General features: G+C 44.3%; 1 protein-coding gene across 1 annotated transcript; it reads right to left on the bottom strand.

Moving 5' to 3' along the window:
• Positions 1–55033: 55033 nt before the first annotated feature.
• Positions 55034–64641, bottom strand: LOC146194913 (glutathione S-transferase 1-1-like). Its single transcript, XM_084597581.1, has 5 exons — positions 64437–64641; positions 62041–62099; positions 61438–61579; positions 58963–59130; positions 55034–55301 (listed from the first exon to the last, which is right to left on the bottom strand). The coding sequence occupies exons 1-5, from the start codon at positions 64575–64577 to the stop codon at positions 55131–55133; spliced, it is 681 nt and encodes a 226-aa protein (XP_084453707.1). The 5' UTR covers positions 64578–64641; the 3' UTR covers positions 55034–55130.
• Between the last annotated feature and the right edge of the window lie 7448 nt (positions 64642–72089).

The raw sequence follows: 72089 nt of genomic DNA, 5'->3' as shown, positions 1-72089 counted from the left end.
TGTTAAAATAGCAGTGGAGAATTTAGATGGTGTAGTAAAAAACTGGATTAGATTAGCCCTGTAGCGCTGTATGTATCCCGTACAATACATGGTGTGAAACAATTTGGATAAAAAAGAACACAAATGAACAATTATACAGGTGTAAGTTAATAACAAGGCAAGGACGAAGAGCTTTAAAGGGAATAGCTGCAGGAAAATCAAGCTCCGCCTTTGTGGATATGACGCCTCAGTGTTTTCTTTCTTCTGCGACGGCTTCACGCATCCTTGTTTGTGAACGTGTGGTTATTACTTATTCCTTAAATTTATCTTGTGCTGTCTCACACAAACAAATTAGGACTCGCTCGTAACATCACCTGAACCCCACCATGGTGGCGCAGTGGTTTGGGGAATCGATTACTGTTCCCTAGGAAGCGGGATGGAATCCAGACCTCGGCGGCCGCATTAAGGTGGAGGTCCAAAGGAAGGCGCCCATCTGCATTGCGCTGTCAGTGCACGTTAAAGAACCCCTGGTGTCGAAATTTCCGAAGCCCTCCACTAGCGCACCTCTCATAGCTTGTGCCGCTTTAGGATGTTAAACCCCGTAAACCAAACCAAACTCATCACCAGAACCACTCGACATGGGTACAAACGCCCCGTACGAACGTGCCTGTGAAGCCTAGGGATCATGTCTGGATCAGGCTTCAGAAACCACCGAGAAATTGATGACCGGCCATATCAGCTGCCAAGTGTCACCGCCAAGGGTCATGTCCCTTTTCACCTGCCGTGCCCACAACAGCGAGACGTGTTTCTGCCTATCAGAGTCTTAATATTCTTGCAGTAATATCACTGAATATAGACAATACAACCTTTGTGCGATACTGAAACTAAACTGGATGTTTATTTTCTACGCCGGGTTTTCTCTTGTGCAGGTGTGTGCGTGCTTATTTGGGGCAGGGTTTTGTGCATGTTGTCATTCTTCTCGGTCGTGTATAGACGCTTCAGCTCTCTGTGCCCTGGAATGTCTCAACTTTCATTAGAAATAATAATGCCGTATCATTAAAGCTGCTGTTCAGCTAAACGGAATCTGGAACTGCTTTACCGGCGTTGGTAGCGAAAAGTCAAGAACTACCCTCTGGCAGGAAAAGTTGCCAGACGACTTGATCTGGCAGTGATTGTTTGGCTGGTCGTATGACATCTCGAGGCCATATAGCGTAGCCTAGTTGGCAAAGGATGGGAAAAAAAATATTATCAAGCGACAGATAGCCATACCTAGGCCGCGGAGGCACTTTTGTATGGAGTGGTTCAAGTAATGCGTTATGTTTAGGTAGGAAAGTGTTTCCGTGGGGGGGGGGGGGGGGAAGTGGGGTGGGGGGGAGGGGGGTACCTTACGGCTGTATGCTAATGTCTATGTCAGAGACAATACAGGGACGGAAAAATTATGCGGGGAACTTCCGCTCCCCGTTTTAGTGTATGACGCGATAACGCTACAGAAAACTGTCTACCTCTTCTCTTGCTGTTCCTTGCTCACAAAGGGGCTCACGTACCCGTAGTCGCTACTTGCCAATTTCAAATTCATTAATTTGTGTCTGTAGTATCTTGCATGTTGTAATTAGCATACAGTGCTGAACTAAGCCTTTAGACATTTGCCTGTCAAAGGTGGCCAATCAATATATATATATTGCAATGCCCTGCTTTAGCCAAGTGGCGTAAAAGTTTGCATCCGTCGCGTAGGTGTATCGTGCCTTACTCAGCACCCAAGATCCCTGGAATGTTGATTCCGCTCACACCCTCCTACCTCAATTGCCCGACCCGATGTGCCAGCTCATCCCAACTATTTGATAGCATACGTCTTTTGTTTTAAATTGACACATCCAATTGAAATAATCAAGGCTCGGCCATTTAGTCTACCACCTACCACCTGCCAAAGCCACATTCGTGATTTTTCAGACCGACGCTGACATTATCGGTGCCGAATTTTATGCTGAACATCCCATTCTGCAGAACAATTGGCATCGGCATTGTTAATAAATGGTTAGAGATTAGAATGTACGGCAAGCACGATCCGCAATGAAAACCGAAGCCGTTCAAGACTGCCATGACGACTGCTGGTTGATACACTTATGAAGTGGCGTGGTTTGGTTTGGGCGTGGTTTGGTTTGGGTTGTAGTGTTTAACGTCCCCAAGCGACTCAGGCTATGATACACGCCGTAGTGAAATTGTCTCGGAAATTTCTCGCGAGCCTCTTGAGCAAGCACTAGCATCGTACTGCACACGGGTACCTTCCTTTTTACTCCATCAAAAAGCTGCCTCCGCAGCCGTGATTTCATCTGGCTTCCTCGGGCACAGTAGTCGGGCGCTTTAACTACTGCACCGCCGCAGTGGGGTACTTAAATGTTGGAGCTCAAGAGTGGCTGTTGTTGTTGTTTCACAGGAAGGGAAAGGCGCAGTATCTGTCACACTTGTTACTGTGGACACCTGAACCGCGCCGTAAGGGAAGGTAGAAAGGTTGGAGTGAAAGTGGAAAGAGAGAAAGAGGAGCCGTAGTGGAGGGCTACGGAATAATTTCGACCATCTGGGGATCTTTAATGTGCGCTGACATCGCACAGCACACGGAGGCGTCTTCGTTTCGCCTCCATCGAAACGCTCAAGAGCAGGCCCTATTTTTATTTTCAAGGGAAGCCCAAATCCAAGCAACAACTGACTTCTCTCAAAGGGCTCCGCCGAATAAGCTCCAGTTCACAGTGCCGAACGCGAAGTTGCCATAAGGACACGTAGCCGCATGCGCGCCGAGGATGTCATTATGAACCGTGTCTGGCTCATCCATGCCGCTGTTTCATGATAGCGAATGTTTCCCGCCGGCAGTAACTTTACGGCGGTTGCTGGTCGATGCCACGCAGGAGAGACCTAAGTCACTTTGACAGTTGTAGTTTCGAATCCGCACTCGTAAATGCAAGACGAAAGGTCGCTTTTCTTTGTATTCTGCCCCGTGGGACAGCTAGCTCTTCACTCTCAAAAAACAGATAAAAAAGAGTACACTACCGTAAACCAAAGAAAATATCTGAAGGCGGCAGGCCATTTTACGAATCGTCGTCACGATTATGACCACGTCCATCCACTGCGAAGTCCTCTCCCATGTCCTTCAAATTAACCCAGTCTTGTGGTAGCTGAATCATTTGAACCTCGCAAACTTCGTGGTCCCATCCACCGACTTAACTTACCGCTGCTGTGTGTTTACGAATCGCAAACACCAAAGGATTTCTTCACAGCGGGTGCCAAGACGTTGCGGTATCTACTTTTCGGTTGCAGTTTTTACATGCGAAACTTTCTGTTACGAGGATGGTGGATAACTGTAGGCTCTGCGTGCGAAGTTGACCGGACTGTTATCGCCATTCAAGTCTACGGTGGTATGAAAACACAATGAAGCTGCAAAAATGATGATGAGAGCACGTGGATAGCGGATCTGCAGCTGATGGCGAGTTCGATAAAATATGCATGGCGGTGGGGTAATGCAGAGTGCAGTTTCTAGAGGTGTGTAAAAAAGATATGAAATCAAGAAAGAATGGCTCTTTACTCTTGCCTACAGAGCCAAGTCTGCATGGGCAGCATGTGTACTGCTATGAAATGAGTGGGGTTATTATTTTTTTTCTTATTCCTTTGTGATATGATACTTTTTTGCCTTTTCTGCGGCGGTAGTCACACGAGTCTGGTATAGTGGTGCAGTAGGTTTTTTTTTTTTTATCTATTTTCCTTCATCGTTTCTCCTACCCGTGAATTTTGCGGTTAATATAATCTGGTTTAGTGACGGACGTCTTTTCGCATGAGACTAGATTTAATTGCTTTCTTCTATTAACGTTTTTTCTATGCTTTACAATTCTTTCTCATCCCCTCCCTCTTGCCTGGGGTGTTGGCACTTTCTCATTTTTTTATTTTTGTGCTCCTTAATTTAGTCTTTTTTCTTTCTTTGTGAATTTGTGGACCCACGAATACAATGCCTTAGGAGACTGCAATTCTCTATTGTTCATCCGATTTTTATTTGATTGTTGGGCACTGTCCTGTTTACTATTCTGCCTCAGTCTCCCTTTTTTCTTGCGTTTTGGGTTTTGTACGTCTGCGTCTTTCTCCGTACGATATTTGTCATTTTGTATTACTGTTGTTTGCTGCTGTTCCCTTCTTTTCTGGTTCTGGTTCCTGTTTTTGCTTCATTTGCAGGTCTGGATGCTACCTTCTAATTTTTTATTTTTATTCTTCTTCTTAAGCCAGCGTAGACCACCTTGCGACATGAACTTCGTTTTCGTTTTAAATACCTTATTTCGCTTTTTAAAAATGTTTTTTTGTTTATCTCGAGCTCCTGCTCCCTTTTATTTATTTTTAATTGGTTTTAGGCCTGGCAAAGCTCTTGCTGGTATGGTCTCGCTCTCGTTTTTTTTTTTTCATTTTTTTTTTGTCAGTTCGGGGAGGACGAATAAAAAAATGGCTATACGGCGTAGTTCAAGTGTATCCCCGACGGTTCTTCGGTTCGGTTTTCGACTGTTCTTATTTACTTTTTAAGCATTATTTGCTGCTGTATCACCTTTAATTTATTATTTGTCGGCGCTAAATAACGTAATAATTATTTTGACTACGTATTCGATCTATTTTCGCAATGCTTATAAGCGTGTCCCAACATATTTTTTTTATTATATACAGCGTCAGACTTGATGAAGAATCCATTTAGAGCCAATTGAAGGCTGAGACGTCTCCCTCCTGCTTTATACTTTAATCTTTATTTAAACAGAAAATGTCTGGGAATAAAGATATGTTGATTTAAGAATGTAAAAACATTTCTTCCCTATGCTTTGTACGACCAAAACTTGTTACCAAGAAACGGTCTTCTCAATGACACTTAAGGAAAAACACCCTGGCTACTTATGCACCGCTGTGGGCATTGAGTTTTCTATAGCAGGATTGTACAAATGTGTAACACCCATTTCACGCCACTTCATAGAACCGTGTAATTTTCAAGACTGGTATTAGCTCCTGGCTATGCTTTAAAAAACGCATCACAATCCTGTGTATTTGTTCATCTATATGGAAGAGGTCTAAAATGGTTCGGGTGTAAATGTAATGTTAAACTCATGTAGGTTCATTTCCATACTGTTCAACGTTTCCTCTGGGTTTGAGCGTTTTGATAAACTCTATGCCTTACCCTATTTAAAATCTTTTCTCAACAGAAACTTCGGCTGTGCAGATTCACTTCACAATACTTCTATTGCTTGTGCAGTTTTTACTAAAATTGGCTTTTAAGTGCATGATCACTAAGGTTCTGTGCTTAAAGATAAACCGTCCATAATGTGTAATGTAAACGTGATCAAACTGCGTCCGAGTCTGGGTTTCGAGCCTGCAGCGATCAGGAGAGATTAACAGCAATTGTCTCAAAAGGTGAGCGTTTTGCACTAAACACAACTTTTTATCCCTATTCCTTTTAGGTAACTGCACTGCCTCGTGTTGTGCATTGCGTGTGGGCGTCTTCATCACTTTCCAGCTGTTCGCAATAGATTCGGAACACATCGCTATTGCATCACCCTCTTCAGGGGTGGTAAGCCGTCTCAACAACACTTTTATTCATCGCAACCACTGAGTTCTCCATTCACTGATTTCGCCAATCGTTGGCTGAAGTCTGGACTTCACATTCTAGCTCCTAACGCAGAGCGAAGTAAAACAGTGCTTACGAGCGCATATACTTCGCCTTCTGCCGATTTAGCGGAAACGGATGCATTTTTCTAGTACCTTACCAGCCTAAAACAACAGGTTCATTCAGGTGGACCCGCACATTTTTGAGAGCTTCACGGATATTCAGATATATACAAAATACGCTGAACTTTGTTAGTTACTCATTACCTTTAATAGTAAACACCGTAAGGGGATGCTCCACATTTCTGATCGGAACTAATACAGTACCGTTATTTTGGAGCAAATGTGGCTATAAGTGGCGATACCGACCAAATTAATGGGGAAACACTGCTTGGAATGTATTTCGTAATCTTTAAAGGTAATGAAAAACGGCAGGGATTAATCTCACGCCGTCCCATTTTGATGTTAGCACGTGAGCGCTGCATCTTCTCATGTTCGACATACAGTGTTTAGAAATACGTTTCAGAATAGTCTTTTGTGATAAGACACATAGTTATGAAATAGCGTTCAAAGCCCGATGATCAAAATTGAATTCAGTGAAAGTAGTTATACGCGCCTAAGGCTGTTTCAAGAAAACAGTTAACCGAACGCTAAGAGGGCTATAGACCTTTGCATCAGCCGAAGCGGATGTCAGAACGCCTCCTCTACGGGCTGTTGCAAACCGGTTCCGCTGCCGCTCCCACCGTGCTGACGTCACGTGCACGCAACATCACAGATAGCAATATGGTGGTTCCCTGGGAGCCCTCATTGCAAAGGTCTATGTGATAGTAATCATGCGCTTTTTTATGCAATCACATCCCACTTATAGCTGCGAACACTCTATTGTATTGTTCCCATCGTTTTAATCTTTGCGGCCATGAAGTATGCGTGTAATGTCATCACCAGTGTGTTTATCTGTAAAGTAGCGGTCTATACATCAATAAACTTAGCAGCGTGTTTGAAAGGAATCGGTCCAGTGTCAAACCTTTCCCGCCCAAATGTTTTTGCTTTTAAAGGTTCGTGCCTCAGATTTAGAAGTTATGAAAATTTGTTTTGCTCTTTCTCTGCTTCTTTTCTGCACCCTCAAAGTTTCCCTTAATAATCTCGGCGGGAAAAAATCAAGGCCGAGCAAATTTCAGACTCTTGAGGTCTGCGGTTAATGATAAATGTAGACAGCCTTATAATTCGAAGAGCTGCGTTCGCATCACATGTTGCAGTGTTCTAACGCTGCAACCACTGCTTTCGCTTTATCTGCGTAATGCATATGTGATTTGTAATTCCCAGCTTCAACTTCATATTTTATTTCTTTGCGGGTTTTAGTTATACGTCTTGTCGATGAGAGTGCTGTCTTTTTCAAGCAATAGTTTCGGTAACTTTGCAGCGGTGGTGCAGTAGCAAGGCCTTCGAATACTGTTCCCAGGGATGCGCGATCGAACCTCGGCTGCGTTTGCCGGTGTTCGATGGAGGCGAAAAGCAAGGCACTCGCGTGCAGTGCGATTTCAGTGGCGTTAAAAAACCCCAGGTGGTCGAAACTTCCGGAGCTCTCCCCTACATCGTCTCTCATAGCCTGAGTCGCTTTTAGACGTTAACCCCACAAACTAAACCAAAGCAAAGTATCATCTTCTTGCGGCAGTAGCCTTTAAAGGTAGCCTTCTGAGCTTATGGTGATCACAAATTTGACGAACGTTATGGTGTCTCTAACGCACAGTTAATCGGACGTAACCAGACAATACGGTCTCAGCTCGATTTGAATGAAACTAGAATGAAAACGCACTCGATCGCCTATTAGCTCAGTATGAGGCACTGTTAAGTTTCATGGTGAAATGTTTAGGTTATAATCTTCGCATCGGTCACGTAGCACAAATACTTTCTTCTGCAGCCATAGACGTTTCTAGGACGTTACCACTACTCAAAATCGTTCCATCTACTTCTGTCATGTGGTGTAATACGCTACATTTTGCTTCGCAAAGTACTTCACATCACGCTTGACGGCACAATTCTGAGGGGAATACTTAGGCAGGTTGATAACGCTCTGTATCGAAACGCAATAGCTGCAGTATCTCCTCTGACAAAGCAGCATTGGTATTACTGTGAAGCAAAACCTTTCATTCGGGTGCAAAGAGCTTATTGTTCGCAGCTTGTACGCAACAGCTTTTCCCGTGGACACGCGGTATTTTCCTCGCTTGTTTTCTGGAGAACTTGTACACTTTTTTTGCGGTATATAAGTGTTGTCATATATCTGAATTCCAAGAAATCAAAATACCTGCGACTTTGCATGCCCAGACTTGTGGATTAAGAAAGCTCGTATTAACTCATCGCGCTCGTCACGAGCAAAACGTCACTTGCAACCGTGGAACATGTCCTGCAAATTCTTGTAATTCTTGCATCAGACAGCAACTACTGGTTTTGTGAGGATGACACCTCCCACATGTTATCAGTCGAGAGGCCAAAGTAACTTGGGCTCTGTTTGAACAGCAAGACGTGTGATGTTGGCTTGGCTACAACACGGAGATAATTTGTATCAGTGTACAAACAAGTGTTTCTTGTTTGTGCAGCATACGGAACCTACTTCCAGAGCAACACATTCCAATTTATGTGCTGAAGCACAGTCGCTTAATGCTGCTATCACCAGTGCTATATTCTTTAGTAATTGAGTGGTTTTAAAATTCCTGCGGCAGGGGCAATCACTCCGTGATGTCATGCTATTACTATTTTTGACTATTAACGGAGACTTAGACGTCATTCATGATGCCCCGGAGGAAAACAATCTGGCTTTGCTTTGAAACTCTTCTAGCAGGTTGTGTATAAACGTTTGAAAATTTCCAAAAAGACAAAAAGAGACCCTTTGTTCAGGTCATGAGTACACAACAGAGTCCGGAAGAGCCGTACCACTCTCTAAAATTTTGCATTTTTTTTATCTTCATCTCTCAGCATACGTATAAGCTAAATGTTAAATAAGTGTGGCGTTATATTATGACCCCTCAATTTCTACATATTTTCTACACAGACATACTTTCTATACCCGCAGAGGCACCTATAACATGCAGAGGACGATGAGCTGACACCGGACGAATTTATGAGCACATGAGGTCGCGGATCGCCCAAGTCTAGCAGTGCATGGCACATCTCGGCGTTCGCATAAAGGGGAACGTTCTTTTAAAGCCGATTCCGAGAGGTCCCACCTTGTTTTTTGGCATTAGCCAGGGCCACACCCTCCCGTAGATGAAATCACAGTGCGCACCTGCCCGGCAGAAAGGGGGAATTGCTTTTTTTCTGCTCCAACTCCTCATTTTTTCTACCTATCTCCGCGTCTCTGCTTTTTCTTTTCTCCTTATCGTTACAGGGTTAACCACGTTTGGCTAACTATCATTGCCTCGCGCCACGTTTGGTTACGCTTAGAAACCCCAGCTGGAAGTAAATGAAAGCTGCTGGCAAGTTCGAGACCCGTACCCTTCTTTGGTCATTGCCTCCATGGCTGATGATAGAATACACTCAATGTCTCCCCTTCTTTGCATAATGATCAGACAACAAAAGAGGGGGCTGCGCAGTAGCAGCTAAATTTTACCAAAAAAGTGCCAGCACTTTTCTATATACTTCTCTAACACCTTTTCTAAGCATCTTTCTAAACACCAGAAGCGAGAAAGCTGAAAAAATAGCATCAATAACACCTTCACAATGCTGAAAAAAAAAGCTTAAGATAGGACTTAGTTTCAAGGCAAGAGACATCGAAATTAGCTAGCTGGGAAGTACTGCTCTCACGTTAAGATACTTCGTAGTGCCCTAACGCTTTAAGACTATCATCGTTTCGGTCTGATTAACGTCGATCGCTGCCTACTGACGTTTTAGCACTGTCAGTGTAGTAAATGAAAAAAAAGAAACACCCTTCGGGTCTTGCGTAAAAGGGAAATTCCGGAAGACCCAGGCCACGAAAATTCAGAAAAGCATTAAATAAGAAACTAAAGTAGTGGCAAACAACTAGAAACCACACACTTCGTCCCTGACTTTCTTTTCAGTGTACTTCCCGATTGGATCGACATGGGTGGCTTAAAATTATATGTCCAAAACAATGCACTAAATGGGGAAGTTTTAAGTGCCGAAAGCATGGCAGCAGAGTTGCTCTGATCCGGAAGCCTGCTAATAACGAAAATGGGCTTTTAAAAACTAGCCCTCTGATGAACGTAAAGGCGTGTCACGCTGCGTGAACTATTATGGAGGACGTTTCGCTTACTCCTGCTCAAATCCGTTTTTGAAAGTTGACCAAACAGTTGTTACACTAAAACCCAAGAAAACCACCAAATTTAAAAAGCCCGTACACAGTTAAACGAGCGGAAAATAGTTTCTATAATTCGCTGCTAAAACTGGTTTCGCCGATACGTTATGGTGAGTGAGGCATATCATACCGGTTCCTGGCACCTGCTGAGGACACACATAGAGGACCCATTGACAGGGCCATTCACGACACTTGTTGTGGACACCTCTTTTTGGTAATAATGCCGCATCCATACTGGCACTCCTCTCTAGTTGTTAAGACTGAATGATTAAAAGTGATTCTGCCCGGCCATTGCTTTTAGGTAACATTCACTCTACCATTTTCACATTGAAATACAGTGCCACTAACATAGCAGACTACGGGTCACCTGTGCAAGAGGGCTTCAACGCATGTCGCTAATGCGAAAGTTCGAACTTGAAGGCACACGTACATTTTGCTCTATGCTGCCATGAAGAGGCGATGGGCAAGAAGCAAAAGAGCTATCTGCGACTCGTCTCACAGAGAGAGCGAGGATCCCTTGCGCGGTTTAGAAAGGAAGAAACCTCGAATCACGGGCCGGAAAGAATGCAACAGAGCGTAACGCTTTGCTTGCTTCTATATAATCATCTTTAATAAGTCGACTTTGGACTGCCGCTTCTAGAAAAATAAGTACAGCAGACAGGCACTTAGGTAAAAAAAGAGCAGTGCCGCTCCTCCGCACACGCTGAAAGTACGGCTTGGTCTGCCTAATGGGCCGAGTCATTGTTCGGTGTGCACTGCAAACTAAAAGGCTCTAAGCGTTGTTTTAAAGCGCCGATCTCAGCATTGCCATCTCAGACAATCGCGAACACTTGAAAGAGAACAATCCTGCGACAGAGCTGGAACATGATAATATATTCAGAATAACAACAGACTTGCAGGAATTCTTGTATTGTATCCTTTCGATGTCCGAGGGGCGATGCGGAACGTACTTGCTACGCCCCCAACGTGCAACCCTATGATGACTTAGGCACTTGGATGCAGAATTAAGCGTTATGCAGCGCCAATTTGAATAAAAAATATTTTCAGTCCGCAAGCAAACTGTCTTTGTGTGAGCTTTGTGGCGCCTGCGAAAACAGTGTGATGCTCCTGAAAATCCTATATTTTGCCACATTCCTGGGTGTCTAAATAAACATACACAGAAACATTATAATGAAAACTAGAATTTAGCAGGTGTTTACCAATTAAATATGTAGGTATATATTTCTGGAAGCAGTTCTATGGTACATCACACCAGTGCACCTCAAAAATGTATACGCAGAGTGGAGGTTTCACTGCCTCATACAACTTCTCTTGGTCTCAGATAACATTTATAAATTGATGTTTATTTCACCTAGCGTGCCGGCCATTTATTAACTTCCGTAAATTTTGAGCATCCTTAGGAATGCAACGATTACCTACGTATATCCGCAAATTAGTTTAGTTCATTGGGTTATTTCAAGATGCATAGATGTCCCCAGCGAAGTGTGTTGAAATACCAGTGCAATCAAGGGATTGTCATTTTATCGAGTTCTGTTCTTTCTGAAATACTGAAATACTTTTAGTAATTTTTACGGCAGCGGCAGAAAATGTAAATCAGAAACCAGTCTAATTGTTATTTTTGAGTAAAAATTGAAAATTCATCCTTTCGACACTTTGGAGTTTATTGGGATGACGTTGTCCTGTTGCAGCAAAATATTGCGAGTGCGTCTATGTCACGAAGTTTAACGAACAATTAAAGATACTTCATGAATTAGGGAAAATACATTCTACACGTATGTTTTTAATTTTGAAATATGCATAAAGCATGATCGCTTACATCAATACAAAGATGCTAGAAATACGCACCCAAACAATGTTATGTTTAAAGTTAGTTTTTTAGTCTAGATTTCATGTTTAGCTTCTAATCCCTACGCCCCTAGAAGACAAAACTAGAAGAGGGTTGGTTGCTTTAAACACCTTGGTTAGGAAGACTTGATAGGTCATGATCATGGGAGGAATTTGAACTTCCATGCAACATTTGTCTCATTTGGGCATATAATAACCCATGCATTTTACCTGAACAGACCACAGAAAAAAAGAGACTGTAAAAAAAAGACACAAGCCAAGAATGTACAAAGTACGAGCGACATGTTGGTTTTGTTTTTTGTTTCATTTCTACTGAACGCAAGAAAAAAGCCTATAACAGACCTAAATATGAGTTCTGAGATAATAATAATGAATCCATAGGCACATTCAGGTCCTTGATTGAAAGTACTAATTGGGATAGCATTTATGAGATAGACAAAGCTAATGTGGCATACTCCGCAGCTCTCGAGGCAGCTCTCGAGGCACCAATTCTACAGAGCCGTTCTGGAATCGCGGACGACTTTTACCACTGCTGTATTATGGAAAGTTATATTTTCAACAGTGACATTTTATTTCATCATAAACATATTTTTTAAAATATCAGTACTGTCAGCCTATGACACATATATTTCGGTAGTTCAATGCCTACGTATTCTTCATCGATGTTTTCGTAACATAACAGGTGTTTCTGGGCAGCCGGCCACATATTTTTTTAATTAGGGTTTTTATGAAATAATTCAGCTTCTGAAGTGCCATAATGCATGCATGGCCGGAAAATTAAAATACAGTCTGTGAACATGTAAGCATGGAAAGTTTCTCATTTTTAATGATCCCCTTTTTCATATTGTAGTAGGCACCTGGTTGAAATTTGAGAATGTTTACTGGCCGGTGGCAATAACGTGGTTAGGTTTTAGATTTTTGAAAACTCATTTCTTGTTGGTTTTGTGGCGCCATAAACATTTTCTCCACCGCGCCAAATGTGCGCGCTGCCAGAAAACCCGCTCTCTACGCGACATGACGCCTCAATGACGCCTGTTTCGTCTCAGCTGCAGTGCTCGTTGCTCCAGTCCACGAAAAAAGAAAAGAAAGGGCGGTGAAGACGCACTTTAGTCATTGACTCACGGCGCTGGCGTCGATGCTTACAGCGCGAAGTTGGAGAAAGCATTTTGAGAAAATAAGAGCCTTTTAGTCCAAAGCTCTCAAAATTTCTCGAGGCACAGAGCCGAAAGAAATCGTGTTTCTGAAAATGAAAAAAAAAAAAAAATCCTGGTACACGTGTTACTAGCTCCTGTCTGCACATCTTTGATTTATACAGGCAAATAACTTTTGTAGTTAATCAGTTAGGACAAATCAGTTACCTACTTTACTGCTCACATTACTGACACTTTCAAGCATGTGGTATACGCTACGCAGTCTGCCGGACCCCAACTTTCTCCAATCACTTGCGGTCAGCAAAGAGTCCTTATCTCATTCATTGAAGTTTCTCACCGGTTTGAGCCCTTTAATGAGCATTTTATTTAGATTTATGCCACGGTACAAGCAATTGTCTGTGGCTTTTTTCTTGTTCTTTCTGCATGTATATATTGCAAGCCAGATGTGACACTACACCTTGGAGTGTATATTAACGTGAGTGCTGCGCAGCGTTTTAGGATTTTCTTTCGCGAAGCTAATAATTACGATAATTGCGATTTCAAGTAAGATAGCATGAAATTTGCGACACATATTGCAGCCTTAGTAAATTTAAGCGCACCAGTAACGGAAGAAAACACCATGTGTCGTTAAGTTTGCACATACACGCGATGCATGTAGTCTAGCATTTGCCACGCTGAAAATGTTTGATATCGATTTTACAATACTCTTAGTTTTTTATCGAAATCAATCTCTTGCCGTAATTACTCTTGTGAAAGCGGTATTTCATTGCCAACCCTCCATGGCTATTTTCATTTGCGCTATGGTCAGGTCTGCACATCGGATCAGGCTAAACGATGTTTTTCTGCTCTCAAGCTTTTTTTCACTTGCTTCTGTTTTAGCCAGTCTTGTTATTTTGCATGTTGAAGCGCGTGCGAAGTACCACCCTACAAACGGCATACGCACCGGCTACAGCACTTGTTCTCTGTTGGAAATCGTTAACACTACGAAGTCGATAACCGAAAACAGTACGCCTCTTCTTGCTCAAGAATGCTATTGTTTTCTGCTCAAAGTTCTCGAGTGTGAGCTCTAACTGCAGATTATGAGCTTCACTGTGTGCAGGCTGACAGTGATGGGGTGGGAGGTTTCGCAGTTCTTTGAACTTCTGGAAACAAGCGCCCTTGAGGAGTGGGTGGATCGAAGACGTACGTTTTGCTCGACCAGCGGTCTATTTGCAGCGCGCACTTATCTTCGGCGATATGGGCTAAATGCACAGGAGGCTGCGTTTAGTCGGAAGCGCTGCGAGAGATAGCAATAGTGGCTGCGTCGAACTGTTCTCTTAGGAGCCTGAAATTTAAACGCTGCGCTGATGCCTTCGCTGTGGTTTTTATACTTTATATATTTTTAACTTATAATGAGCACATTTCACCAATGATAATATATATGCACTCTGTCGTTTTTTATAGTTGTGCAAATGACACCGCATAACAGCCTAAGTTCAGTTCAGTTCAGTCGTTCAGTCGTGTCCGACCCTTCGTGACGCTATGGCCCATATCACGCCACGCTTTTCGGTCTTTCACTATCTTTCTAACGTACATAACTTCATCTGCAGCGCCTCGAGGCTGCCATCTAACCATCGCGCTCGCTGCCTACTCCTTCTCCGGTGACCCGCAACCTTTCCCAACATGAAATCTTTCTCCAGCGACACCTCTCTTCTCATCAGATGACCAAAGTAGCTGAGCTTTAACTTTAGAATTTGACCCTCCAATGAGCAGTCAGGGTTTATGGTCGACAATGTCGACTGATTGGATCTTCTGGCCGTCCAAGGAACTCTCAAGAGTCTCCACCAGCACCACAATTCAAACGCGTCAATTCTTCGGCGGTCAGCCTTCTTCACAGTCCAACTCTCGCATCCATACATCACAACTGGAAAGATCATAGCACGAGTTATACGGATCCTGGTTGGCAGTGTAATGTCTCTGCTCTTTACTAGGCGGTCAAGGCTGGCCATGGCTCTCTTTCCCAGAAGCAGGCATCTCCTAACTTCATTGCTGCAGCCTCCTTCCTGGGTAACCTTGGAGCCCAAGAGGAGAAACTCTGTCACAGCTTCCACTTCCTGTCCCTTGATGCTCCAGGACTTGATAGGGCAAGACACCATGATCTTTGTATTTTTAGTGTTCAGTTTAAGCCCAAACGTCTCACTCTCTTCTTGCAAGCGCATCTGAAGTCTCGAGTTCCACTTCACTTTCTGCCATTTCAGTGGTATCATCCGCATATCTATGATTATTGATACGTTTCCCAGCAATCTTCACCCCAGCTGAAGACTCGTCCAGACCGGCCTTCCTCATGATGCACTCAGCATATAGGTTAAATAGGCAGGGCGACAGTATGAGGCCTTGTCTCACTCCTTTCTCAATCGGAAATCAATCAGTAAGACCATGCCCAGTTCTGACTGTGGCATCTTGCCGTTCACACAGGGTCCTGAGGAGACAGTTGAGGTGAATTGGAACTCCCATCTCTTTGAGAGCTTGCCGCAATCTGTCATGATCTACGCAGTCAAACGCTTTCGCATAATCACTAAAGCAAAGGGTTTCTGGAACTCTCTTTCTCTTTCCATGCTCCAGCGAAGGTTGGCAATCTGGTCTCTAGTTCCTCTGCCCTTGCGAAACCCAGCTTGTACGTCCGGAAGCTCCCGATCCACATACTGCAGCAGCCTACCTTGGAGGATTTTAAATATCACCTTGCTAGGATGCGAAATAAGTGCGATCGTGCGGTAATTGGAACAATCTTTGGCATTACCTTTCTTTGGAATGGGGATGTAAACTGCCCTCCTCCAATCCTGTGGCTACTGCAGGGTTGTCCAAAATTGCTGACATAATGTATACTGAACATTAACAGCGTCGTCATGGTTGAGGTTTTGAAGCAACGCAGCAGGAATGCCGCCAATTCCGCTAGCTTTGTTCTTAGCAAGGCTGGTTAAGGGACCTAACCGAGGTCGTCAAGGACCTTACCGAGGTTAGAACAGCTTTGAGCTTCCAGGAAACAATAAGTTGTATCGCCCATTACGTTGAGTGTATTGTACTCTTGTTCTTTTAAAAAGACAGCGAGTTTTGGGTGGCAACATCGCAGGAACTGCTCAGCGATCACGTGATCGCGCAGGCCTCCAAATGTTTTAGGAGCACTTGCCACTTCTATCCAACGGTCTAAGTAACAAGAAAGCCTTGCAGCTAGCTTCTTTTCTGTCTCGCCATCTGCTGCTCGAGCCTTGCGAAAATTTTCATACTTACCTTGAGTGGAGAACTTAAATCTCTGCAGAAGAGCCTTCTTTGCTTTTTGGTTGTCCACAGAGTCTCCTGCAGATATTCGGCCGATAACAGCCAAAGCCTCAGCAGTTAAACACATTCTTACGACCATGGCCCATTTGTCTTGACGCCAGTCCTGTGCTGCTGCCACACGGTCAAACCGCTGCAAATACGCTTGCAAGTCATCGCGTCGCTAGTCGAATAAGGGTAGCAGGTTTTGAGGGTTAAGAAGCTTCACTTATGGCACTGACACAGAGGGGTCGACATCCTCTGTCGCGTTGCTCCTTGCTCCTCTCTCCGGGGCTATGCGTCCTTGTTCTCTTTCAGCACCTCGTTCCATCATCTGCTGTGTACTTTTGGCCCTTTGCTCTGCACGTTCCTTGTCTATCCAGTCCCTCAACTCGACACCAGAGAAACCCAGCTGTGCGCTAACGCCGCCAGATACTCAAGGGATATCTTGGCTAAAGCGTAGCGGTGCGCGTCAATCCATCTTCGTTATTTTTCCCTCTCTCTGGCTCAGATGTCCCAGTACCAGGGGTGCTGCAGGGGGTCACACCCAGGCAATGCGGTGGGGGACGCCCTGGTACTGCGACGGCACAAGTTGGCCGATTAGGCGCATGGGACAGACTATCTGCCTCCCGGAATTGCTCACAGGATGGTGGAGCACTGTTCGGCACCAGATCCCGGCCCAGGTGTCCGACAGGTGCTGGCGAGCCAGCCTTTGACGCCAGACCCAGAACGGTGAAAAGAATCGCCCAGCGATGCCCTGGAACATCCGTCCTGTTCCATGCCTCGAACGAACTCATGCACACTGACTCGCTCCGCACGCGGCCGCACTTCCCTTCTTTTTCACGGGCCACCAGCGCACTCGCACTCGCAATCGCCGTCACCACAACCTCGCTATCACCGTCATCGCAGTAGTTATTCGCAATTTGTTGGTTGAAAACAGTAGTCAATGCCCGAGCACTAAAATATGATCACGCAGCAGCTGTGAGTTTCAGTGCATAGTCCTTCAATTCAGTCGCATGCCTCAATTCTAAACCTCTCTGCGACATACATTAGATATTAAATCTGTCTAATGTAGGTCGCAAGGATGTCTTTTTCAGTTGTGTAGAGTCCAGGTAGTTTGCTCTAGTGTACCGAATCCCTTGATGGCAAGAAGCATTTTGTCTTATCCTCTCCAATGGAAAGGGCCTCCACTAATACTACTTAATCAGCGCCAATTCACGGCTCAGAAGTAGACCGCCTGGACGTTACACCTTGGGCAAAGGCTATACTATGAACCTAATATATATGATGCAGGTAGACAACATAAAGAAAAGGTAATGCGCAGAAACTGTCACCTGTTAGCTGAGATGATTTTATCATTCTGGCATTAACTGCTGTCTTCAACTGAGGGAAAGTTAAATGGCGCAAGACATACGTAATCTAGACCCTAGCCCTAAGAAATATCTGTTTTGCTCAACAACCACTTTGGCTTAGCAATTTTATTTCGAATTTCTAGCCCCACAGATATTTTTATTCGCAGCAATCGGCAAGCTTGTGAATAATGGGGCCGTAGACAAGCGGGGTCGAAACAATTTCGTTTGAAAGTCACTCCCCAAAGTTAGTATAAGGTGCCCTTAAAATATTTTCTTTTTTTCTTGATTTTTTTTCACCCTTATCAGAAGTAGCATGCCACTCTCATAACAGGCAGACGTCTGCTATCATTGCAAATTTTCTCTCACGCACTGAAAATATATGACTGAAAAATGAGTAGGTACATACAGCCTCACTTGAAATAGTCGGCTTCATGAACACATGAGACCCCTGTGATGTAATGATGGCCGTGGAGTCCCTTATGGGTGTAGCGCTTCTGACGAGGTCGGTGTTCGTAAACAGCTCGACTCCATTTCTGTTTATATCAGTTAGTATATGCAGAGCACTCATATTCGAGAAAATGTTATTGACAGCTGATATCTGAGTATATCACCGCTTAATAAAACACATTAGGCATCAGTTTACGCGAATAAGGCATAAGACAAAACGTTTTGCTATTTTTACAAGTAGTTTAATTCAACTACAGTATAAATATGCACATGTGCTCTAAACGTGCTCTAAACATCCTCAGAAATATTATATATATATACTTTTGAGGGGCCCCGCAGGGGGAACCTGGTAAAGTAGATGTTTGCGAGTTTTGTGCGACACCACGGACCCCGAGCACCCACATTTAGCTGTGCGTGGCATCGCCGTGGCTGGGGAAAAAGGGATCCTGGTGGTTCAGCCCATGCCGAGTGTTTGGACCTTTAAGGCCCCTCAGTGGAGGCAACACACCAATTTGGCCCACGCTTCATATAGACGGCTTCTCTGGCCTGACCCGACCGGGGGAAATCGGCAGTCGCATTTTCCTATCCCCCCCTGCTGCATCTTTTGCTTTCCTGTCTTCTTTCTTACAACTATCCTCTTCCCTCCTCTTTTCTTGGATGTTTTCTTTTCCAGCGGCAAGGGTTAATCTTGTGTTGCTAACCAGCCTGTGTTACGCCATATTTAGTTATAGTCAGTGTGTAAGGCTGGCGTGGGCTGAACTTTCTCGGAAGCTCCTGTCCCGTCCCCTTGTTGGGCTCGGTGGGGGGTGGCCGCCACCCTGGCTGAACAATAACCAAATTTTTATTGATTCTTTACTCACACATGATTGATCCCGAAACAGGGGTGGCACCGACGAAACCTCCAAATTCGTCCTGAAAAATCCAAACAGGTTCCCACGATTTCACGTAGTACATCGTGACAACGCCGAGAAAACGGCTATAAATCTCACGTTTCATAGTGACAGATGCAATAGGTCAGGGTTACAACGTGAACAAACTTCCGAACGGAAGCCTTCTGTTGGAAACTTTCTATAATCATCAGCACAAAAAACGGTACAAAGTGAAGTCTTTTGGCGAACTCCCTGTGACCATCAGTCCCCATCGTTCTCTGAACACTGTCCGAAGAGTTATCTCTGACGACGACCTCAGATACCTGAATGAAGAGGAACTGCTAGAAGGCCTCAAAGAACAAAACCTAACAGATGTGTATAGGATAAAAATGAGGCGTGAAAGCGATTCCTACCAAGCACCTAGCCCTGACATTTGCACAAAGTATCCTCCTCGAATCAGTCGAAATAGGCTATGTGAAACTTCAACTCAGGAACTATAGTCCAAATCCTCGCCGCTGCTTCAAATACCAACGCTATGGTCACGGCTCTCAGAGCTGCCGCGGTCAGCACAGATGTGTAAAATGTGCTTCCCATGAACAGGATTGCCAGAAATGTGAGGCTCAGCCACATTTGTGTGCAAATCTGAGAGTAGTCATCCTGCCTATTGACGCCCATGCCCAGTATGGAAAGAAGAAAAGGAAATCATTACCATCAAGGTCAAAGAAAACGTAACTTTAAAGGGAGCACGAAATCGTGTTCTGTCAAATGAACCTGCCTATTCTGTTGTGGCACAACAGGGCACTGAGCCACAACAGACTCTGGCACCTGCATAGGTTTCACACAGTGAACCGGTAGCAGGGACATCCGTGCCTTTGGTGCCTGCTGACAGAGCTGCGCAGACCCCAGGTTAGTCGGCCCCAAGGCATCTCACTACGCGGTGAGGGCAAACACAAACGTAAGTACCTGTGCGGTCCGCACAGTCGTTCAGCGTGCAAAAAGATGCGACGTACACAAGCCAAGGCAGTCCTGTGCCGTCGGCGTCGAACGGGCGGCGCAGCTCCTTGGATCGACAAAAAATAGATAAGCCCCGAATCAGAGGGCCTGAAAACAAAATTTAACCTTCTCTTCTTATTGAATACAAAATGGCTTTTATACACTGGAACTGCAGAGGAATTTTAACTAATATGAATGAGATAAAATACTTAGTGGCCACTCACTCACCACTAGCCTTGTGTTTGCAAGAAACAAATTTAGGTCCCAAACATAAGAACATGTTCAAAAACAATACTGTCTTCCGTCGCGACCAAGAGCAGGCTCTTAAGCTCTCAGGTGGCATTGCCATCATAGTAAAAAATGGAGTAGCAGTTCGAGAACACAACCTAAAACTAAGTTTTAAGCTATAGCGGCGACCTTACAGGCTTCTAAAACAATAACTGTGTGCTGCATATTCTTAGAGCCACACCTTAAATTTTGTATTCATGAATTAGAAGATCTTTTAAAGAAGCTTCCAGCGCCATTTTCAATAGTAGGAGATTTTATTGCACATTCCATCCTTTGGGTCAGTAGAAAAACAGATACGAGAAGCGAAGTCATGGAGAATTTTATACTGTGTAATATTATCTGTCTCCTTAACACTGGGAAACCAACCTACTGTTCATCTAGTTCAGGAAACATAAGCTGTATTGATTTATCTCTCAGCTCACCCTCTATTTTTACACATTTTACATATGACGTTTTAGAGAATCCATACGGAAACGATCACTTACCTGTACTAATCAGCTTAACATCTTCACCACAAATCATCCCAGCCATGCCGCGAAGCTGGAAACTGAATTTAGCCGATTTTGCTCTGTTCCGAGATAAGGCCCAACCTAGAAAAAATTACTTCAGATAAATATAATATAAATGAACTAAATGATGCTTACACAAATTGTGTCCTTACTGCAGCGCACATAGCAATTCCTCAGTCCTCTGGAGTATTGAAACAAAATTACAAAATCTGGTATTCAAAATAATGTAAACAAGCAAATAAGGAACAAAACAAAGCACGGGAACTTTTTCGCAGGTACCCAACGCAAGACAATTTCGTAAAGTTTAAAAAAGCAAGAGCCAAAGCCCGATACATCCGCCGCCCTGCCGAGAAAACCTTCTGGCAGAATTATGTTACATCAATAAACAGCTCAACAACATAAAAAAAAAAAATGTGGGAACAGTTTTGAAAGCTAAGTGTGCAGGTACTCTCCATTCACCACTCCCCTTCTAACAGCCCCCGGAGTATAGACAACTATACAACAGGCCGACATTTTAGGCGAATATTTTTCTGCAGTTTCCGGTTCATCACACTACACTAAAACATTCCTAAAATACAAAAACACAGCAGAGAAACAAAAACTGTGAAGTGGTGGTACAAAAGAACCGTATAATAGCTCAATTACACTACAAGAAATAAAAAAATGTCCTAGCTGCCGGTAAACAGACTGCACCTGGTCCTGACCAAATTCACTACGAAATTCTCGCCCACCTATCCGAACCTGCTATAGACGCACTATTAATATTTTTTTTTACAAAATTTGGGTCGTAGGAAACTTGCCCGAGGCGTGGAAAAAAGCTATTGTCGTACAATTTTTGAAACCTGGAAATAAGTCGACATCTCGGTAGTTATAGGCCCAATGCTCTCCCTAGCTTTTTAGCAAAATCATTTGAAAGTATTTTAAACATCATGATAACTTTTGCTTTACAATCTCACGAACTCTCAAATATTCACCAGTGTGGTTTTAAAAAAGGATGCTCAACAACTGACCATCTCGTGGGTCTCGAACACACTATCAGAGAGGCTTTTATAGATCGATAGCATTCACTTGCCGTTTTCTTTGACCTTGAGAAGTCATATGAACAACATGGAGATTTTGGATATTGCGCGACCTGGCAGATTTAGGCATACGTGACAGAATGCTAAAGGTTTTAAGCGACTTTCTGTCACATCGTTTGTTTAAAGTACGTCTTTGGACCACCTTATCAAGAACCTTTCTGCAGGAGAATGGTGTACCCCCAAGGTGCATTTGAGGCACAACACTTTTCGTTGAAAAAATGTATACGATTAGCAAAGTAATGCAAATTTTATAATGTATTTACTCTATGTGGGCGACCTTCAAATAGCACATCGTGCAACATGTCCACATGTGAAAGAAGGCCTAACGAAATGGGCCAATGATAATAAGTTTAAAATTCCCCGCCGAAGACAGTGGCAGTTATGTTCTCGCTCAAACGAAGCATACAGCCCAACCCTATCTTACACCTAAATGAAATCAAGTTGCCCGTAAACAATAACCACAAATACTTAGGCATTACTTTTGACCAAAAACTCCCTTTTCTCCCCCTCATGCAAGCACTAAAGAAGAAAGCCTCGAAATCCCTAAACATCCTAAAAGTCCTTTCACGTAAACATTGGGGATCTGATGGGGCATATGCCTTTTGCATATATATATCGCTCTGCTCTGCGCTCCTCCTTGGACTATGGAAGCATAGTTCATGGATCAGCTAGGCAATCATATTTTTAAAAAATAGATTCAGTGCATAACTTAGGCCTCTGCCTTGCTTGTGGAGCATAGAGAAGGTCTCGTGTGAATAGACTCTATGTGGAAACTAACGACTCCTCACTAAAAGATAGAGGAACTTTACTTACATGCGCATATCTCCTCAGAATAAAGTCCCCAAAATACACCTCTGCTATTGAATACTCGCAACTCGCCCCTCCAGAGTAATTTTCATAAATAGACCTCAGTCAAAGAGGCCATTGATAATGCGGTTCGAAGAGATATGTTGCAAAATCCATTTTCTGGACCCATTCCCGGATATCGCTCAAAACAACAGCCCTCTAACGCCATGCTACAATCTTCCCACAATCTTTGATCTCACTCTCACACAGTTTCCAAAGACTAAAATCCCACAGGAGCACATTATTCAGGAATTCCTTAAACTTCAGGAAGAATACAGAAGCTTCACAGAGTTTTATACCGATGGATTGAAAACAGCTGTGTACACGGGAAGTGCAGTTGTGCGAAGAGATTCCGAAAAATTCTTAAACCTTCCACACTGTGCATCTATTTTCACTGCTGAATCCCACGCCATTTCTGTCGCCGTACAGAAAATAATGAAAGAAAATGTTACAAACAGCATTATTTTCGCAGACTCCTTAGCCGTCCTCAGAGCTCTAAATTTAAGAAATGCAGCCGCTCCGTTACTCGGAGACATAATACACAATATAACAACAGCCATTGCTCGAGAATATAACATAAAATTCTGCTGTGTCCCGAGTCCCGTGGGAATTAAAGGCAACGAGAGAACAGACATGTGCTGCGAAAGCCCGTGACAAGCAACTGAAGAGTACAAACATACCCTACAAAGTCTCTATGAAACTTGTACATTGCAAAAGAAAATAAAAGTGGTTTACTTCCTGGAATAGTGAAGTGGATAACAAACTACACTTAGTAAAGCCCATTTTGGGAGAATAGATGTCATGCCTGCATCAGGAACGTTTCATAGAAGTAATACTATGTCGCCTCCGCATTGGACACACACATCTGTCACAATTTCCTGCTGAAAAAAAAAAAAAAAAAAAAGACCAAGCTCAATGTGAAGAATGTGGAGAGCAACTAACTATTAACCACATTTTATCCTCACGCACAGGTTTCGAAACACTAAAAAAAAATATTTTACCTCATTTTACAAACAGCACATTCTTTTTTACCCAAAACTGAGTTTAGGCGAAGATGGACTTGATTTGTCGTGTGTTTTCAGTTTCCTAAGAGAAGCAAATGTTTTACACAAACTGTAGAATAAATCAAGTGTGCATCAGTAAACAAATTAAAACTTCATGCTTTCCACGTCATTGCGTTAGCAGCTTATGCGCCATAACAACCAAAGCAACCCGTTTCCTAAAAGGAGACTTTCTATAATAACTGTAATTCAAACACACCCGTTTTCTCCTTTTTAATCACAAAACAAATGAACCTTGCTCTTGGAGCATTATAGCCTTAGTTCCCAAGACAACACAACACATATTTTGAGTGGTATAATATCTTGTAAAGACCAATGCATATAGGAAATATATTGTACCTCTAGGCAAACATACTGAAACTCTTATTGAATATAATACAATACACGCATTTCGGACATCAGTGTTGTTCTTAACCTGCTTTTTTTCATTTGGTATTTTATGAAAATCACTGCCAGTTACAGACGCTTGGATAATTCTGGTATGCACAACGATTTCGATGTTTGGCTGGAAAGTAGGGTTATTAGTTTGCCTCATTTTCATTTGCTTTCTCAGACTGGAAAAAAGGGTTAAACTGGTCAAATGAAGATCACCTGGAATGTAGCAACCATCCAACTAAATTATTCCGCAGGCACCTTTGCCCTTCCCGGCATAAAATGTGTTGCCAGCTAACAGAACAATCTTGATCCACTAGACATAGCCCTCTCGTGATCCTCTATTCAGTTTAAGTACCCCAAGAACGTAACAAAGGTTATGGGACCTAATAGGAATCACTCGGATGGTCACATGCGTGAATTGTGATAGCTATTTGGCATCATCTCCCGACCGCACAGATGAAACGTTTCGACGCCACGAGGAGTTCTGAAGGCTTATTCTTGGGAGGGTAGCGGTTTTTCTAATTTTGGTGAAGTACGAAAAATTTACTTTTCGTAGTTCATTCGTAGTGTTCAGTTTTTTTTTGTTTTGTTTTTGTTTTTTACTCTGGTGATCGCATTGTTTAACTGCGGGAGAAACTGAATGCTAGGCTATTGACTAGGGACACTCGACCATACTCTAATTCGGGCCGCGGTTGGCCTTACCTGTTGCTTTTACCTCCGTTGGGGCAAAGTCAAGTAGGTTGTAATAACTCTTTAAAGATCTCCTTAGTTGTAGTCAACGCCAAACGCTGCAAGGCGGTCTAGGGTGCTTCGATGCGCGCACCCTCGACGCGCTGTGTATTGAGGCATCTCAAATCGAGCAGCACGCCAGCGCCATCTGGTTTACTTGAAGTAAATCGTGAAGCGTTTACTTCTCTTCTTCGTCGATACGTGGCGATCACGGCGCTGTGAAAAGCACGATGAAAAGTAAAATCCCGCAATGAAATGTAGATGAAACCGCTTCCTTCATCCTCCACCATAGATAGCCTCCTTTATACTCTAAGGAGGCCATGCCTCGACTTTCGGCATGCCTCGATTTTGGCGCTCGCCAAATGTCCCTGCCGTAGCAGACGACGCCTGAAACACTATGGGATTCAGTGATAAAAACAATTGTTCGATCCTTGCACAACGGTTTTTAAGTGGGATTTTCTTGTACTGCGGTTAGTAAATTTCTATGAAAATGATTATCCGAGATTGATCCAAAAAATGAGGAAACGAACATTTCTGTAAATAGCAAAGCATTTGTATGCGTGTCGAATGCTTAAAATGCGCGTCTCGACCTAGCCATGCCCATGCCTTTGTGCGTATGGTAAATGTTGCGAAAATCTAAAAGAATGAAATATTTACAGTGCAAAAGTATGCGGGTATCTTTACATATTGTATTATAGAGGCCAAAGTCGGTTTATTTGTTCGTCGTATTAAACGTGATGAAAGCTTATTTTTTTATTTTTTTCATAGCAATGGGCAATAACGACGTCCTCTCAGTTCTTATCTGGTGCTGATATATCAAGCTTATGCGCGATGATTGTGGCGACTTTGAATTAGACTTTACACGACAGCATATACAGCTCGTTCCATCGAAAAAGCGTCGCTCTACCTGGGAAAAACGTGTCATCGATCTAAACATGTCCTAAAATATACGCACAAGATTTCGCATCAAGTATGTGACTCAGTCGCTCTTGTGCGACGTTCAAAGTGGTGTCGTACGATTTCGTTTCCTGTTTAGCACCCATCTTCTAGTCGCCTTGGAGACTATAGTTTTGGGATTCGAACAGACGACATATGGGCTTCCAATTGCATGCCGTGATATGATCGGAAGACCGGGGACTATAGGACTTCACCGCAAGGCGTAGAGGAAGGCAGAATACGGCAGGAGTAGATTAGGAGAATAGTAAACTGAAGATTTATTTTACATATATTTACAGTGCAAACGCGTAAGCACATGAAGGGGGAGCGAGGTAGCCCTTAAACAACTGAGAGCACAGACGAGTCACACTGAAGCAGCCCTCGTAGGCTGCTTAAATCACTTTTCAGTCCAACTGTGGAACCCGCAGGTTCCCAAACGTCCAATAGGCGCTGAGCCGCTTCTTTTGGCTCCACCCATGACTTCTTTGACTCCGCCCAACTGTTCCACCAGCACCTCACGCACAAACGCGCACACATACACTCGCACTTGTACAGGAAATACTGTATGCACTGCACAAAAGCCAGGCTGTCTCCGTTGTTCTCTCTGAAGCGGCGATGTCCCATTTGGATTCAGCCATCTTCAATGGCGCCGGTCAGGCGATGATGCACTCCCCCTCAGCAGCACAATGCCTGGTCTTATTGGCCATCAAGCAGCGCGTGCAGCCGCTCCTTTGAGTTCACCTCTGTCTCCCAAAGATCAGTTAAGGAAGCAATCTTGCGCAGCGAAGTCATAATACCTAGTTTTGCTGCAACGACGCCAGCCAGGCGATAGGGTAAACTGGAGCCTGAGATAACTACACCGTGGTCTAAGTCAGTATGTCTTAATGATGACGTGTGAACACAAGCAGCATCTTTGAGTCAACAGTCGAACGGCTAAGGAAGCCATCTCCCGCTGCTGGGTCAGAACACGACCGCGTGCCGCGGCTCCTGGTTCGCCCCTCCGCCGTGGTCCATTGTTCAGAGGAGGGGTACCGAAGACCAAGAGACACCCGTTCCGGTTGCCGACAAAAGCGCTTGACTTAAATTTCGAAGATAAGGATCCGTGCTCCTTTGTCCTGATGTCCCCCGTTAACACGCCTCGGCCCGCTGTAGCATTCTCGAAAAACCACTTTCGGCTTTCCAGCGGCGCTATCCGAATGCGCGGACTCTCCGGGACGATTTATGGCCGATTGCTCGGGCATAGCAACCCTTAGTAATAAGTCCGCGTGTCTACTGTCAAGTGAAACAAATATTGCGCCATTTAGTTCCCCAAGGCATAATATTACCAGCCCGACTACTGTGCCGGAGTTCCCGGGTTCGAACCCGACCGCGGCGGCTGCGTTTCGATGGAGGCGAAACGAAGTGGCGTCCGTGTGCTGTGCGATGTCAGCGCACGTTAAAGATCCCCAGGTGGTCGAAATTACTCCGTAGCCCTCCACTACGGCTCCTCTTTCTCTCTTCCCACTTTCACTCCCACCTTCCTCCCTTCCCTTACGGCGCGGTTCGGGTGTCCACAGAGCAAGTGTGACAGTTACTGCGCCTTTCCCTTCCTGTGAACCAATTTATTTTTAAATACCAGCTCAAGGGGGGAAAGCTGCATACTCCACCCATGGCAGACATGGCACTAATTGAATTACAGTAATGACATTATTGTAAATTAATTACTTTTTCGGTAATTTGTAATGGAATAGATAGTAAATAATTCCTTTCGAAATTACTTGCGCCGTACGCCTTCAGTAGACACCCTAGTAGAGTGCCACGAAAGCAGGAACGACGTGCGGCAAGCCGAAGCCAGCGTAACGGATCGGCAAAAGGAGACTGAATTGAGCAGAACAGTTCGTCTGAGACCTCGTGCCAGCGAGTGGTGGACGGGTCACTTAGTGCGGCTATCCCATGGCAGCAGGATACAAGGCGTCAAGGGAATGCCAAAGGGAGAGAGTGTGCAAAAAGGCTGGTTGAAAACTAGTTAATTGGGAGCGTGGCGCAGTGGCACTCGCTGTTGTGTCGGCTAGGGTACAGTAGTGCCTTGTTTACACTCTTCATCATGAGGTGAGGAGGATTGGGGTTTGGGAAGATAGGCGGAAGGGTCCATAGCGGGAGCTACAGTGGCTTGAGCATAAATGAGCAGTGAGCACAAAGTGCCGACGTCGATTCTTAGGATTGAGGAAACAATAAATACCCTACCTTCTTCGGCCCCTCTAAATGGCAGAGACAGCTCCAGGCCAGGAAGACTCTGGGTTCGCCGGTCATTTCACGATCGTTGTCCTTTGTCCATGCTTCTGCTTTTGCTGTTGTTTCTGTTTTTTTTTCTTTTTTGCTGTCGTCTTGTTTTTGCAATGGCAAGTGCTCTGGGAAAGAAGGAAGGAATATCTCTCTGCGACGGAATTTGGCGGGAAAGAGAAAGAATGTGCGTGCTTCGCGCCTGGAGCACAAGTTGTTGTTTTGTTTACTAGCTTTACTTAGTTTTTTGTACGGATGGAAACTAGAAAGTATTTGAAAAGTAATTGAATTACTGAGCAGAAGTAATTGTAATGTAATTTCCTTACTTTTTGGCAGCAGTAATGAGTAAGGTTTTTTACTTTTCTGCGATTTTCAGGAATATAATTAGTAATGTAATTTAATTCCTTTTCAAAAGTAACTTTGCCATGTATGGCCCATGCACTAGAGTGTACAACGCATGAACGCCTCCATCATCTAACGATTTGAGGGTTGCCACATGATTTACACTTGAAAAATGAATGAATGAATGAATGAATGAATGAAAACTTTATTTCCAAAGAAAAGGAACCCTTCATCTCCCGCCCCCGGCACGCAGACAAGCACTCTTCACGGCCTCAGCCGCCAGGCGGGTCGCGTGCCACTGAACGGTGGGATCTCCGCTCCGCAGCCAAACCTCCCAGGCTTCTCTACTATCAATGTTATGGCCGGCGCCTGGGGAATCGGCGCATTGCCATATTATATGATCTAGCGTGCCTTTTTGTCCGCAATTTTTACATTTAGAATCTTCTTCCTCCTCGGTCTGTGTTAAAAAAACCCAGACAGGGCAGCTGTAGTTATCGGCTTGTAATCGCCTCTAGATACGTGCTTCATTGTCAGTGAGAGACCGATCTGGGGGAGGGTATACTTTTCGATCTAATTTGTAAGATTCTGTGATCTCATTGTATGTGATAGCGCAATCATTAATTCCCTTGCATTCAGGCTGTTCTACTGCTGCCCGGTGGTAGAGATCTCGGGCCAGCAGGTGCGCAGCTTCGTTGCCAGGGACAGATTCGTGTGCTGGTAGCCATATGATGGATATGGTTGTAGTAATGGGATTTGTGAGAAGAATCTTTTTGGCCTCCTCTGAGATCCGTCCTTTTGCATACTTCCAGACAGCCGTTTTGCTGTCGCTGATTATAGTTTTGGCCTGTGTACCAGTGCATGCGAGCGCTGTTGCGACCTCTTCAGCTGTACTAATGTCACGGGTGCGTGTTGAGGCCGCAATTTTAGGTGCACCTTCTCCATTTACTACTGCCGAGACAGCGGCTCCATGTCGTCCGCATGATGCGTCTACATAAGCAACTTCATCGACTGCTTTGCGTTTCATTCTTTTAGCGATGGCTTTGGCTCTGTGTTCTCTGCGTTCTTTGTTGTAGACTGGGTGCATGTTTCGAGGTAAGAGTGGTACCAGTATGTGTTCCCTTATGTTTGGTGGGATAGATGTTTTCGTCTGTGGGCCTCTGTCTGATTGGAGTCCGACCCAGTCTAGGATGGCTCCGCCTGTCTCCGTCTGACTTAGTCTTTCCAGTTGAGAGATTCTGACAGCTTCAGTGAGCTCTTGCTATGTATTATGAATCCCCATTTTCTCCAGCTTCTCTGTTGATGTGGAGACAGGGAGGCCTAGTGCGCGTTTGACGCCTTTTCGAATTATGAGGTCGATTTTTTGGTTGGTTGGTTCATAGGAAGGGAAAGGCGCAGTATCTGTCACACTTGCTCTGTGGACACCTGAACCGCGCCGTAAGGGAAGGGATGAAGGTGGGAGTGAAAGTGGATAGAGAGAAAGGGGGGTCGTAGTGGAGGGCTACGGAGTAATTTCGACCACCTGGGGATCTTTAACGTGCGCTGACATCGCACAGCACACGGACGCCACTTCGTTTCGCCTCCATCGAAACGCAGCCGCCGAGGCCGGGATTCGATCCCGGGAACTCCGGCACAGTAGTCGGGCGTCTTACCACTGCACCACCCCGGCGGGGCACGTTCTGTCTTTTTGAGATTGAGAAAAGGTGTGGCATAACATATGCGACTGACGATGTAGGCCTGTGTCATTTTGAGTAGACTACGTTCCTTGAGACCGTGTCCTCTAAACGCTACTCTTCTGAATATGCCGGTAACTTGGGCTGCGTAGTTCTCTAATTTTTTGATGGTGTTAGTGTTCTGCCCTCTTGCTTGGAGGATCATTCCTAGGATTCTAATTTCCTCTACTTGTGGAACCGGGTAGTTTTCAACATTTATCTTTATGTCTGATTTATTCTTCTTATATTTGGGGTTGTAGATGAATAGTTCTGAGTTTTGCGGTGAGCAGGATAGACCGCGTTCCGCAGCATAATCAACCACTTTATTTGCGGCAGCCTGGAGTTTGTTCTCTATTTCTGCGTCGCTATCTTTATTTATCCAGAGATTTATGTCATCTGCGTACATGCTAAATTTTAAGTCCGGTATTTGCTTTAGTTGTGCTGGTAGCCCCCTCATAGCAATGTTAAATAGAAAGGGAGACAAGACAGAGCCTTTTGGCGTTCCCTTGCTACCCAAGGTGATTGTGTGTGATTTGGCGCTTTGAAAGCTCATGGTGACCTCTCTGTTAGTGAGAAAATCTTTGATATAGTTGTAGGTTCTGATTCCAACCCCAACTTCTTGGAGACCTTCGAGCCCTGCCTTATGCTTGACATTGTCGAAGGCTTTGGTTAGGTCAAGTCCGAGAATAGTGTTTGTATCTGAAGATTCATGTGTTATGATATCGTATCTAAGTCTGAGCATCACGTCCTGTGTGCTTAGCCCCGGCCTGAAGCCCACCATTTCGTGTAGCCAGAGGTTCTCTTGCTCCATGTATTTGGTAAGCCTCGTCTGAATAACGCGTTCCATTAGCTTTCCCACGCATGAGGTCAGTGATATAGGTCTTAGGTTTTCTAGTTTTGGCGGCTTCCCCGGTTTGGGTATGAGGACTATACTGGCATTTTTCCATGCCTGCGGTAGTTGTCCAGTCTCCCATACCTTATTCATGTATCCTGTCAGGGCTGTGATTGAATCGTCGTCTAGATTTCTGATAACATTGTTCGTGATACCGTCAGGTCCTGGGGCTGATCTTGTCTTTAATCCAATAATCTCAGCTCGGACTTCAGCCCTGGTGATGGGGGCGTCTAAGTCTCGGTTAGGTTTCCCTTCATATGCTGGTAACGTTTCGGTTTCCGTTTGTCCAATGTAGATTTCGATTAATTTACTCATCAATTGTTCGTCCGAGCCTTCGAAGGCATGCTTAACTTTAGTTTGATTTACGTTGGCTTGTGCTTTAGATTTTTCCGGATCGAGCATGTATCGTAGAATGTTCCGTGTTTTGGAGAGGCTTATGCCTTGTTCCATTTCATCACATCTGCTACACCAGTTTTGTTCATTTAGTTTGATGGCGTATGTCTCCATCGCTTTATTATGTCGAGCTAGTGCTCTCCTAATATTACGGTTCCATCTTTGTGTTTTTAGGCTTTTCTCTAGGTCCTGTTTCTTGTTTCACATGTTTAGGAGTTTGCTATCGATACTCGGCGGTGCATCTTCGTCTTCTAGAGTGACTGTTGCTTCCTCCACATGTTTCTTCAGCGTTTGTGACCACTTATCGACATCGTCGATTTTCTCAATTCCCTCGGTCTCTCGTATTTGCCTAAATCTTTCCCATTCCGTGATTTTGTGTTGCTTGGGTTTTCTAATTTTGATTCCTTTTCCTAATGTGAGTGCAATAATGAAGTGGTCACTACCTAGGTTTTGCTCGGTGTTTTTCCAGTCCGCTGTACTTACATTCTTGCTTAAGGTCAGGTCGGGGGTGCTTTGATATCCAAACAATTTGATTGGGTTTTTCCCAGTCTCCTGTATTATGATAGTTATGGGTTTATCGGCAGTTTGTTCTATGTATTGTTGCAATAGCGCTCGCTTTCTCTAGTACCCTCGGCAGTCCCACTGCCAGATCGTGGAGTTGTCTTTCTGATTATGGCTTTCGCCCATGATTGTTACCCATTGTTTCTTCTAGTTTTGTGATTCTGTTACTGGATTCAGAGAAGGCCAGTGATGCTTCCTGCATTTGTTTAGTGAGATTTTGAATCTGCACTTGAATCTGTCCCTGAGCCCCTAGAAGTTGCTGGATTAGCGTGTTAATATTCTCGAGTTGCTTATCAAATTTCTCATTTCGTTGTTCAAATTTTCGATTAAGGGTTATTAATGAATCGGTCTCTCCCCCTTTACGCTTCTGTGGTGGCGGCCGGGTGAATTCCAAGTTCCTTGAAAAATGACCGATTCCCGAGTTTGTAACCTTGCAAAGTAGTTCCTGCTGCTTAGTTGACAATATGCAGCGTAAATGTTAGCTGCTGCTAACTTGGGTCCGTATTCCGAATTTGCGTTGTTCTTAAAAGTGTCGCTTTCTCCTTGCACTCGAATCATCTGGTTGGGGGAAACCCCGGAACCGGATGTCACTTCGACTTCCGATTCCTGCGTTTCCGCCGATCAGATCAAGGCGGACACTGAGAAATGGACGCTCCTCAGAACGAAGCAAGCTCACAATGCGCATCATGCTTTGCACAACGGAAAAATCCTCACATCTGCAGCATTTCTGGCGGTGTGTTGCATTTCGCACCTACTGTAACCTCCACCAGAATAGCAGATTCGGCTTGTTGGTGATTCGTTATTGGCAGCGCTCACTGTGCCGTTCTCTTCTCCTCTGTTCCAATTAAGTTCTTTGCACTGTTAACCTATAACGCAACTTCAGATAGGCCCCATCTATATTGTTATCGGAAAGCCAGCCCCGCAATTCTTACGCGCTTCTTGTGCATTTCGTGCGTCGAGCACGCACCCACATACTTTAATCCCTAGCCCTACTCATCTTGCCCCATCGTTCACTCACTTTTCTTCTTCAGTCCCGCTAGTGATGATCGCGCTGCCCAGACGAAGACAAGTGCCTATATCGAAATTTTGGATTGCAAACTGAGGCTCCCCTTAAACATTTGTTCGCTTGTATTACGTGCATTTTTTGTGAATTACCGGTACCTGAGAAATCACAAAGTATCGTAATTTTTCCACCTAGCTCAATGTTTATTCTGGTGTTTCGTATTCCTGGATTTCCTGATTTGCATACGTATGATTTTATTTTAGTAACACGAAAATCAGCCCTTTGCAGGCTCGACAGCCTGTTTTTTCAGACCAATCTCTGATGCAATTAAAGTTTTTTTGAACAATTCCTTAGTTGAATTAACATGCAATACTCTTAAATGCGAAGAAAAAGCGGAGCATTTGCATCTAAGGAAAACAATTAGCACAAAAACATTTCCTTATAATAGTTAGGATACCTGATTTAACATTTTTGACTGAAAACTATTAAGCGCTACGGATCAGTGCTGGCTTAGCTCGGAGCTGTCAAGGCAAGCACTTCCTTTTCCAGCAACCAAGCTGTCTTGAATAGGCGCTGAAAATGCCACCGATGATATCAGTCTCAGAACAATAGTAGCTCTCTCTCTCTCTCTCTCTCTCTCTATATATATATATATATATATATATATATATATATATATATATATATATATAGTGTGAGCCCTTCACGGATTTTCTTTCATTTGTGGATTTCTTGTGAAAGAAGGCCAGGGCCGGCTTGCACGATAAAGACCGAGCTAAGTCCAGACTTAAACGGTGTCTTTAGAAAGACCAAGCTTATTTAAGACGGCTCGTGTTCCGAACGTGGAACGCTTCGGGTTCATGTTCACCAGAGTGGCTTCCCAGAACGGCCTCAGCAACCACTTGGGGCATTTTTCCTCGTAACACAATCATAAGTCGCAAAAAGCAATGGCACGGGTTTTACACAACGCAAAATTGACGGAATGTGTACATCTTATAGCAGGGACAGTGCCAGCGCATCCCTGTATTTCCCTAATTTCTCTACTTAGACACCTGGGCCCGCTTGCACAAAACAATCTTAAGACTGTCTTAGCTAAGTCCAGACTTAACTGGAGTCTAAAGAATAGGCCACTAGCATGGCGGCTTAAGACTGGAGTCAAGACTGGGCTTTAGTCCTGACTTGAATAAGTCGCTTGTATGATTACGACTCTAGTGCTGTCTTGGTTAAGACACAAGGACGCCACGTGTCTAAGTAGAGAAATTAGGGAAATACAGGGATGCGCTGGCACTGTCCCTGCTGTAAGATGTACACATTCCGTCAATTTTGCGTTGTGTAAAATCCGTGCCATTGCTTTTTGCGGCTTAAGATTGTGTTACGAGGAAAAATGCCCCAAGTGGTTGCTGAGGCCGTTCTGGGAAGCCACTCTGGTGAACATGAACCCGAAGCGTTCGACGTTCGGAACACGAGCCGTCTTAAATAAGCTTGGTCTTTCTAAAGACACCATTTAAGTCTGGACTTAGCTCGGACTTTATCGTGCAAGCCGGCCCTGGCGTCCTTGTGTCTTAACCAAGACAGCACTAGAGTCGTAATCATACAAGCGACTTATTCAAGTCAGGACTGAAGCCCAGTCTTGACTCCAGTCTTAAGCGGCCATGCCAGTGGCCTATTCTTTAGACTCCAGTTAAGTCTGGACTTAGCTAAGACAGTCTTAAGATTGTTTTGTGCAAGACGGCAAAGTCGTGACGGCAAGGGAAGGTACGCTGTGTCAGCGTTTAATCTGATGGTGAACCCAGGCGCGTACCGGAGCAGGCGCCGCGGGAGGATGATGATGGTATGCACAAAAGAAAGAAGAAGATTATGGTATGTACAAATGAAAGAAGATCCATGGAGGGCACACAATATATATATTATTTAAATTTTTATTTATGTATTAGGTGCCAGTCACCCAGGCACACAAATTAACAAATAAAGCGAAATCCACGTCTTTGGCATCAATGAAAATTTTACCATTCATCTATGACAACCACAAATCAGCCTTGAAATATATTTGGTTCAGCTTAAACTGATAAATAGGCATATTTTGAAAGGGATGCATCATATCTATTTTAAACTGCCTTTCGCTCAAAGTGTTGTTAATACTGTTGCTATCACACAATATAAAAAATTACGACAGACATTGACAACAAATGAGTGCAGTAATTGTCAGACGGGCCACAAAAGAATGTTTGAAGCTCAGAGAAAATTTTTTCTTTACTTTTACAAAGGTGTCAAGCAGTTATGTCGGACAATTTTCGCTAAAACAAGCTTTGATATTTGCAGCTGCCCTTATTTCAGTTCGCGCTCTGTCTATGACGAGTTATGCAACAAATTAAACACCTTATTGCACCAGTTAAGAGGTACATATTAGAGCCCCACCGGTAGGCATTACATGGGGCCAAAACAAAGTGTACGAGCCTGAAAACGAAAAAATCCGCTAATACGATCAAACTCGAATGGGCAGTAGTGTCAAACTGAAGTGGGTTTATTCCTATGCTACCTCTTGCAAAAATCATGGAGCGTTGTCTGCCACATTTTCTCGCACTCAGTAAGCACTAAGTGCTTATTCATAGCTTGTTGTGCTTTGTGGCTCAACAAGCGTTTTCTGACCTCACTTTGCGTTTCCTACCTGCGTTTTATAGACCTCACTTTGAAGTTTTCATACCCAGTTTTCAGCGCAGTTCAGTCTTTTGTGACATTCGCTTCAATTTAAATCTCAGACCCAGCCATTGCTCTTGAAAAACGTTAAGAATATTCATAGGTGTTGAGCTACTATTGAGCTACATTTGAGCGAATGTCACAAGAGAAGGAACTGCGTTTTCTAGACCTCACTTTGAAGTTCTGTGCCCATCATGTTTGTTGGCGGCATGCGCCTAGGAGTGCAAAGCCGCTGCTAGATTATGGGTCGCAACATTCTAAGCTCGTAAAGGATGGCATCGCTCTGTACAGTCCGAGGGCTGTCCTGCCAAAATCATGCTTTAATAATACGCGAATCAGCTTTAATGAACAGCCACCTAGGCTAGCGGTCGCAGGATCTCCCGTTCACGTCATATTAGGAACATGTTATAAACTGATCAAAAAAGTAAAACAGTTGTTGCGCAGGTCAACGGGAGCAGGAGAGGGCTGGACAGAGAGAAACAAAAGTATATGTGGCCCTGCCATATGTGCATGGTTTGTTACACAATCTGAAAAATGTAGTCAGAAGGGTTGACGTCAATGTAATTTTCTCAGCACTAAATAAACTGTAAAAAATACGCAGCATAGTTAAGAGCAAAGCAGCGAAAAAAATCCGGGAAATAAACACGTGTCGGGTGAAGCTTGAGTTTTGTTATATTCTATGTCAGGTAGAAGTAATATACAGGATTCCTTTATCTTGTGATTTATTTAGTTATTATTATTTATTTCAGAAAAACTGCCAGCCTTCACAGAATGCCTTAGGCAGGAGTAGGATAACATGCATTGTTAAAATACACAGCAGAAAAGAAAAACCAGCTTAACAAGAGGAAAAACCTAAGAAATAAAAAATCGTCGCGGTGTCGACCTGCCACCAAAAAATGGATTAAAATACTCACACATCAACACGCTGTTCGTACAGTGAAATTGACCACAAAAAAAAGATACATTAAAAGCAGACATTGAAACCACGTGCGCAAGGAAATGGTAGGAGCAATACAGGAGCTAAATACCCGAACAGATAACCAACGGCAAACCACATGTACTAGAAACGCCAACAGTAATAAAGAAGCACTGCACGTGAATATATCAAGAACAATTTTTCAATTTTGATAACATAGACTCGACGGTCGGGCATTCTGCAATATCAGCAGGAAGTGCGTTCCACTCGCTGACTGTTCTACGGAAGAAAGAATTTTTAAACACGTTGGTTTTGCAGGTGTACTCTTTCAGTTTTTTAGAGTCATGTGCACGCGTATTGCGCCGAATAACAGGTTCGATATATAGCTTCTGGTTTATTCCTAGTAGAGAAGATGCATGTACTTCAGTCGTTCATGAAAGCGACGTAACTGCAGATGATCTAAATTACCTTTTGCACTAGAGCGGTTGCTGAAGTCTGCCAACTGTACGAACTATAAACAAACCTTGCCGATTTTTTTGATGTTTTCGAGTTTGTTAATATTCATCTTAGTATAAGAATCCCATACTACTGAAGCGTATTCAAGAAGTGGCCTGATAAATGTTTTGTAAGCTAGAAGTTTTATTTCTTGAGTAGACTGGCGTAGGGTTCTTCGCAAGTAACCAAGTTTTTGCATCGCCTTCTTTTCAATGTAACACACATATGTTCATTCCATCTGAGATCAGCGGTTAGAATTACACCTAAATATTTATAACTTTCAACGGATGCTAGGAGGTGACTATTAATGGAGCAGGGAAAGGTTAGGGGCTTCCTTTTACGAGTGATTGTCATTGCTACTGTTTTCTGCTTATTTATTTTTATTTGCCATGTTGTGCACCAGTTTTCTATTTTAGCTAGTTTTAGCTAGCTCAGGCTGGTCATTCGGATGTTTAACTTCATTGTAAATAATGCAATCTTCTGCGAAAAGTTTTATTTTCACGGGCACATTGCTGATGATATCGTTAATAAATACTAAAATGAAAAGAGGCCCCAGAACAGACCCCTTCGGAACGCCCGACCGGACCGGCCCATAACTGGAACACGCACCTTCAATCGACACGCACTGGTGCCGCGACGAAAAATACGCCGCTATCCAGGAAAGCAATGTGCCATTTCTAAGTATTGGTTGCAGTTTTAATAACAGCTTTTGGGGGGGAACGCAGTCAAACGCTTTCTCAAAATCTAAAAAGATAATATCTATTTGGCTCTGTATATATATAGCTGCCGCAAAATCATGTACTGCCTCAAGTAGTTGTGTGACCGTTGACACCCCCCTCTGCAGAAACCGTGCTGCCGAGGATCTATGTAATTGTGTTTTTCAAGATACGTGGATATGTGTTTAAAGATGATATGTTCCATAATTTTTCCGCATGTGCACAAAAGTGAAATTGGTCTGTAAGACGAAAGAAGCGATTTGTTTTCTGATTTGGGTATCGGTGTGATTTTAGCATACTTCCAATCGTTAGGAAGTGCTGCTTCTGACAGAGATTTCCTAAATGTGAGCGATAGATACTTAGCGCACCATTCTGCATACCTGAAAAGAAAGGCATTGGGTATCCCATAAATTCCCTGCGGCTTCTTAATATCAATATCAAGTAAGAGCGATAGAACGCCTTCTTCAGATATACATATATTATTTATCGGAGGGTTCGTGTCACTGACTGCGAACTGCGGTATCTTGCCATCGTCATCTGTATATATGGAGCAGAAAAACTGATTAGAAGAATTCGCTATTTGATATTTGTCAGTGACAGTTACATCTGCAATGGACATAGCGGGGAATGAATCTTTTCTAGATGAAAAATGTCGCCAAAACTCAGCAGGAAGTGAAAGAAGAAAGTTTTTCATTGTTATATTGTGGTAGTTATATTTTGCTGTTTTTATTGAACTCTTGAGCTGTTGGCGAATGCCGGTAAGTTTCAGAACGTTGGCCGCAGAGGGGTAGTGCCGGATGTTTTTTCTCATCTTTTTCGTTTTCCGTTTTAGACGTACAATTTCTTTAGTCATCCAAAAATTAGTGTTGTGTACAAATTTGCAACTACGTGGCACATACTCATTCACACATTTCAATGCAAGATTTATAAACATTAACTATATACTGTTGACACAGGATGAATCAGACTCATAACAAGACGTGAAATATGAAAAGGAGTTATCTAGTGTGTCCAAAACACCAACGTGATCAGCACGTGTGAAGTTCGGAAACACTCGCTTTTCTTTCTTTCAATTCGCAGTGGAGTTGAGATGCAAGTTTAGTCATACCATCTTATGATCCAATATGCCGTCCATAACCTGCAGTTTTGGTTCACGACGAAGCAGCTCACCCGATACAAAAAATAAATCTAAAATAAAGGCGGTACCATTTTGAATACGTGTAGGCTGCCTGACTAGCTGGACTAAGTCATGGAAAAGAATGATATCGACAAACGGCTCTGCAAAAATTGACAACGCTTCAGGAAAATCTTTAGTCCAATCGATTTATGGAATATTAAAATCACCCCCTAAAAGTAAGTTATTGGAATATTTTGAGCACTCGCATAAAAGCAATTCATTTCATCAAAGAAAGTAGTGTCAGTGATAGGAGGCCTATAAAATGTCCCTATAGTTAGATTAAGCTCCTCCAAGCAGAGTTTAATAACGACGGACTCAATACCAGACATGTCAGGCAGCCTAATTGCGTGCAATGTATCTCTTAACATTATGGCAACTCCGCCGCCTCTAGAACTTCTATCCTTTCGGTAGATTCGGTAGCCGGGTGGTGTAACTTTGAAGTCGTTGATTTCAGCGTGTAACCACGTTTCGGTTATGATCAATGCATCAGGTTTGTGCGCTAACAAAATACTCTCAATATCCTCCGATTTATTAAGTATACTCCGTGCATTGAGGTTCAGACATTGAAAAGGTTCCTGAGCACTTGTATCGATTCATTGCTGCCCTTCCGATGCATGTTTCATTGGCTCAGGGCGTTTCCCAGCGGGTATTCTCTTATTTGTAGCGTCGTCCCATGCAAAGAACTCATTATCAACCTTAATTTTGTCATAAACTAACTTCACCTTCCTTCCCGATTTCCTAATTTCGGACGTGCTCTCCCACAGTTTCTTCCTTTTTTGCCTGGTTGCCACTGAAAAGTCTTCAGAAATTGAAGTACCCGTATCTTTCAGTTTATAACAGTTCTGCAGTATGCTTATTTTTTCGTGATGACCGATAAGCTTTAGAATTATAGGACGCGGTCGTTCTTGCTGTTGGCGGCCAATACGGTGTATCCTCTCTGTGGACGACACGGCTATGCCTAATTTGTCTTTGAACACACCTTCAACTACTTTTGAGGCAAGTTGATCGGGTTCTTCAGTAATGCCATAAACGAGAATATTATTCCGTCGGGAGCGATCTTCCAAGTCAGTGAGCTTGCTTTGAAAGTTGCGAACGCTTCTTTCAATGTCAGAGACCCTAGCACTGACTTCTGTTATCGCTCTTGAGGTAGTTTCAAATTTTTCTATTTTTGTCTCAATTTCGGCCAGTCTTTTCTGTATGTTCATTTGTCCTTCTAGTATTTCAGTTAGCTGTTCCTGGATGGTGGGACCTGGGTTGGATTCTATGTCCCCACAAAGCATCAGCAAGGATAAGAGAAAATTTCGCGCGGCACAACAAATCGCAACAACATTTGGTGGGCACTTCAGATGGATAAAACAACGGTTGCTGGTTTTAACAGTAGAGGTTTCGTTACTAACCTGCGGGAAAAGAAGAAGCGGGTTTGACATGACGCTGCCAGATGTCCAGCCAACGTGCCCACTGAAGAAATTCCGCAGTAGCGGGCTTCTTATATATGCGATTGTTGATGTAGATGGCGCTGGGCGCAGTGGTGTCCAACGGTCGTCGTAGTTCGGCTGCTGTTGCGCGCAGGCTCCATTGGCGGTGGTGTTCGTCGCTGCAATGATGTAGTCTTTCCCATCTTGTGACGCGCTGGACTTGGCTGTTGTGGCGAGCAGAAACAACTGCGTGAAAAGAAGAAGCGGGTTTGACATAAAGCTGCCAGATGTCCAGCCAACGTGCCCACAAAGTGCATGTGGGTCAAAAGGGCAGGCGTGTTAATGTTCGGTTACGAGAGAGAGCACGAGAAATCATTAGATATTGGTAGAGGCTCTAATCTGGTTGCGCATTGTAAGGGGTGTGATGGCTGCCATCCTTTTCTAACACAGGCAGATATTTCGGATGCCCATCCGGCACAGATTAACCTGGAAAACATTGAGGCCAGGCATATCATGCAATTAGGTGAAAAATGTGTTAGTGAACCGTCAATCTCTTTAAAAGATAATGAGGTTGGGTTTCTTGAACGTGGTATGTGGGTCATCATGACTTGGTTTTTTGTTTATTATGTGGTTCAATGCGGCTTACTGTGTGTTTTTTTCAATAAACATCAGTTGCGAGTCAGCGCCCGTCCTGTTTGCTTCTTGATCTTCATCCTAGTCTGTAGCGCTGTTTATTCATTATGTCACAAGAGCGTAATTTGCTTGCTCACATTTAGGGCTCTACAGATCGCTATCGTCCTTTATTTGGTTCTATGCTCATCACTAAACTCAAAGGTTCGATTTTAGATAACAAGAAACTAATGAAGCGCACGAACTAAACGATGTCAAACGCATAGAAAAAAGACGCCTAAGCATTGGGGAGGTTTAAGTGTAACTGTCGAGCAAACGTTTTGAACTACCGCTAACTAGCATTTGGCTCTGTTAGCGGGACGTTAAAAGTTACACCCCAAAGATCTTCGCAGGAAGAACTTCAAATTGTTTTTAGACTCCCTTCTTTTTGTTCTGGCATGCGTGGCCTGATCTCTACCTAAAATAGGTAGAGATCAGGCCACGCATGTCACGCTGCTTTCCTATTTTTATCAAGGTCGTTAACTATTTCGCTTTAGGTGTTCTTTCTTAACATCACTATTCTTTGCTTGAAGAAGCGCGAACCGTTGTGCTAATTTTTCTGTTAGTAAGAATGCATGTTTCATCACAAGCTTGTTTTATTATTCGAATATAAAAACGTAGACATAAAATGAAAAAAGTAGTGTTGGTAGGCATTACATGTCATGCTGTGTTCCTCCAAAGTAAATGGCACTCACAGTTGCCAGAACCTAGAGATCTTACAAATATCTTAAAAAAATGCAGCCTTAAAATTAGGTACCTTGGGTCCGAGTGAGTTCCCGTTCAGGAGTATGAAGCAGTGTGTGTTGCTACACATTAAGGAAATGCAGTCTGAGGAACATCTGAAATTAATCGTAAACAGGCTAGTCTATCTCACGACGCAGCAGCATGTTACGAAGACAAAACGGAAGAGCAAAGGAAAGTCGCTTAGCTGTATAAGGACTCAGGTGAAAGCATCTCGAAGTATTTTAGATATTAACATATATAATCTGAAAGTACAAAAGCGAAGGCAAATTAAACATCATACAGCCTGCGCGCACACAAAGTAAGCCGTATACCGACTCAGGTGGAAGCACCTTGATATATTTTAGAGATAAACATATATAATCTCAAAGGACAAAAGCGAAGACAGATTAAGCATCATACAGCCTGCGCGCACACAGAAAGTAGACATTTCGTGAAAGAGTAGCTGAAGACATTATAGAATTCAACAAGCCCTAATGAGGTCAATGACTTAGACGTTCAGGTAATTAATGCGATGTCTTTGTGAGGAAGTATTTCAGTCGCAGATGTCGCCTTCTCCGCAGTCCACCGTAACGGGCTAGGGCCGCAACGATGACCGCATGTATAGCGGCGCAAATTACAAGCGAAAAAATTAGTTGTGGTTTAACTCTGGTTAACCCTAGTTGAATTGCGATAGCAGCGGAGGAAGCTTCTTCTGCCTGCTACATTATTCCCCTATCACGCCCTATCAGAGTAAAGTGCTACATTACTGGGGACACTTAAGCTCTTCCTTTAAGAGTATGACGCGAGAACACAAGCTGCCAGCCCGCATATAAATGAGAAATGTTCAATGCTGCTGAAACGAATGTGGAGCGAAAGCGTTAGCTGCGGCTGACCGAGCTGTGTTCGTCTTCGTCTTCTTCGTGTTCATCTCAGTCTTTTTCGTCATCTTAGTCTTCACATTCTTCGTGCTCTTCTTTATCTTCGTCTTCGTGTTCTTTTTCGTCTTCGTCTTCTTCTTCTCTTTAGTCTTCGTCGTCTTCGCGGCTGTTCAGGGTCAAGCGTGGCCCTTCCCGGGACTACGTGATAGGCCGACACCTGGCGCAGTATAGGCAACCTGCAATGGAGTTTGCTGAGATGTGTGGCGCCACCTGGCGGTCGACGGAAGCTAACAATGAGGCGGCGCAGAAGCAGACGCCGTGTATTTTGCGGCCGCTATGTTCCTTCTGCATTCGCGTTTTTTTTTTATCCCATTGATTGCGATTTATTCATTTAATGGCATCAGTGGCCTCATGCGATTCTTCGACTATTACGGATGCGAACAAGAATAAAAATAAGCGCAGGGGCGGCGAGAAAGACTGCCACAATTGCGAAGGAAACCCAAGCGTACCGCTTGATGTGGATATTCTGGGGAAATTGATTAGAGAATAATAGTGGCTGTGAGATAGTAATGTGACTGTAATTCATTTTGTTATGAGGTCAATGGCGCACAGGTACCAAGGAACGAAAATAAGACGTTTAATCGTTGAGCGGAGGAAACGGTATACACGTCTGATTCGGGGAGCCGCACACTAGTTGCAGCACTCTCCTGAGTACGCACTCCGCGCTGTAAAATCTAGCGTGTACTGGTATATGCTGTGCAGGATCGAGTGGCATTGTCCTTCTTTTAAAAGTTGTATCGTCCAGATAAGCAACGAAGTCGCGCAGCCGCGGCATCGAATTCCAGCCTCATTTCATCAGAAGCGAAATGAAAAAATAAAAAAGCTCGTGGGCTCTATGAACCGGATTTGTGTACTGGAGGGCTGCGATCCAGCGCACGAATAATGGTTTTCACCTGTTGTTGTTGTTGTTGTGGTTGTAGAGAGAAGGAAACGAAAATGCACGGGCCTGCCACTGGCTATGTTGCTGAGCCACCTGCGCTGCATCGTGCAGACAGAGAAAATAGAGAAGGAAGAGGGAGAGAAAGTCGCGCGCCGCAACTACAGACGTCGTCCACCACCGAAACAGTGGAGGGTGCAATGACGGCCTACAACAGATAAATATTCTGTGACAGGCTAGCCCCCGCCGCCAGCGGCGTTAACCCACCTGTCCCAGCCCCATCAGGGGAGGCACCTAATCGCACCTTTGTAGTCCAAAGTGCATTCTAGAATTTTTTTAATTGTGCGGACACTTCAGCTGCGCAGTTGAGAGAAGCATCATAAAAAGGCTTAAGCTACAGCCAGAACATTGCCGAATTTGGATTGGATTGCAAAGCATTTATTTCGTCGCTCAAGCAGGTCTAAGGAGAGACGTACTAGATGACCACTAGTCCATGGCTGGCGGCGACCTCATTAGCCCGCTCGATGGCCCGTAGTTGAATCTCCGGGTCCGAGCTGACCGGCACGGCTTCCAACTGCTCTGGAGAAGAAAGCTGTAATAATTCCACCGCAGGTGGATTACTTGTGCAGTACCAGCGAATGTGATTGCATGTCGCTCTTTCGCCGTATTTACTGCAGTTTTGGTTGTACTGGCCTGGGTACATTAGGGCAAGCACCGCCGGATTTAGCAGCGAGCGTGTTTGTAGTAGGCGCCAGGTAACTTCCTGCGCCTTTGTTAAAGATTTGTGGGGTTGCAGAGATGTGTGCCTTTCCAGCCTGAAGTGATGGGTAATGTCACGGAAAGAAATTAACCCGTCCCTCGTGAAATTCAGGTCGGAGGGCGCGCTCACTGCCCGGTCGACGGAACCTCGGGCTTGCGCGTGAGCTGCCTCGTTCCCCAGATTAGATGAGTGGGCCGGGACCCAGATTAGTTCAAGTTCCCTAATCGGAGCCGGGGTGCTTTGGACGATGCGGAGGGAGGTAGAAGTGATACGGCACCTCGTGAAAATAACGAATGGCTGTTTTAGAATCAGTGAATATAATATCGGCGGACGTGTTTGCAATAGCTAAGGCTATGGGCGCTTCCTCTGCCGTCTCGGAGGAGGAGGTTGGGATTGATGCGGCCGCCAACGGGGAACCGTTCCCATTCACAGCGGCCAGTGCGAAATCTTGTCATTGGGTATGCCGATATTCCGCAGCTTCCACGTATGCTGCATTGACGTGTCGGCCGTACCTAGCATGTAGGGCGCGAGCCCTCGCCATGCGTCGGCCTTCGTAGTGCGGGGGGTGCATTATCTTGGGCAAGGTTTTAATGAATATAGGTGTTCTAACGTGTGTAGGTAATTATGTTTTTTTCCGTCCTTCTCTGGAAGTTGTTCGCACATGTGTAGTCTGTACAGGATGGACATTCCGCGTTCGTGCGAGTGAGTCGTTCGAGCTGACGGACAAGGTGTGCCTCGCACAGCTCTGATAGCGTGTTGTGAACCCCAAGGGCCAGCAACGTTTCCGTAGACGTGCTGTGCGGGAGCCCAAGGGCAGCATTGTGGGCCTGTCGGATTAGGCTCTCGACCTTCATTCTCTCCACAAATTGCAGTTGCAGGTACGGGAGGAAGTAGACACTCCTGCTGAGTACGAAAGCCTGGACTAATCGACAGAGATCTTTTTCTTTCATTCCTTTTCATTTTTTTGGCAATTCGTCTGATGCGTCGTACAGTCTGATTTACCGTGGCAGTCAGTCTGTTGATTGCTTCGGTGTTTTTGCGATTGTCCTGTATGTACATGCCCAGTATGCGCATGATTTGTACCTCCCTGACCGGTTGGCCTCTCACAAATACATTCAGAGCGATGGGGGGCGGGGGGGGGGGGGGGGGACTGGTTTGCATGGTTTGCATTTCTTCCGCGTGTCTTGGTCCTGAAAACCAGCAGTTTCGATTTCGCGTGCGAGCATTCAAGGCCCGCTCCCGACTCGTAAGTTTCGATTATGAACGACTGCCTGCTGCAGCGCATCCTCTATTTGGGCGTCATTCCCCATGGTTACCCACAGGGTGATGTCGTCCGATTAGAAAGTGTGCTGCAGCCCTGCTACGGCAGCAAGCTTAGGGGGAAGTGTAATGAGTGTAAGATTAAACAGGAAAGTCGAGAGCATTGAGCCTTGTGGCGTGCCTCGGCTTCCCAGAAGAATAGGATCCGATTTAAGGCTACCTAGAGCGAGCTCTGCTGTCCGCTCGGATAGGAATGATTGGACATAATTGAATATCCGTTCACCAGGGCCCAATTGAGAGAGATTCGTGAGGAGTGCCTCGTGCGCGACGTTTTCGAAGGCTTTGCTGAGGTCCAGCCCGAGTACCGCCTTCGTCCCACACATGGAGGGTCCAGCACATCCTTCTTAAGCGGTAGCATCACGTCCTGCGTGGACAAGTTTGCCCTTAAGTCAATCATTGTTGGAGGAAGTAAGTCGCGGTCTTCCGCATAATTTTGCAATCGGTTAAGGATGACATGTTCCATTAGCTTTCAGATGCATTAGCTTTCTCGATCGAGTTTCTTGCCTGGTTTTGGGATGAAGGTGACCCGCGCGTGCCTCCATTCCTTAGGGATCTCGCCTGCCTTCCAGTAGGTGTTCATTAGTTCCGTCAGGGCAGCGACAGACGTGTGGTCAAGGTTTCTGAGCGTTTTGTTTGACACTCCATCAAGTCCCGCGGCGGTGATGGTACGGAGCTGGCTGAGAGAAAACCAGACCTCGGTATCTGCTATGTCGGCAGCCAGGGTGTCGTTGGGGAGACCCTCATACGCGGGTAGAGGGTCAATGTGGGATGTGTTCAGGTAGCGTGTTCGCAGTTCGGCAAGCAGCTCAGCGTCCGTACCCTGGTATTGGTGAATTAATTTCGCGAGCGGGTCTCGTTGTGCGCATTTTGTCTGTGTGGGTTCGAGAAAGTGTCGGAGGAAGAACCATGTCTTTTTGTTTCCAAGCTGCCCGTTCATACTGTTACTGGGAACATCCCTGTAACAATATTATTAAAGATTTGGCCCCATTGTTTTTCCTGCAGGTCTATAGTGTATACGCTTCGATATGGCGCTCGAGTTGCGCTATACGCTTGCGTAGATTTCTATTCTGTCTCTGTCTCTTCCAACGTTTCAGTAGGCTGGTGTGCCCTTCCCACATGTGGAGGAGTTTGGAGTCAGTCGTCTGGCGCGGCTCCTCAGTCGGCGTCTCGACCGTGGTGGTCTTGACGTCTTCTTTAGATGCAGCAATCCGTTAGGTTGTTTATCTGACTGGGAGCAGTTTGCTCTCGTAAGCGTCTGAACCTATCCCAGTCGGTGATGCGTGTGCGTATGTGGTGCAGTTTGTGAAATGTTGTGTCAAATGTGGCAGCTATTATGTAATGGTCGCTCCCTAATGTGTTTCTCGTGTTGGAGCAGCAGGCGTCGCTAATGTTTTTGGTTAGTGTGAGATCGGGTGAGGTATCTGCGCTAACGCTGTTGCCGACCCGCATGATTTCTTGGGGATCGTTAAGAATTGTGAGGCCCAGGTTCTGGATAGACTGCCACAGCTTTGTATCCTTGTGGTTGTTCTTCCGATAACACCCAACCGAATGGTAGGCATTAAAATTGCCCACCACAAGGAGCTGCGTTCCTGCGGCAAGTCGACTTGCTTTAAACAGTAGGTCGGGAATTCCTGACCCCCTGTCTTTCTGTGAACTGTATCATCATCATCATCAGCCTGACTATACCCACTGCAGGGCGAAGGCTTATCCCATATCTCTCCATTTAACCCGGTTCTGAGCTAGCTGCATCCACCTGACCCCTGAGAACTTCTCAATCTCATCCGCCCACCTAACTTTCTGCCGCCCCCTGCTACGCTTTCCTTCCATTGGAATCCAGTTTGCTACCCTAAGCGACCATCGGTTATCTTCTCTTCGCACTACATGTCCTGCCCACGTCCATTTCTTCTTCCTAATTTCCACTAGAATGTCGGTAACATGAGGTTTTTCTCTGACCCAATCTGCACACTTCCTATCTCTTAATGTTACCCCTACCATTTTTCGTTCCATAGCCCTCTGGGTTGTCCTGAACTTAAGTAGAACTCTCTTGGTTAGCCTCCACGTTTCCGCGCCATAGGTGCGTACAGGTAAGATGCAACTGTTATATACTTTCCTTTTCAGCGATACCGGTAAGCTGCTAGTCATAATCTGCGAGTGCTTCCCAAATGCGCTCCATCCCAATCTTATTCTTCTTGTTATTTCCTTTTCATGGTCCGGATCTGCGGTTACTACCTGTCCTAAGTAGACATATTCCCCTACTACTTCCAGTACTTCGCTACCTAATGTAAACTGCTGTTCCTTCCCGAGGCTGTTGAGCATTACTTTAGTCTTCTGCATATTGATTTTCAAGCCTACCTTTCTACTTTTCCTGTCTAGGTCATCAATCATTATTTGCAGTTCATCCCCCGAGTTGCTTAGCAAGGCAATGTCATCAGCAAATCGCAGATTACTGAGGTATTCTCCATCTACCCTTGTCCCTAACTGCTCCCATTCCAAGTCTCTGAATACTTCCTCTAAGCAACTGTATAGGTTGAGTATAAAAAGATTTGCCTCACCCTTTTTTCTAGGCACAATTTCAAGTAGCGTGTGCTGTTCGCTAGAACTGTCTATGATGTGTTGTATAGCCGTAATGTTGCGTTGCACAAATGTCGCTGTGAATGGGACTGTCACCGTCGATACTGCATTCGGGGGGTGTAAATGCGTTATAGCCCGGTAATTTCGCCGAACCTATAGCTTCTTGTATTACGTTCGGTTGTTTATGTAAGCTTTTGATGTGAAACAACAGGTTACTCCATTTGTTGTGGAATCCCCTGCAGTTCCACTCCCATACCTCAATTTGCTGGCGAGGGTCCATGTTGAGACATGGGAGGAATAATTACAGGCATGGTCGCGGATGCCGTCATTACATTACGGCTTGCCTCCAGGGCCGCGAGACGCTGCACTACTAGCTGAAAAAAAAAAACAGCCATGTTTGCATCCAGCTCAATTACTTCGCGCGTGAGAACGTCAACTTTCGCCTCGAGTCCGCTGAATGTATTTTCGCGTGCGCTTATTTCTGCTCTTAGCTTGTCTGGTGACTGAGATTTGGTAGTCGGCTGCCGTATGTCATCTTTAAACGCTTCTGCAGGGCGTTTCGATCCGGAACACTCATCGGAAGGAGCCGGTCTTTTCAGGTTAATGCGGCTGTCCGTCGCCATTGCATTACTGGTGGAAGGTATGCCGCTTAGCGTGGTGGATGAAGGCGCGCGGTTTACTGGTGTTGTTGTTTTTACGGGTTGTTGCAAACATGTAAATAGACTTTTCATTTCTGCTATTTCCCATTGCATTTGCGCAATGGTTGCGTCTCTAGACTGTATATTAGATGAGTTCCTTCTGACGAGCGGTGTAATTCTGGGAAGCCGTATCCAGCCAGCTCACCTGCTTCGAGCAGCTTCTGCTCCTTCTCCTGCTCAAACGCCGCCGTCGGTCCGTGCTTTCCTGCCTCGAACTGGCGTCCTGGCTAGATGACAGTGGTGGGAAGGAGAATGACATGTGGCGGATCTTGCTTCCCCGATGGTGGCCCGACGAAAAGCTACCGGCTTTGTATCTTGAGCGCAGCTTGTGTCCGGATTGCTGCTCCAATCCATCGTTCAGGTTCTTGTGTTGTTGCTTGTGTTTGGGGCGGCGTTCTACAAAACGATGTTTGCAGTTCTTGCTCCCGGTGTTGTGGGCGCCTTTGCACACAATGCACTTGGGCGTGCAGGTGTGAGCGTTCCCCTCGGCTGACAAAAGGTGTTCTTCACCGCACCTGCGGCACATTTGGCTCCTGTGCTTGTAGCAGACGACGCCGACTCTTCTGCAGTTGAAACAGGTTTCCACCTGCTCCCTGCACGGGTGTACACGGAAAAGACTGTCCCAATAGTAGATCATGTCTGGATCTTTCTTTCCGGCGAACGTCACCAGTATCGTCACTGGCCAAGGCGACGAGCATCCTCACCGGAATCCGTTGGTTGCGCTTTGGGAATTCTTGTCGAAACTTATCGGGAGTTCCGCCGTCATATGCATAATAAATGACGCCTGTCGTAGAGTCGCCCGGCACTGACACGTACGATGTCACTTCGTACTCTTTTTCTCCCAACTTGAGCCGTCGCAGGTTACTATAAACCGAAGCCCTGAGATTATGTGGTGTGCTTATGGTGAACTTGTTGTTAACTGTGTTAACATGAAGCCTGTATTGTTCCAGCACCCCTTGAAGCGGTAGGTTAACCGCTGTGCAGGTAGCTCTGAGAAGGCTGCGTGACGCGATGGTGCGCAAGTCCATGCCTCAAATCCTAACGACTACTTTATAGTCGTCTGCTGGTAGCCATGGGAGCTGCACCTTTCTACGTAGGGCAGGTGGTTTCCTCCGACTGTCGAGAGGAGAGGGTTTAGACTTGCCTTGGTTATGAGGAACGCGCGCGTCCGTCAGGTCGGCTCGCCTGTCCGTCTTCCTTCGGGTCAGGGCATCGGTAGCGTTCTTGCAGGTTTAGTACAGTCTGCCATCCTCCTTCGGCAAGCTGCTCCGGAGTAACGCCTTCACCCTCTACGGTGTAGACCATGATGCGACTATCCTCGGTGACTCGCGAAAACGAGCGCGGGTCCCAGCAGCTCGACACCGGCGTTTGACCTAAAGTCAGGCCAAACCCGGTTCACCAAGTGCTGGCATTTAAAGTTCCGAAAAATGGATTGTCGCTGGTCCTACCAGGCGACATCCGATATCGGTTGGCATGGAACACCCTTCCGAATCTTCAACATTATTCACAGGGCCAAAGTCATAGAAATTTGACAAAAAATGGTCGGCAGGCCATAACCCATGCGGCGCACGTCCGCACAGCTCGGCGTCTCAAGAGAAAGTCAACATTGCCCACGCAATATTATTCAGAAGCCATTACCGTGCAAATAGACGATAAATAGCGGGACTGCACAGCACAGCGAACTTTCGTTCGTGACTAGTTTCGTGACCATGCGAGCTGTTGCATGTCGCCACGTGCCAAACAAGACAGCGACCGCAAGGGAAGGCTCCATTCACTGACGCAATTTGCGCATTATACCTACATCAACGTCTCGTCCTCCAAACAAACGAATACAACGAAAAAATGATAAAAAAACTGGAAAGTCAGGTCATACTAACGGCAAACCTTGTAAGGCGAATAGTCAATAAAAAGGAGGTCTAAAGAAAGCAACCTATTAAGGCTCATACAAGCTTTCGTAATAAGAAGGGTCGGGTATGCCATGCTATACTTAGACCTGAAGAAGGCCGAAAAAGATAAGATCGATAGAAGAGTCAGAAAATACATTAAAGGTACACTACGCCTCCCTTCAAGTACCTCCACAAACAGGCTAATGATGCTGGGAATACACAATATATTAGATGAAATAATTGTGGCAACATTAGCTGGACAACAAAGAAGGCTAGAGAGAGCTAAAGGTGGAAGGAACATATTGAGGGCAATAGGTATACAACCGAAGGCATACTGGGACAAGAGAGAAGAAATGAGATGGGGGGAGGGCGAGACTGATCGGTATCACCTAGTTACCAAAGAACATGTACCCTGAATATAATAAATAAAGACGAGAGAAAAGGGCAGAAACACGGACACGGAGATACGAGACAGAAAATGTAGGCAGAATTGCATACGTAGACGCTGCACATAGCGACAAAGGAAACATTAGGGCAGTCTAAGCCAATGACAGGCGGGAAATGGTTACAGCAATCTTTATAAAAACAAAATTGATACAGATAGCGGGAGTGGCTGCAACAGCACTGGCTTTTGCTCAGACTGAGCCAAAATGCATAGTCAGTGACAGCAAATGCGCAATCAGAAGCTACACCGCGGGAGTCATAGCGACGGCCGCGGGTAAATCCTCGATCAAAAGTCAATAGAAAGAAACGTCACTTTTGTGTGGGCGCCAGCCCATGCAGGCTTGCCCGGAAACGAGGCTGCACGCAAACTAGCCCGAGATCTACACGCCGGGCTGGAGGAGTGCAACCGGAGCAAGGCAAACAAGAGGACTGATTACCTATAGCGAAATAACAACGCACTAAAGAAGGGGCAGGAGAGTCCTACCACCACCAGACCTTAAGTTACGGAAACAGGAAGCAATAACACGGAGAAAGTTACAGACAAATACATACCCCAACCAGGCTCTATTCAGCCATATATGACCGGAAGTACAATCAGACCTATGCTCATTATGTAAGGAAAGGGGATTATTAGATGACATAATAGGGGAATGTCCAATATCATCAGGCAGGTCTAAAAATATAACTACAGACATCTGGGAGACCCTTCTGCGAAGATCAAAGCTGAGAGCCCAAAGAGAAATTGTTCGACTGGCCGAAGATTCCACCGTAGTCCAAGAACTACCGGTCTGCAACTAATGGCAAATTCGATTGGAAAGCAGATGCACTCGAGAGCACTTCGAAATTGTTTTCAGACAAGCGGGCGCTTTCCAGAGCGATAGCAGGAGTAGAATTCCTGGCTTCCAATGGTAGAGGAGGAGGGCTTTTCATCCGCTCAGAGCAATACTCCCGGCTGCTCTCTCGTCTAAAGCATTTAGAGGAAATCATAAGGCATAAAATCCGCGCCATCTTTTTGTCTCTCTCGAGTTGGCGACACTCAAAATGGCGGCTGCAGACCATCGGCGCTCGGCGAGCAGAAAGCATTGCTCAGGTGCTGTATGCATGTTTGAGAGTCGCTGCTAGCATCGAAAGGGCCAAAGGAGGCAGATCGTTGCGCTGTGAGAATAAAGGCATAAAAAACAAGCGGTTCTTCAGGGAGCATTGGCCTCTCCTCGGGTTGCAACTGCCACCACTGCGGGCAGGCGGAGAATGCTGGGGGGAGAAGTGCGGTCGCGTGGTCGTGGAGCGCTGCGCTCGACACGCAGAGAGTGTTCCCGTGGCAGGACAGTTACACCCTCGCTAGGCGTGCTCCTGTACTGCTCTACAAGCTCGGCACCTCTGCTTTCGTCCCTCCCAACCGAATGCGCCATAAGGCGATTGTACCACCTTCCGGGTCTAACCCCCGAAAGCGGGATAACCACTCTGTTGAAACATAAAAGTTCTCGCTCTCTCTTTCTCAATTTCACGCCATATTTGGAATCAATGGGCGTTGGCGATACAGGTATTTCGTTTGCTGAGACTTTTGCACAACAAATATGACTAGTGTTTTTGTCAGATTAAAAAAATAAAAGCATTAGTAGGTCTCTTAGATATATCTTAAGAGTAAAGTGGCGAAAGCCTACCTTTCCTCTCCTATCATTTGCCTCCATCGTTTGCCAAGGGGAATTGGTTATTGGTATTGCTGATGGTAGAAGTTGTGCCATGCGGGACGAAATGCGGCCAGTGAGGAAAAGGCTAAACACCGAGTCACCTGGTCTCCTGGGCTCGTAGGACTTGAGGGAAACGAAGTAGCAGACAGGTTAGCTCGAGATCCGACCAACCGAGTGACCGGTCTCTCTCATTTTCCCCCCTAACTCCCACGTATGGCAAAAGGCTCACTATATTGAGACTGCAGCGCAGAAAATTCCCTCCACCACACCGCCTTCTTAACGCTGGGGATGCTAGAGACTGGCGCCGCCTTCAGAGCGACACGTACACTAACCTACATTGCCTACACCTCATGTTCCCAACCGAGTGTTTGGACTCGTTTCAGTGGTGTGATGACACCCCTACTACTTACCACGTCACTGCGGGATGTAAGGGGCACAAATCCCCACAAGTCACAACCTAGATCTCACTGGGCTAGCGGGAGAACTAACTGTCATCTCAGCTCCGACCTGGCGGTTCAGCGAGGACTGATTAGCCAGGCCGGCGCCACGGCAACTTTCCTTGGCATCCTGTACAGAGGAAGCCACCCATTATCAACTCCTCATTGACTTTTCTGCACCTTAATAAAATATTTTCAGTTAATCAAATATTTCATCGTTTGCCGCTTATAGGCGTTCGTTGCAGTGCTAGACATGATTATAATTGGTTTACAGAAATGGAAAAGAGTAGTATATGTCACACACTTTCCGGCAAGTGTATTCGGCTGGTGCATCATCGCCCCTGTCGCATGGCGTTCCTTGGCGAGCATTCAGGTGAGGCATTGCAGATAGCCGGAACGCTAGAAAAGAACTAATCACGCGGAATCTCACGGAATATGACAGATATCGAGCAAATATCTCGCGCACAACTTTCGCGCGCGGTATTTTGTTCCATGAGGAAAGGTTTTCACCTTAAAGTAGGAATCATTCTCTAATAACAAAGGTACGTAATATATAAATGGCCATGTGTGCCAGGGTAGGGAGTGTGCCTTCGCTCGAAGGGCAGAATTCGAGTTTGTAAGAACACAATTCAAGTAGATGACAGGCGAACAGTCATTTGATGCTCTGCCACATAATGAGAAACGTAGCTTTTTTTATGGTAATATTTCGAATGAAAGAAGCAGCAAATTAGAGGGGGAACTCAGGCGGTGATTTTGCTTCCTGATGTTGTGCTCAAAGTGAAAGAATTCGTCACTCCGCAAAAAAAAAAAAAACGTTCAAGGAAAAACTAAAGTATCGTAGTATTTTCTTTTACAAAACACGCAAACTCCACAAACTGCTACACACATTCCACTTATGAACTACATGAGAAAGGTGTCAACCACCACTGATACAAAGGACAGTACAAAACGGGGTTTTTCTTAGTATTGATGAGACTGAAGCAATAATAAGTAACACCAATAGCTGAGCTAGTTTGTGCATTTCAAAGAAAAGGATTCCATAGTGCGAACAAATATGAACTCACAACGAATGAAATACGATTCTGTCCTGTCTGTCTATTTGTGAGTTCGCATTTGTTAGCGCTGCGGACTCTATCCTTTTCTGTGAAGCAATAATTATTCGTTTAAATAATTGCCTAGAAACTGGAAGAAAAAATACCATATCTGCAATGGAATACCAAAACACTAAAACCGAAATCTGCGCCCGATACTCTACCTGTGAGCTACGGCGATGAATGGTACATTTGCTACTTTCTTAGGCATTAGGCTGCATGCAATAATAATGTTATCCAGCAACATCTTCCAACATAGTGGCGGACGAGGTACGTCCTGTGATGGTGCGAATACAACGTAGAATATAATATAAAGGGATGGGTGGGACATTTGCGATGATCCTTTTTTAGTACCAGATTCGAAGCCCTCGTCAAGGTAAATGACAAACGAATTAAAGAAAAATGAGAGACTTATTTGAGATACAAGGAAGTCTAAACGGCGTCACCGTAGCGGGACGCGAAATTCGGAGGTCATGCATTCGGATCTCATCGGCGGCATGTGGTTGCTTTCGTTCTCTCACTGTTTGTCTTCATTTGTTCGCCATTGCTTATCTAGTTACATACGTGATCATGAAAGGTTGAACTCAGTCGAAACATTTGCCCGTCTTCTCCAAGCCGTGCCACTTGATAATATTCACAGCTGCAGTACGTGCGATGTAGGAATTACCAGAATATATAAATTTACTCTAAGCATAACTTGATCAAATCTTTATTAACACGAACACACTCCATCGTCGTCATCACGTGGCGCACAGAATCATCAGGGGTCGCTGCTCAGTGTCACGGTCGCTCACTTGGAGACGCCGTGGGGCGGCTGGCCGCTCTTTGCGCGCTGCACCATATCGCGGATGAGGCGGAGTGCTTCGGACGCCACTTCTTCGTACTCGGGCATGACAGCTTTGAAGCGCTTGTAGTACTCCTTCAGTTGAGGAAACTTGTCCAGGCCCTCGTACTCGGAACCCTGCGCAGCGCAAAACGACCAGGTTTACCGATGGAGGAAAATTTCCAATAAGTCCCACGGTTGCTGAAGCCTTGATTACGCAAAAACAAACACGACCAAGTTTCTACTCAAAGGAAGTACTGCTTGAAGGATTTTCAACGTATATGAATGATACAAACTGTCTTGGGGGTTTCAAGAACTCGACAGTTCCTCCTACTGAAAAACATGCATATGTAGTCAATCACTAAACGTCATGCGCGTTGACTACCGAGGTCTCAAAGTAAGTCATAGCCAGTCTATGAAAGTTTCATTTGCAATATTGCTGATGCCAGGCGTCTTGATAGACTTCACAAAGTTTGAGATGGAATTTCTCAATGAAACATTGCATCAATGATGTACTGCGTACGAAAGGCAGAGAAATGACGGGAACACAATATGCGCTACAAAGAAACACTGGCTATCAGCGTTCGTGCTATATTTTTTTTATTACTGCTCATGGTGAAGCAAGATAAGAGCGCAAAAAAAATCTTAGCTCAACTCAGTGCTAATGTTAACTAATGAATTTCTTTTGTAAGCACTTAGAGTTATGGCGGTCCTTGAGTAGAATATTTGGGTCAAAAATTAGTCTATCGACGTAATGTACCGGCCTTGACTTTGGCGCAAAAATTAAAGTTCGTCGGCATGTACAGCACAACTGCGTACTCGCATGCTAATTAATACAGCAAGATTAATACCTGCGTGACAACTATAAAATGGCGATCTTCCATAGGTTTGGTGAAAAGACACAGCTACCGCCTAGGAGTATGGTCTGTGTACCCAGTGCCAGTACACGCGCCCAAAACAGAAGTCCTGTTAAATGACGTTCCTTCCAAATCGGTAAATGTAAACAACTGATATAACATATAAGATTACCTCTGACTACGCTGAAGTGTTCCATAACTAGGAATTTCCGATTTTAATCTCATAAAATGATTTTTATTTTGAAGATGGCCGGATAATTGATCTATGCTGTGTAAGGTTCCCTTCTGCAGGTGAATACTGAAGTTTGAATAAAGAAACAAAATTGTCCACCAGTTCGTCGATACATATTTCTAATTCTAGTCACATGGATCTAGGAACATATTGCAAACTTGAAACAATGTAGCCGCACTAAGTTCTGGCTAAACTTCCGGCGAAACACTATATCATCGCTTTACCAGTCGCCCTCTTGAGGTATTTACCTCTGAGGCATAAATGCGGAAAAGGAAAGAGGTTCAACTGAGAGAAACGCTGAGAACAACGTAAATTAATATGATTGGTGCAATGTTGAGGGACAGAGAATGTAGTTTGAGTCAGAGAACAAACGCGAGTTACTGGTTCTCCAGTTGTGATGAAGAAATTTAATATGAATGGGCGGGGCACGTGTTGCCAGAGAAAGATAGGATTCCAAGAAGAGGTTAGCGTAGCAGGGGGTGGCCGAAATTAGGTTGCGAAGATGAAAGTGAGAACTTTGCAGGGATCACGTTTATGTAGCTGGGATAGGATTGGTTTAATTAAATGTATATAGGAGTATCCATGGCCCTGCAGAGGGTGAAATTAGGTTGATAATGATAACAATCTTTACGTGCAACAAAACTGCGAAAACGAATTGAGCAATGCAAGAGAACTCATGTACTCCGCATTTAATTACAGGGTAAGCACGATTGTGCTGATTGACACGAGCGCTAAGCAACCATACGAATGAATTTATTACAGCCATATACTGATATCGTATTAGATTTGCGATATAACAGCATAATATGGAATAAGCAGTCATATACTTTACCGGTAGTTCTCTGTTCTGGCATAACTTCTTTGTAAAGATAGAAATCCAGCCCTCCTTAAGCTTGGTTCGTTGCTTCTTTAAAGCCGAATACAATAGGTGATGCCCTACTCTATGTCGAATAACAAGTATGGTCTAATAAATGTAGAAGATAGGGCTGAGGTTTGTGGTGGATAGCTCAACATTTCAGACGTGATTTAAGTGCTTGGTGTCCGATAATACTGAGTGCAAGCTGAATTGCGTCGGATATAGTTTATCGGTAGTTCGACTAGTTGACCTAATTATTCAACTCTTCATTTAGTCTCTTTGACCTGGACGTTCGATTCGGCCATAGACTTCAAACTACAGCGCGTGTGGTGCCTTCCATGCAAGTGCTACCATCTACCCTAGCCAATAGCTGCTCTCGAGTGACTTGAGAACAAGAATGCGAAAATTATATCTCTTTGCAAACAATCGAGGCAGAGTTGTTAAGTTCATACAGAAACAACTGGCGGTCGGCTCCTTCAAAGGCGCACAGGCTCAAAGAAACAATCCATTGTGAATGCGGTGTCTTTTCAAAGTGAACGTTTAAGCGTGACCAACTTCTTTCTTTTCCCTCCAAAAGAGAACTTCCCCGTAAGCCCACTACGCTTATTTCAGTGCGAACGTTCACACGAGGAAATAAAATAGATAATTCTACAAGCAGCTAAATACAACAGCAGTCCGAGAGAACGGGATGCTTCTGGCGAACCACATCGGCTTTCGATGGACGCAGCGGGTGGCACCGATTCTTCCGGGCAGGGACGACCGAGCGATGGGAACTGAAACGCTTGTAAAGACGCCGCCGCCGCCGCCAGAGATATCGCCTCCTTCCTTCTTTCCAGTAGGGTGGCCAGTGTGTGTTCCAAAGCGAGACCACCTTTTTTTGTACTTTCGAAGCACCACCTCTGGGCTAACGAACCATTTTGCACGCTGAGCTCTTAACAAACAGCGTGCCTCCCGCGCAACACGGGAGCGCTAAAGTAGCGTGCAGTGGTGCAGTTAATGTGCGCACGTGAGGTCGCCGTAGCCAGGCTATACTTCAGAATCTTCAGCCCAACATAGCCGACAGTGCCATCCCCACACGCGTGAACGTTTGGAATCTCTCAAGAAAGGTGCAGCACTCATTGCAATTCGGTAAGCGTGACCGAATCTCATGAAATTCAATTCGAAGATTATGCAGTTGCTTTCACAACGCTGTCGCTTTAGTCGAGTTGTTTTGAAAGCTGCCTTATACTGAGTGTTTCGTAGGTAGGAAATTAAAGTCGCTACAATCAGCTTTGAGATGTGCCAGACTGCACGCTCTTAGGGTAGAGATTTTAAGGAATCGCTATTGTACACATAAAAGCGATACTACGTTGTTTAGACTGATGGGTAGTCGTCCTTAATTACTGAAATAACCATTCCACTAGCACACTGAAGGAAATGCTGTGTATTTAAGACACTGATTTTGCCGTCTTTATTCTGTGAAATCTAGAAATGTATTTCGTGAATAAGAAAATTTTAACTCCGGGCAGCTGCAGTCATTTAAGTCTTGTGAAATTCTTTTATTCTTTTGTGCAACAACTGTGTAAACTTCTATTCAGGTTTTAATGATAAAATGATACGTTTTTAGCTCTGACTTGAACAACCATGGGGACAATTTTTCAAATGCTGCGGAGAGACAGCACAACCAAACTGCACTGACATTCTACATGGAAAAATTTAGTAACAAAAACCTCATTTGAGGCTAGACGATAAAAGCCAAGATGAGCGGACCCTTTTATTAAGGAGTATGGAAATTCGGCCACGTTAACCCGGTCAATAGTTCACTATTCGGATTGTGATCCTTGGGTGAAGAACCAGATGGGACGTTACACCCACCTCAATGGCGACGCCGAGCGATGAGGCCAGCCCGATGTCGGCGAGCGTCACGTAGTCACAACACAGGAACTTCTTGTCGCCCAGGAGCGTGGCGGCGGTGGCGAGAGCCTTATCGTACGCTTCCTTGAGCTCGACACTGGGCTCTTGGCCTTTGAACCACTTTGGCCTCTGCAAGCAGCCGGAAAGAGCACCATTGAGATAAAGTCAAACACGCACACCAGATAACACGCCCCTCCCGCCCACGTAGTTTTGACAGATATCTTTAGGCCAGGACTATACAAACACACCTTGCACAGACCTGGGGGCTCTATCTCTAGCCAGCCCCCACATGCAGTCATTGTCCGATATAGTGACAGAAATGTACGTAGGAATGAGAAAGCCGCCCAACTCCTTGTTTCCTGTTTTCAACAGCTCAGCTAAAAATGACCGCGAAATTTTCAATATGACACCGTCGTGTGGAAACACTGAACGAAGCCCTCTACCCTTATTCACTACAGTAAGGAGGACTGCTTGGGGCGATGTTATTGTCATATGCAATCTTTATCATGTGTTCAAAAAATCAGGCAGAAACATGACCACTGGGATGTTTGTTCCACGGGGTGAAAACTATCTATATTCTCGAAGACCATGTAGTGCCCTCAGTCGGAACCGGTAAGGAAAGCAGCTGCATCGCGCCAACAATAGTCCCTACGATACAGCTCCCTGCTTCAAAAAAGAAAAAAAGAAACCAATAATGGTCACGGGACCTCATACAGCACATTTTTGATAGAGCTCACTTTGTGGTATACAAGTAGTTTATATCACTGAGGATAACTAGTTCTTGCTTAGACTACCAAAAAAGAATTAGTTTTACGCTGTTTCAGAAGCTCTACAACTCAGTGCGGACAACAAGAGTCGGTTTAGCGATGCGGATATCCTACTCTGGGATCTCTATGGTGTGGTCTAGATACGGCGCAGAAGGCCTAATATAACTAATTCCAACGAACGCTTTGCAGCAGAGCACGAATTATTGGTAGGTCTAATTGAAATGATTCTAAGTGCATTGCACTGTGTAATATGGATTTTTAAAATTATGTTGGACTCATGTACCGTTGCATATCATCGCATGTCATTGCAAGACTATGACATTCACGAAACAGAGCTTCTTGCAATGCACATGTAGTGAAAGTACACTTCCTTTGCTCACTTATCTTAGGTAATCATTAATGTGTCCTCGCAGTTTATGCCAGGTACAGTTTTGAGTTCTCACATACCGACGAGCAAAACAAAAATGAGTTCTCCCGTTCATATGTTGAAAACAAAGTACTTTTAATGCATGCAGTAGTAAACTAATAAATCAGTTTTCACTATAAATGGGTCCTTGCTCTCAAAAGTGCTCCACCTTCGCTTCCCAATAAACAAAAAACGACCTTTCGCGATCTTTCCAGGCTTCATGCAGTGCTGCGCGAAACGAGAGCAGAGCAGCCAGCGCGCACCGCAGTTGTGGTCATAAAAGCGACAGGGAAGGCCGAACAACTTTATTTAAAGCACAAGAAGAGTTAACGGAAAGAAATGCTCCATATCTGCGGGAAGAGAAAAATAAAGAGCCGATAGTGGCTGCTTTTTGCAGCCGAATATTTTTTTGTGCTCTATATCTGGAAGCGAACGTGCAGAAGCTTAAAGCGAGACAGTGGTTGGCGGAAACATGTAAATGGACGTCGTTGTTTCTTTACTATGAGAGCAACACATATCATTAAGTCGACAGGCAGCGTTCAATAAGCACAAACCGGAATTCGTGGTTGATGGTTGTTAGCGAGTGGCAAAGGCAATCTTTGTCTTTTTCAGTTCTTAAGCAGGACGGTATCTATTCATGCCCCCCCTGCAATTTAGAATCTCAGCGCTTACAATGTGCTTTTCCACACTATCTCAATATAAAGTAAATAAAACGTCAGGCCAAATGTGATCCGATCTTGTACCAGAGCGCGATATTGATATTGACAGCTATGCATGAGAATATGACGTAGTAACTTGCCAACATGATTATTTTTCTTTTACAGACAATTAGTGCTGCTTTTATTTAACCAACGTGCAACATGGGGAAGCTAAAATTAAAATCTTTTAAGGGGCTCGTTTTGTAGAATACTTTGGCCACGAGCGTAAAAATTGCAATGTCATTTCCGTATGCAGCTATTATGCGCGCGGATTACCGGCCGTTTGAAAAAAAAAAAAAAGAACTGTTGCGATTTTGTAATGACCTCAACTGCATCAATTAGCTCTGACAAAGGGTAAATTTTAGAGTTTGCCAGCAAAAGCCGCATCGGCTGTAAGAGATCCTTCCTGCATGCCTGAATGCAAGCGCGAAACCTTCTCATGACTTTTAAGTGCACTTTAACTTCATACTGTACATTGGATATTTTTCGGTGACGCAATGAAGGACAGAGTGAGAATTATGTGGTCTTTTGATGAAAATAAATATGCTGACAATGCATAACTTACGAAATACGCCATCTGTGCAGGCAGAAAGGTTCCCGACTCGAAGAAGATTAGTCTATTGATGGTGGCTCGCTTCTGTACGTCCTTGGGGTACAGCTGGCTGTCTGGAGCGTACTTTTCCACAAAGTAGAGGCCGATTGCTCGACTGCACAAACGTTAGTCACCGCCATTCGTTACAGATACATAAAATAACTTTCTGTCCGGTCTGCTTGACCTATAATAGACATTTTCAGTACACAACAAAAAGCAAGGGAAACGACTTAACAATGCAACGAATAAATATTGGCAAGAATTCCTAGCTAGTGCCTCCTCCAATAAATTAAAGTTGTGGCATTGGTGCACTGGTATCGTGATATGCATCATTATTTTAAGAGACTACTTTTCTTTACATGACATGAGACATTAGTCAGCTTCCCTGCCAGTAACTTAGTCCAGTACTTGGTACATTACATGAACAAAAAACTAATGTTATGGAAGAAGATACTTCTGCAAAAGCTGCTGCATTCGCCATTACAAGCCAGTAAATTATGAAATATTTTGCTGGACATAAACAATGTGGTGAGAATTAATAAAATACGTACAAAAGCAAGAAATTTATCTTCTCACCTCTCCCACAGGACGAAGCCATTGTCGTTGATAGTAGGCACAGTGTGCTGTGGATTAAGCTGAAAGAGTACAAAGGCCGAGATTGATCTGTTACTGGGAGATATAAGCCTCCATCACTATGTTCTGCAATACACGTTTCAAGAAAGTTCTAGCCGGGGTTTTAATCAGCATTTTTCAGCCACCAGGACCCATAAAAATTAAAAAGCCAGAAAGAAATGTATCATTCTGATGAGCATGTTAAAGTGGATGATGTAAAATTCACATCTATGCTTCTTTAAAGTTTCTGCTGCACCTTGAGAATCGATGTTTATGTGTCTTTGGTGCTGAACTCACATCAATCGCCTGATTTACTCTGCTCTCTGCAGTCTTTTTTGTTCGCTGATGTCTAGCATATTTAGCATAAAATCCCATGCAACACTTATTTTGGGCCATTATATTATGTCACATACTTTTTATTAGAGCAGCAACTAAATCCTAATTAATGCACTAATATATCAATAAATGCAAAGCTGCATTTATTGCTAGGTCTCCATCAGATAAGTATAGCATAGCGATCCCTTTTCGGAATTCGTTTCCGAATGAAAGCATTCATGTGCGCATGTAAAATTTGTCTACGTATTTGCGAAATTGTGCCTCAAACGCAATATTAGGGACAACTCGAAGCAAGATTATCTATTTAGAAACTTAACACATATAGTTTCACTGACGCTGTGCATGACATTATTAAGCCCCGATGTAGATATGTCTCATAAAGACTAGATTTCTTTCTCAACGCTTGGAAACATTTCTCGAAATAATTCGGGATAATTTCAAACGCATTTCGCGGAAGTCTAATCAAGAGCAGCAAAACGCGGGTATTGCAGGGATTATGTTGAGTTTAAATACTATCTTTCAAGAATGTGGCACCTACATGTGTACCATATCGTTTTAGTAAATTGACACTTCACCTTTGACGATGTCAAAAGGGAATAAAAGAAATGAGAATGAAGAACAAAATACCGCGTATTAAGTAGACCAGGCATTTCTAGGTAGTCTTTTGAGTCTTTTTTTTTTTATTGCACCGCTCTTTGCGCCCGATATTGACTCATTGTACCGCTAAGACGCTTGTCACGGCAAAGTTACACTGTTTCCAGCATTCTCCATCAATCTCCCGCACTCATGCTCCAATATATGTTCCACAAAACAATATGCTGGGCAAGTTAGTTTGGACATCCGTAATAACACCGCACTTCATAACACAAAACCATTGTGTTCTCCCTACTCGTTTGCATTGTCAAGTGCGCCGTTGTTATGGATCTCAGTGTGTGGTTTATACATGCCAGCGTACATGGCTACCCTGTTATGCTAGGAAATTGTTTCGTGATTGAAAGTAAATAAAATTGAAATTAATGCACTTCTTTTCTCCACAGCCGCCCCGTTCACAACTAACGCTTTTTTGTGCACGCGGGGCCGCTTCTATTTTTCCACGCATGCCGGTTAGTAATTTGTAAATGTTATTCTATAACACCTATTTAGAAATTTAAGTTGTCAGTAAGGTGACAGAGGCACACACAGCGTTCAGGAAGAGCAGTTCTATCCTCATTTGTTTCAGTCGAAAAGGGCTACACGTTTATATTCCCATGGTACGAACATTTTCGGTGAGAATGAAGCATCCTAACGTCACACAAATCACGAACGAAATTGCTGAAGCACAGTGACAAGAAAACTAATGACACGGAAGTAGACTTTTGCGCTAAATGTCGGAAGATTTAGTTGTTTACTGGCAGAGGAGAACTTAAGAGCATACATTTCTTCGAGCTGTAGCCATGTGCTTTCTGGTCGACTCAGCTATTAGTCTTTAACTATGGTGCACGAAAATTCTCAGAAACTTCATGCTAAAAAAAAATATCTTCATTCAACATATGTGTTACTGGAAGCTACCTTTTTCAGGTTATTCAGTTTTTAGGGGTTTGCTTTATGTTCTGATCTCCTCCATAAAAGTCTCACAAATGAGCACCGAAATCATAACTGGATGCAGATACGCCCAGCAGTCCTTAAGCAGACTTTACACAGTATCGTTAGTGAGCTACAGTACATTGAACAGCAATTAAAAATCTAGCATGTTATCGAAAGTCAGCCAGTGATTATGTCCTAATTTAGCAGGAATAAGACGTAACAGTTCTCTCTTTTTCTTTTCTTAGCAACAAGCGCTATTATGAGTGAACAATGCGCGTTCAACTCAGGAAGCAAATAAACAATAAAATTGGTGCATTCGTTTCAGTGGCCAGTTATTGTTGGCATTGTGGCTAACTGCATGATATTACAGTATTTCGATTAGAAAACACCCACTTAGGAAGCGGCGCATCAGACAACAACCCTACCGTACAGGGCTGAGCGTAGGTGCAGTATCCCCTCACCTTGACGAATTCGGGGTTGAGCTGTTCCTTTGCCATGAGGTTGATGTTGTGCAGCTTGAGTTCGACGCCACATTTCTTGGCTACAACCCTAACGAAGGTGCAGGGCGGGCTGCCAGTGGTGTTGTAGAGTTCGACGGCCATCGTGGTTTCTTCCGGGTCGCTGCTGCTCCTGCTCGGTCTCCGTTCGGTTAGCCGAGTGGTCGGCTGGTCCACCGCGCTATATACTACTCGCTTCCTTATCGACTGCCCTTCCTTTTCGGTTTCGCCTGCGTTTCAGATAAGCAGCGCTGCACTTTGCACAAGCCGTCTTTTTTTTTGTTTTCCTTTTTGCTGGCTGATTGCGGGAGACGCCTACCTCCCCTGAGTGGCTAGGCCAAAGGAGCTTGGTGAGTAACGCTTCTGCCGCTCCGTAACCTACCCTATCAGTCTACAATAGCGAACCGACCGTTCAACGAAAAACAAAGAAACCAGAGCGTGGCGCGACTGTCACGAGCACCGAGACTCACGTACGAGTAGTTTCTGGAATGTTCTTTCGCTGTACGTGGAGCTGTGCAAGCTATCGATAGATAACGTCGTTAGAATAGTCAGGCGCCGAAGTCGTCATGGCTTGCTTGTGATAAGGGTCGTTGTGGTGCTGGCTGAGAGCGTTGGGCGGATGTTGCACTTGCGTGGAAAATAACTGCTGGTTTAATTATTAAAAAAGCTTAGACGGAATATACAAGTTATATGTTTTATAATACCGAATGAAATTCCTCAGTTGCGGCCAAAAGAAATCCTTGCGTTAACAAGCAAATCAGTGTGATCACAGAAATTCGCGCTAATTCCGTACCGTATGGTTTTGAAACGCTCATGCATGAATACATCGACCTCTTATTTTTATTTTTAGGTGGAGTCAGATGCCACAAATTCTAAAATTTCCTTTCATGTAAGGTCGTTCCTGGAGGTATCATTACTCATGCAGTAGGTCTTAATTATAATTCTTAGACGAGCCCTAAAAATCATTATTTTGGCTACGTATCCACTACATACTGAACGAACTTTCAAAATGCGAATTTTTGTTTTCTTGCAGCCCTCAAGAAACAAAACAGCCACAACTTGAGGGCACTGGAGGAAACGCGTCTGCTTTGTACGATACAGATAGGATTCATGTTTGGATTCGACACCCTAAGCACATACGCATCAAAGTTCCACTGACCGTATTTTCACATAGCAGATGACTTACACACGATGCATTTGGCACATGACAAGCTTTCAGGTCGAATTAAACTTCTTTAGGAGGCAGTAGCTGAGCGCAAAAACTTTCTAGTGCAAAGCAATACACCGAAGCCAGCAGCCATTCGCCACTGCGAACCGTCTGCCTAAACGTTGCCTGTAATTGTACATACATGCCTTGCTCAAATTCTTTGCCTAATTTTATCAGAAAGCTGAAAGAGCTGATGAGCTGCGTTTACATTTCGCATCAGAAAGTACCGTAATCATCGGCAAATTTTTTTTATTAAATGCTAAGGCAAGTTTCTGCGATCATAGATGAGTCATTTCTAAACAGGCAAGAATCAGTACGCCACCTTGGTTCAGAAAATGCGCGACATACGCATATGCTTTTTGTGAGTGCGCAAGGCCAGTCTCTCAACACGGTATCAGTTTTATTGACTTATCGGGGAATGTAAGTACTCACGGATTGAAATAGGACACTCGGAGCGCGTGGCCGTCGCTGCATGCAGCGCCGCCCGTATATGCTCATGGAACCAAGGTGCTGCATTGTGATATAGCGCGAGGGGGAGAACATCTAAAAAGCAGAACTGCTCCTTCCGGTCGCCAATAAGCCGGCCTGTTGTTACCACACTGCCTTGTATGCAGCGACGGCCACGCGCTCCGAGTGTCCTATTTCAATCCGTGAGTACTGTACATTCCCCGATAAGTCAATAAAACTGATAGCGTGTTGAGAGACTGGCCTTGCGCACTCACAATCGGCAGAGCCTCACTGATTCCCATATACATTTCTGACCGAGCGCGTACTCTGTTTTAGTACATGTGTTTAGCGTCTCACGCCCTTTGTACGTCACGCAGTGATAAATAAAATGGCCACTAGCCTTCTTACTTATAAGGCAGCGGCGCTCCAGAAACCTTTTAGAGCACTCCACGTTTTGGCCGATGTACACGCGTCCACACTTTCAAGAAACCTTGTCGAGAAGAAAGTGCCAACGTGCTTCTTTGTGCATGGCTTTAGCCAACAATTTCTTTGTGCGTGGTTTAGCCAAAAAATTTGCTTTGTACTGTCCAATGTCACAAAGAGACCCCCCCCCCCCCCCCTTTTCATTTCCTGCTCCCTGCTATGATCACACAACACTCTCAGACAACCGACCAGCCCCCACCAGTCTTAGAATCTAATACAATCCAATGCTGCTTTGCAATTGTATTAGACATATGATTACAGGTGTGCACAGTGCCTGTTTTCAGTGGTGGTGCGTAGTTGTCGCCGCATGTACTGCGCACGTACTCTCAAAAACCGCGCAAAAGAAAAGGGTGCCGCTTTCCCGGATGCACAAATTCCCAAAGGCTGACGGATGTTGTCGGATGACTACCGCGACCGACGCATCCGGTGCGAACGAGCTGTGAAGCATTTGGCTGCTGTAAAAGTGGGAGCTGAAGCCGAAATACAATGACATTTCCTAACAAATTTAAAAATGGCGCGCCGAGAGAACGGAGGCGGCAAGGCACACTTTGTAACTGCGCGCCGGCGTCTCTGCGCGCACCTATACAGTAATCCCGATCAGAGGTAGAAATTTATTTCATGCGCGCTTCAGACTATTTTTTGTCTCGCCAGAAATTTTTGTCGCCGCCATATTTAAGCTCCCTGCCGTACGGCCCAGGATAGTGGCCGCCTTCCTCGTGACTTTGTCGGTAATTTCAACCGGCGTGGATAGGAGGGGTGGGTAGGGAGGGGGTACTTGATCGGAGTGTTACGGCAGCACCAGCCCTTGATTACAAATTATCTTACTCATCTAACACACAACACCTTTGCATTCAGTCGGGTCAAACGTGAAGTTGGGCCCTTCGGACTAGGCATTGAAAAGGTTGACAACAGAAATGGTCCTGTACATGGAATTATTTCAGGTATCTTTGTGTAAAGCATTCAAAAAGCCACATATAGGCAGCCCTTCAGTGCTCGGGAATGTTTCGATAATACGCTAGTCGCTTGTCACTATGGCCTCAAGCCTGAACGAACATGTTTTTCTCTTCTGAAAAAATGTTGCCTCAAAGTGTTTTACGCCGATGTAAGTACGGAAGGTGAAAACGCTTGTGACATTACGAAGAGCATCGACTCATTTTGAGCGTTCTTCAGCAGTAATCATTACAGCTCATATATTTTTGTGTTTTTTTCTTGCACGTAGGACTGCCTTTATATTCTCAGAAAAGGCATTTTCCTAAAGGCAATGCCGATTATTACGCTAAATAGAGACCTTATGCGTTTCAAACATCAGGGTAAGTAAAAATATTAAAGCTGGAGCATGCATGGTAAAGCTATTCCATCATAATGTGAAAATATAAAGCATCTTATTTGAAAACGCGATTTATTCGTCCAGTTTAACGACGTTATCTCTTCTCGAACGTAGAGAGGAAAGAGCAGTAGGGGTGACCCTTCACACAGGAAGCTCATCTTTTGGTTATTAGTTGACAGGATTGGAACGCCTACCGGTCCACCCCAAGTCTTTCCATTCGGTCATCTTCCCAATTTTGGCGATGTATGCAGATTACATTTTGCTTGTGCCGCTTCCTTGCCGGTGCGGCTTGATTCACAAATGGGAAAGCATTTGTGAAAGCTTTCGCCTTATTAAACAGCACGCGCTCTACTAATGTCACAGTACGGTAAAAAAAAAAAATGTGCGTGAAATTACAGGAATTTTAAAGAAAATTTCTTTTCCTCTACAGAGAATATCTGATATATTGGCCTAAATATGTTCACGAAAACAAAGTATTTTCCGGCCTTCCAGGCGAAACTAGAGTTGCAAAGCAAGCAATTGGAGATAGTCGTTTGCTCAATTTCCTATTGCAAATTGATTCTCACCTGAGTGGTAATGAATGCTAAATTGGAAGCAAAATGGTATGACAACCGAGCAGGCTCTGTCCGAACAGCGGCTGCGTAACAATTTTGATACGAAAAACAGTAACTAATGGCGCCACTTTTAGGTCAGTTACTCATGCAAATGAGCATATAGTGAGCAAAACAGAAGGAAGAGTGGCTCCCTGCGAGGTATCTGCTATGCTCGTGTCGTTTCACTCGCGGATTCAATGGCTTAGGAAGGATTGTTGCAAGGCCCACTTTATGAGTGACATCGAGTATTGTCAGCGCCACAAGAGATTTTCATTTGGCGAAGTTAGTAAGGCTTTGACTTTAAATATCTTGCCCATTGATAGGAAATGAAGTTTATGCAATTTGTCAGCTTATTACAGGCAGAAAAACATGCGAAATAATATAATGAAAAATATATTACATCATTCATTGAACTGCAACAGAAAAAAAAGGTATAATATTACCAAGTAAAAAAAAATGATAAAATTCCTGAAAAATTTAAAACCTAAACATAGCAGAACAGAATTTCAGGCAGGACAGCTGCTAGAAAGTTTCCCTATTTTTCAAAAAAAAAAAAATTAAGTGGGGCTTCTTCAGTAACAGTTCATCTTGGTCCTTGATTTCTTCCTTTATTGCACTTTATAATTTTGATCGCCTGCCCGCTACGTAAAGGGAATGCAGGAGTACTTTGATTTTCTCTGTGGAAAGACGACATGATTATTTTCAAAATGAGGTCGTGCATGTATAGTGCACGGTTGTGTAAGCTTCCCCATACAACATTTGGCTTGAACAGTCTTCCCTGCGAGTCTGTGACTTGCCTCGAGCATCGGGTTGATGCTTCCTCACCAGGGGAGCTAATGCTGCCAGTGTGAAGAAGAGAAGGAGGAGAAGCAGAAGACGACAAAGTTCCCGTTTCGCGCTTGCACCGTTTGTCCCTGGACTTCGCCAACACCGGGCTCTCTGTGTTACCGGCTCTGCGGCCTTCCCAATCCTTTTTGCAATGTGACGTCTTTCCGTATTCCCATAAAAGAAAAAAAATATTGGACGAATACATTACCCAAAAAGATAACAATTTTGTTTTCAGGCGCCATATGTAGTCTCAGCTATACGCATTAAGTTCTTATAGGTTTTTGCACCTATGTAGGGGGCGTGGCACTGCAGTTTCAGCTGCGAAGCTATATCTTTCGAACGCCTGAGTGCCACCACACGAAACAAATATAGCATGATAGCGTAGACAAAGCGATCGGCACAATAGAAAAAATGGGGTGTCTGAACTCGCACGTGAGGCGTTCGATATGTGTGCTTTCTGAGTAATTTTTTTGTTTTTTACTAAGGCATGTAATTGAAACCTGCGGCAATCATACGAAAGTGCACAATTTCCCCATTGCGATGAGCACCTCGATTTTCGACGCACTTTCTAGTGGAGGCAATGTACATTCTTTGTAAAAAGTTAGGAGCCACGGTAGATAAGTATTTTATTATAAATTGTAGATAAGCATCTATGTCGAGCTTGAATCGGTTAGGTATCCTCATTACTCAAAATTTTGATTATGGGAGGAAATTGCGGGCATATTGTTACGTTGTTCCTTGACCTATCAAATACTTTCGACTTTGTGTCCCGCCCCAAACTGATCTCCAAGGTATAAAAAATGGTCGGTACTAACCTAATAACTAATTAGCAGCTTATCTTTCGGACCGCCGGCAGTTCGTCGATTTCGAAGGCTATGCTTCAGATAACATTGAAGTGACGTCAGGAGTTCCGCAAGGCACAGTACTAGCAGCAATATTGCTTTAAATCTACATAAATGATATCATCAATGACACAGGCGTCAAATTCCGCATGTTTGATGACCATTGCATAATGTATAAGCAAATCAAGAAAGAACAAGAGTAACTTAAGTTAAATAATGAATAATCAATAGGCGTTTGGTGCGATGATTGGAAAATGGTACTAAATAAAAAAAAATACAGTTCCGATGGCAGTATCAAGAAATCGAAAACAAAATGGCCACTGGATTTCACTGACAAATAAATACACACGACATTACAGGCTGTAACACGTACAAGTACCTCGGAATAATTATCTCCTCGGATTTAAGATGGGAAAATCACTGATCATATATACAGAAAAGTCACTTATCGCTCTTTGTTAAATAAGACGTTCCATTGGATTCGCTTCACTTGAAATGAAATTATTTCCATACACATTTCTTGTACTCCCAGTCATTGAATACAACATATATAGGCTGGTTTCCTCACACAACACGTTTGTTATCTAAACTGCTGTGAAAGGCTGTGAAATTTGTTTTTATTACGCATCACCGCCTCGGTTTGTCATCTGAACTTCTAAAGCGGGCTGGACATTTCACTGTTAGTGTTCGTGCAAAGAATGCCCGCCTAAACTTTATTTAGGCTCGTTTATCTGAATAACTAAGCATTGACTCTAACCAGTACTTATCTTTTTCGACAACAGGTAATTCTAAACCACAACATTCTAAACACTTAACGGAATATGGAACATACAACGATAATGTTCAGTTCTTTTCTCACAGGAATTCCACAGATAATACTGTTAAGTGCACATATCTGAATGGCCCTTGTGCGCAGGTATCTAGCCTTTGCTGAAAATATAACGGACTTTTTTCTTTCTGACAGTGTTTTGGCATTGAATTTATTTCGCTTTGTTCGCTTAGGATAAGTCAATCACAGCTGCTTTTATCCTTGTCTAATCTTGTAGCTTATGCTTCTCTTGTGCGGTTTGTTTTCCTTCGCCAAATCCTGCAACAGCCTCTTTGAGAGTATACTAGTATGTGCTAAATATTTTTCTTCCCCCGTCCAATCTTTCCACCGTGCACGAATCATAGAAAAGCCGTGTTTCATGGCCATTCGAGCGAGCCCCCATCCATTACCAGCTATCTAGAATGACTATGCATCCTTCATCAGTGCATTTGGGAGCATGTCACTAAAATAACACGGTAGACGATGCTGCCTCCTCCGTGCACATTACGCTCGGAGTGTGCACACATCGGAGTTCGAGGTTTTGTCCATCTGATGTGGTAATGTGATACTTTAATGGTACCGCCATCCGGTTCTACGTTACAGCAGTTTTATTCATAAACAACAATGCGTCGAGACGAGTACGCTGGAATCGATAAGAGGAATGGTGTCTCCTAAACATGCATGCGCACACTCGAAACATTTATTTCAGTCCAACGTATTTTCAATCTATCACAGAACGATTACTTAAAATCGAGCACCCTTCGCACTGTGCGCCTTGTTAGAGTAGTTTTCTGTAAGGTTGGAAACTGGTGTCTTTATCGTTCTCCAGCCATGAGAAAACAGGCTAATTAATTCAATGGTCATTAAAAATATGCTTGAAAACTTCCTGTCGAGAATTTAAGGAGATGCCTCGAATTACTAGCGTAAACTATTTCGAGAAATGAAAGAAAACTCTTATATTTTGAATTCCCCAAAATTAATCAGTACAGAAGCACAATTGTTTTGAATTGATTTGATTAATTCTCACAAATAAGGAAGCACAATGTTGTCGGGGGAAACAATGGGAAAAAGCTGCACAGAAA

The sequence above is a fragment of the Amblyomma maculatum genome, chromosome 3 (genome assembly GCF_055883805.1).
Source record: "Amblyomma maculatum isolate TAMU_Amacu chromosome 3, ASM5588380v1, whole genome shotgun sequence".
Lineage (NCBI taxonomy): Eukaryota > Metazoa > Arthropoda > Arachnida > Ixodida > Ixodidae > Amblyomma > Amblyomma maculatum.
The sequence above is the reverse complement of the archived record's forward strand: the minus strand, read 5'-3'. Positions and strand labels throughout refer to the sequence as shown.

Excerpts from the sequence above, each read along its gene's own strand:
- LOC146194913 (XM_084597581.1), bottom strand. The coding sequence starts at position 64,577 with ATGGCCGTCGAACTCTACAACACCACTGGCAGCCCGCCCTGCACCTTC. Across the intron at positions 59,131-61,437 it reads CTGCACAGATGGCGTATTTC|AGGCCAAAGTGGTTCAAAGG; the intron begins GTAAGTTATGCA and ends GGCTGCTTGCAG. Across the intron at positions 55,302-58,962 it reads CGCTCGGCGTCGCCATTGAG|GGTTCCGAGTACGAGGGCCT; the intron begins GTGGGTGTAACG and ends TGCGCTGCGCAG.